The sequence below is a fragment of the Carassius carassius genome, chromosome 46 (assembly GCF_963082965.1).
Source record: "Carassius carassius chromosome 46, fCarCar2.1, whole genome shotgun sequence".
NCBI lineage: Eukaryota > Metazoa > Chordata > Actinopteri > Cypriniformes > Cyprinidae > Carassius > Carassius carassius.
The window spans coordinates 1,840,433-1,912,521 of NC_081800.1; the positions used below are offsets into that span (position 1 = coordinate 1,840,433).

General features: G+C 38.7%; 4 protein-coding genes across 4 annotated transcripts; 1 reads left to right on the forward strand and 3 right to left on the reverse strand.

Annotated features, from left to right (window-relative positions):
* Nucleotides 1–20,654: 20,654 nt before the first annotated feature.
* Nucleotides 20,655–29,393, reverse strand: LOC132129585 (protein Wnt-7a). The gene is made up of 4 exons (XM_059541219.1): nt 29,296–29,393; nt 28,609–28,835; nt 25,894–26,165; nt 20,655–21,618 (listed from the first exon to the last, which is right to left on the reverse strand). The coding sequence occupies exons 1-4, from the start codon at nt 29,364–29,366 to the stop codon at nt 21,136–21,138; spliced, it is 1,053 nt and encodes a 350-aa protein (XP_059397202.1). The 5' UTR covers nt 29,367–29,393; the 3' UTR covers nt 20,655–21,135.
* A 3,102-nt stretch (nt 29,394–32,495) lies between these two features.
* fbxw12 (F-box and WD repeat domain containing 12) lies at nt 32,496–38,548 on the forward strand. The gene is made up of 10 exons (XM_059540746.1): nt 32,496–32,662; nt 33,140–33,177; nt 33,307–33,480; nt 33,558–33,675; nt 33,820–34,026; nt 34,124–34,288; nt 37,422–37,632; nt 37,753–37,931; nt 38,010–38,140; nt 38,240–38,548. Exons 1-10 carry the CDS (start codon nt 32,567–32,569, stop codon nt 38,337–38,339), a joined length of 1,419 nt encoding a protein of 472 aa, XP_059396729.1. The 5' UTR covers nt 32,496–32,566; the 3' UTR covers nt 38,340–38,548.
* A 51-nt stretch (nt 38,549–38,599) lies between these two features.
* Nucleotides 38,600–46,050, reverse strand: ptpdc1b (protein tyrosine phosphatase domain containing 1b). The gene is given in 13 exon segments (XM_059540745.1): nt 38,600–39,109; nt 39,112–39,159; nt 39,234–39,344; nt 39,478–39,615; nt 39,617–39,661; nt 41,619–42,024; nt 42,026–42,656; nt 43,381–43,518; nt 43,706–43,824; nt 43,919–43,999; nt 44,237–44,411; nt 45,010–45,044; nt 45,742–46,050. Coding segments are annotated over 12 exon segments (1,965 nt in total). The 5' UTR covers nt 45,020–45,044; nt 45,742–46,050; the 3' UTR covers nt 38,600–39,046.
* Nucleotides 46,051–46,942: 892 nt separating this feature from the next.
* adtrp1 (androgen dependent TFPI regulating protein 1) lies at nt 46,943–52,832 on the reverse strand. Its single transcript, XM_059540947.1, has 6 exons — nt 52,618–52,832; nt 52,386–52,535; nt 49,079–49,180; nt 48,888–49,003; nt 48,651–48,811; nt 46,943–47,458 (listed from the first exon to the last, which is right to left on the reverse strand). The coding sequence occupies exons 1-6, from the start codon at nt 52,786–52,788 to the stop codon at nt 47,433–47,435; spliced, it is 726 nt and encodes a 241-aa protein (XP_059396930.1). The 5' UTR covers nt 52,789–52,832; the 3' UTR covers nt 46,943–47,432.
* Nucleotides 52,833–72,089: the final 19,257 nt, after the last annotated feature.

Consider the following 72,089-nt stretch of genomic DNA (forward strand, 5'->3'; position numbering starts at 1 on the left):
GCGGGAAGGGGAGAAACAGTGGACTAAGCCATCACTCCCAGACTCTGGCCCACTGAACGCAGCCCTGGGATTGGGAAATGCGGGTAGACCTTAACCAGAGGCTCACCTTCCCACCCGAAATTGCAGCAACCAACCTGCGCCCAGACCTTGTCCTTTGGTCCAAGTCCTGCCGGCATGTCTTCATCGTTGAAATGACTGTCCCATGGGAGGATGCCATCGACGAGGCATTCGAGCGGAAGAGGCTGCGATATGCCAACTTAGCAGCTGAAGCAGAGGGGCGGGGCTGGAATGTGAAGGTGTGGCCAGTGGAGGTGGGATGCAGAGGTTTTGTAGCCAGCTCTACCACAAGGCTCTTGAAGGAAGTAGGGATCATAGGGCAGTCCCAACGGAGGGCAATCAAAGAACTTGCCACTGCAGCGGAACGGAGCAGTCACTGGCTGTGGCTGAAACGTATGGACGCAACATGGGCTGCCAAATGATCGCATGGTGCCACCACCGTGTGACACACACCCAGGTCTGATCAACCCGTGGTGTGCCAACCCCGGCTGAGGGTGTCTTGTGATAAGTGACCGAAACACCCAATGAGGTCGGGCACACAACTGAAGATGTGTCGCACTGGTGTCACCATGAGATCTGTGCCAAAATTTACCCCAGTCCTACTAAGTATCCAGAGCCGTGTAACAAGCAGATTTATCAATAACATTAATAACTCTAGATAGTATCATAAGCACCACTACTTCAAAAAATTATACTTGAAACAAGAGCTCTGAAAAAATACTGAAAACATTACTATAAGTTGAAGCAACACCTCCCTCTTTACCTTTTGGACACGGCTCATGTTTATAACAGTAATCTTGTGGGGGGGTACACTCATTTAAAATAATGTAATCATCTGGTTTTAGCCAGGTTTCTGTCAAACAGCACATCTAAGTTATGATCTGTGATTCAATTCAATTCTATTCTATTTGTATAGTGCTTTTTACGATACAAATCATTGCAAAGCAACTTTACAGAAAATTAAGTTTGTACAATATTTAGTAGTAGCTTAAAAGTGGTGATCAGTTTATGTGCAAATGACAGGAATTTTCAGAAAAATGTATACAAGGCATAGTCAACCAGACGATGAACACTACTAACAGCAATTATAATGTGATTGCATAGTAAGTAGCAATATTTGTTAGTTCTGTACGTTGTATCAGGTTTAGCATCATCTGAGGTCCTCTGAGGGGTTGGGATCATCTCTTCTCAGGTGTTCTGGATCCAGAATGGAGGTTTTGTAAATCCTAGTTACGTGGCAAAATAGAGACATTTATAATGTAGTTGCTGTTCCAACAAAGTATAATTAATTAGTTTAACCCAAGCTATAGAATAAGAATGCGCATTTGATCAGATACAACTGCAGTCACAAATTATGAGATGCATTATTCGAATGCTTGGCGAAAGAGATGTGTTTTTAATCTAGATTTAAACAGAGAGAGTGTGTCTGAACCCCGAACATTATCAGGAAGGCTATTCCAGAGTTTGGGAGCCAAATGCAAAAAAGCTCTACCTCCTTCAGTGGACTTTGCTATCCTAGAAACTACCAAAAGTCCAGCATTTTATGACCTTAGGGAGCGTGATGGGTTGTAGCCTGGTGTAAGGCTAGTTAGGTACGCAGGGGCTAAACCAGTAAGGGCCTTACAGGTAAGTAATAATAATTTGTAACTGATACAGAACTTAATAGTTAGCCAGTGCAGAGACTGTAAAATTGGGGTATTATGATCATATTTTCTTGACCTGGTAAGGACTCTAGCAACTTCATTTTGGACTACCTGTAACTTGTTTATTGAAGATGCTGGACAACCACCAAGAAGTGCATTACAATAGTCCAGTCTAGAGGTCATAAATGCATGAACTAGCTTTTCTGCATCAGAAACAGGTAGCATATTTCGTAGCTTGGCAATGTTTTTAAGATGGAAGAATGCTGTTTTTGTAACATGGGAAATATGGTTTTCAAAAGACAAGTTGCTGTCTAATATAACACCCAGATTTTTGACTGCAACTAGATGGATGTATTGTTACTTCCTCTACAAATTGTAGTCTAATAGATTCTGTGTACTTTTTTTTTTTTTTTGGTCTGTCTCTGTCTTATCCGAATTTAATAGGAGAAAATTATTGGTCATCCAATCTTTTACATTTTTAACACACTCTGTTAGCTTAGATAATTTAGAAGTTTCATCTGGTCTCATTGATATATATATATATAGTTGAGTATCATTAGCATAACAGTGTAAACTAATCCCGTATTTTCTTATAATATTACCAAGGGGCAACATACATATTGAAAAAAGAAGAGGACGTAGGACAGATCCTTGTGGCACTCCATATTTTACTGGTGATAAATGAGATGACTTACCATTTAAATAAACAAAATGGTAGTGATTGGACAGGTAGGATCTAAACCATCTTAGAGCCTGCCCTTGAATAGCTAGATAGTTTTGTAATCGATCTATGAGTACGTCATGATCTATGGTGTTGAACGCAGCACTAAGATCAAGTAAAACTAGCAATGAGATGCAGCCTTGATCTGATGCAAGAAGCAAGTCATTTGTAATTTTAACAAATGCAGTTTCTGTGCTACAGTAGGGCCTGAAACCTGACTGAAATTCTTCATACAGATCATTTTTTTTCCAGGAAGGAGCTCAATTGAGCAGACAAAACTTCCTCAAAAAAATTTGACATAAATAGAAGATTTGAAATGGGCCTACAATTTGCCAGTACACTAGGATCTAGTTGTGGTCTCTTAATAAGAGGCTTAATAACTGCCAGCTCGAATGATTTTGGGATGTGGCCTAAAGTTAACGACGAGTTAATAATGTTGAGAAGCGGTTCTTCTGCTACAGGTAACAACTCTTTCAGTTATTAAGTAGGTACAGGATCCAATAAAAATGTTGTTGGTTTAGATACAGTGATAAGTTTATTTAGCTCTTCCTGTCCTATAGTTGTAAAGCGCTGCAGTTTATCTTTGGGTGCGATGGATGAAACTGAAGTATTAAACGCTGTAGAATCTACATTTGTTATTGATGGCATCTGGTTATGGCATCTGTGCTAAACAAAAATCTTGGATTGTTTTGGTTATTTTCCATGAGTTTGTGGATATTCTCGACCCTGGCAGTTTTTAGGGCCTGTCTAAAGCTGGACATACTGTTTTTCCACGCAATTCAAAAAAATTCCAAGTTAGTTTTTCTCCTTTTGCTCTCAAGACTACAAGTTTCTTTCTTGCTTTCTTGCTCTCTCTTACTGTTTTTCTCTAACCTTTTTCAATTTGATGGGGGCAACAGCTTCTAATGTATTACAGAAAATAGTGCCCATGTTGCCAGTCATTTCATCTAGTTCATGTGTATTTATGGGTACACATAGCAGTTGAGATAAATCAGGCAGGTTATTCTGCCCAGATGGTAACACTGAGCCATATAGTTAATATCAGTGATATGCAGCATGCACGATACAAGAAAATGATCGGTAACATCATCACTTTGAGGTACGATATCTATATCAGTAGTGTATGCTTAAAACGATGAGTGGGCCCGGAGACATTTTGCTTGGCTCCAAAGTTTATTAGGTCAGTAAACGCAAGTCCTATTGCATCATTTGTATTATCAACGTGAATGTTAAAATCTCCAACAATTAGTGCTTTGTCAATGGTAACCAATATGTCTGAGGAAATATTTTAGGAATTCTGTATACTTCCCTGGTGGTCTATTCACAGTATCCAGAGCAAGAGATACAATAGATTTATTTTGCATTTCTGACAGTGTAAAATTAAGCATAAGTATTATGAATGAGTTAAACCTGTATCCTGCTTTCTGGGTAACATTGAAAATATCACTATATATTGTTGCAACACCTCCCCCACGACCAGTCTGGTGGGGTTCATGCTTATAACAGTAGTTTGGTGGAGTAGACTCATTTAGACCAATATAATCATTTGGTTTTAGCCAGGTTTCAGTCAAGCAGAGTACATCAAAACTATTATCTGTGATCATTTCATTTACAATAACTGCTTTGGATGTGAGTGATCTAATGTTTATTAGCCCAAACTTTGTTCATTTATTTTACATTTTACTCACTATTCGGGGAACAGACACAGTCTTTATATATTGTACAGCACAAGTACATTTATCATTTAAGCGGCTAAAACATCATGATAGTTATTTGGGAATGGGCTTACTAGTCATATGGAGCGAAGTGTACTGGAGATGTTGTCAGAAAGGAGCTCCGCTCCGACTCTGCTGGGGTGCAGGCCATCAGTGCGAAAAAGCCTAGGATGCTCCCAGAAAAGATTCCAATTATTAACAAATAGCAGTTTCTTTACTCCGTGACAATAACCATTCATTTAAATCAACAAGTCTACTCAACCTTTCGTGTCCTCGTCGATACGCGGGCAGTGGTCCTGACACGATGATAGTGGCCGCGGGCGTCGTACTGCGAACCATCTCGATCAGGCTCCTAAAGTCCCTCTTCAGCGTCTCCGTCTGCCACAGCATGGTGTCGTTAACCCTGGCGTGAAGCAAGACCGCTCTGGGGCTCTCGTCTGCCTTCAGGATCCGGGGTATCTGCGCAGAAACATCGAGAACAAGAGCACCAGGGAAACAGTGAGTGTGCACTTTACCTTCGGCTAACGTAGCACGGACGTGTTGGATGATGGAGTCTCTGACGATCACAGCGTCGTGTTGCATCTTGCGGAGGAGAGCAAACCAGTTCCGGGTGGAGATCTCGAAGACCGGAGTGGGAGAAGTCGTCGCCCGGGGCCTGGCTCGCATCCTCCGCTGTAGATGCACATATATCTGGGAGGATCGCATCCTGGGTGCACCGGGCCTGTGCAGAGAAACACACGGAGTAGAAGTGGTGGGACTGTTAGCAGCGCACTGTATTCTTACCCTAGACTTGTGAGCATCACCCCGGGAGGTTTCCAGCATGGCTCTTTGCTCTCTCAGCTGGGCCTGCCTCACCTCCAGGTCACAAATCTGCTTCTCCACGGCCTCCAGCTGTTCTTACCTGCAATGTGTCAACATCAAAATAAAACTAGTGACAATGCGCTCTGATTGTTTTTGTTGTAGAATACGATAGAGGACATATTCACATGTTATAGGAACGAAAATGATGTTGTATAAAATAGATTTTTAAGATAAAAATAGTCGATAAAAAAATAACATGACGGAGCTCAAACACAATACGCACGGCAGCAACAAACAATGCTGCTGTTCAAATCATTTACAAAAAATGCTTTTGTAGAAAGGGATCTCATATTCATTAAGCCAAGCTTAATAATTTGTTTATCTGTATTATATCTGTTTTAAATTTTTTTAATGAATGAATGCATGAATAATTTTATTTAGAACATGTAGAACTTATACAGTAAACACACACACACACACACACACACATACACACATATATTAGGGCTGATAAGCGACAATTTTTTTTAATCTTATAAATTACACATGATGTGGTGATTATTTAATCTAATTAATTGCACTTCAAATTTGAAAATTACTCTAAAAAGATCATTTAAAATCATTGATGTGCAAAATATCAAACAGAGATTACAAAAAGTAGGTTCAGCAAGAAATATTTTGTTTGATAAAATTTATTACATGTAGCCTACTCTTTTGGACCATGTGAGTAAATGATGACAGAATTGTTGTCATTTTTGGTTGGGTGAACTATAACTTTAATAATTAATTTTCTTAATTTTATTATTATTATTATGAAAAAAATAAATAATAAAATTTCATGAAATTATACTCTAAATAATAGATTAAAACTGCCAGTAGGTGGTGGTAAATGTCTTAATGATTAAGTCATAGCATCATTTATTCATTCGTTTGATTCGTTCAAATGGCTGATTCATTTAGGAGTGAAGTAAAGGGTTCTTTATGAATGGTTCATTGAATCATTCGGCTTGTTTGATTTGAAGCAGCTCATCACCATTAGACCGACCGGTGTGACATCAAAGAACCGCAATAGAAAAACGAAAAACTTTTGTCACTAAACTTAATCCTTTCCACAGCTACACTCCACATATAGAAATACTAAAGCTTTTTAATGTTGTACAAACACAAGGATGTTTTAAGTTGCACTCCCACTTAAAACTGTACTTCCCTTCTCTATTACAAACAACTTTGAATGTTGCCAGGGAGTAGATTGTTCTTTGCTTTATACACAGAGGCAGCAGGTGCACCGCATTCATTCATGCTTTCACAGAGGAGCCGAGCCGGTGACCTGGCAGCTCAGCAGTGGTACTGCAACTGTGGCGACAGGATGTGGTGTCTCTGTTCCCGCCTTCAGGGAACGAGGGTTACATACATAATCGAGACGTTCTCTTTCAGTCGGTCACTCTTAACATCATATCAGTGATGACCGACGAATTGGGATCCCTACCAACACGCTACAGGTGCTGCCCCCTCCAGTGCCCTGTGTAGGCCTCTTTGCCGGTTGATATACCAGAACTTCCCTGTCCCAAAGGCATCCTCTGTGGTAGCTCAGGGCCAGGCGTACTGCTAGCAACTTGAGGAAATTGATATGCCAATGCAGCTGGGGACCCATCCAAACCCCTGACACTCTGTTCTCCTTGTATGTGGCCCCCCGAGCTGGTGGGCACCCGTGCCTGGAGAAACAAGGGATCTGACCACAGGCTGAAGATTTTGCAGCAGGCTGGTGTAATCTGAACCTGAGTACCGCGTCACCATGCCCACCTTGGGACACAGCCATGGAGCCAGTGCTGAAGTGGTCTCATATGGAGCAGACCAAGCAGAAGTACTGCCGCAGCTGCAGCCATATGCCCTAGGAGTCTCTGAAAGAATTTCAGTGAAACCTGCCTGATAAAGTCTTGAGGCAGTTCAGCACTGACTGAGCACGTTCCTGGCTGACCGAATCCAACTCCATGCTGAGAAATGAGATCCTCTGCTTTGGCACAAGTTTGCTCTTTTCCCAGTTGACCTGAAGACCCAACGGGCTGATATGTCTCAGCACCAGGTCCCTATGAGCACACAACTGATCGCAAGTCTGTGCGAGTATGAGCCAGTCGTTGAGATAGTTGAGAATGCACTCCCCTTGTTCTCTCAAAGGAACAAGGCCTGCCTCACGACTTTGGTGAAGTCATGAGGTGACAGGGACAGCCCGAAGGGTAGGACCTTGTTCTGATACAGTACAGACCAAAAGTTTGGACACACCTTCTCATTCAAAGAGTTTTCTTTATTTTCATGACTATGAAAATTGTAGATTCACCCTGAAGGCATCAAAACTATGAATTAACACATGTGGAATTATATATGGAATTATATACATAACAAAAAAGTGTGAAACAACTAAAAATATGTCATATTCTAGGTTCTTCAAAGTAGCCACATTTTGCTTTGATTACTGCTTTGCACACTCTTGGCATTCTCTTGATGAGCTTCAAGAGGTAGTCACCTGAAATGGTCTTCCAACAGTCTTGAAGGAGTTCCCCGAGAGATGCTTAGCACTTGTTGACCCTTTTGCCTTCTGTCTGCGGTCCAGCTCACCCCTAAACCATCTCGATTGGGTTCAGGTCCGGTGACTGTGGAGGCCAGGTCATCTGGCGCAGCACCCCATCACTCTCCTTCTTGGTCAAATAGTCCTTGATGCCTTCAGTGTGACTCTACAATTTTCATAGTCATGAAAATAAAGAAAACTCTTTGAATGAGAAGGTGTGTCCAAACTTTTGGTCTGTACTGTATGTCCGACCCTCAAATGAGAACCGCAGGAATGCCCTGTGCTGCGGGCGGATCGAGACATGAAAGTACACCTCCTTCAAGTCGATCAATGAAAACCAATCTTGGGGACGGAAGGACTCTAAAATGCATTTCTGCATCAATATCTTCAACAGCAGCTTGTGAAGTGCAAGGTTCAAAACTCACAGATCCTAGATCGGGCGTAACTCACCGTTTTGCTTGGGCACAATGAAGTAAGGGCTTGATTGAAGTGGGGACACTTCATCTACAGCGATATCGTTGACTTGATTGCAAATAAATGCACAGACACTATTTAACTGAACAGAGATGACATAACTGAATCCAATGATGAACTGCCTTTAACTCTCATTTTTGCATTATTGACACTGTTTTCCTAATGAATGTTGTTCAGTTGCTTTGACGCAATGTATTTTGTTTAAAGCGCTATATAAATAAAGGTGACATTGACATTGACATTGACAAGTAAACCAGATGCCCCTGAACTTGGGGTATGCTGGGCAGACTGAATCGCGTAGTCAAGTCTGATGGTCCACAGGAGCCACCGAGATAGACTGGGGAGCACTAACCAGGATCCAAGAGACTATGCTACCAACGTACCAACGATAGGGCAGCATGGTGGAACACAGGGACTCAGCTGGTCTGTGACTGCAGAGGGTGGAGTCTGGGTGTGAATGTAACACTCACCTGATTCCTCCGCGTGTGGGAGAAAACACAGGGTCCCAGCTTGAGACATGAAGTGGGGACTTGAACTACATGGTTCCCAGTAATGGGAAGGATGCGTGCTAATGGGCAACCCACTGCACCTTATCATGCTCCTTAATGTCGGCCAGACACAGCCAGAGATTACGCTTCTGGATCAATAGCATGGACATCGCACAACCTAGAGACTGTGCGGTCACCTTCATCACTAAAAGCACGAGGCCTGTTGCAGTACGCAGTTCATGCAGAACCGTCAGGTCATGGCCACCCTCGTGCAGGTCTCTCAGGTCTTTGGCGTGAAGGGCAGAAGCCCCCTCCCCACAAGCTCTGTAAGCACTGCCAGTTAGACCTGATGAAGACCTACAGGCCCGTGAGGGGAGATATGGGTCATGCCGCAAAGTGGAAGCAGCTTTTGGACACAGTTGCATTATAATTGTAGTCTGACTGGGTTAATGACCTAAATCCAAAAGCTGTCTATGTAACTCCCTGCATGCTATGCTTTTATTGTGTGCAAACTTTTCTCTTTCTCTTTCAGGATTCTGAATGATTATCACCTGCAGCAAGACTTCACCTGTTCGGTACCAACAAGAAAGTTTTACTTTACACTTTACCACAAAATATTCTCAGGCTTCTTCTTGCAAAAGATTTAGATTGTCTTGCCAATATGGACCTAGCCTTCTAAAATGATTTGTCATAACAAGTATGATTTGCATTAAAGGCGTCTATCTTGGCCAAACATATCTTTGAAAACAAAAAACGGTCTTTCAGGACAGCTAACAAGGGTCATATTTGTTAATGAGAGCTGCAGTTTTTATATTGGGAGTGATTATCTGACATGCTTCAAAGCTGCAGATGATAGAAGGGTGTAGCAACCTGTTCATTTCACTCAGATCAATCAACAAAACACATTCAGCATTTAATGACAAGCTTTTGGAAAGTATATTTAAAGGTTTGTTTTCCCAGTATCTGCTGTAAAACAGTGGAAGTGTAGACAGGAGCAAGCAAACTCACATCACATTTTTTACTCTAGAGAAGATTTCTCATTTTTATCTTACAAAGTACTATTTAATACAAGCACACACACATAACAACAATGCTGTTGGACTTTTAGTTGAACTATTACTGCCCAGGAAATATAATACCATTCACTGAAACCCTTTGACTTTTTGCAATCCCAATACATGATCCTAATAGCATGTTGTCACACTATATATGGGGTAAGCTGTCACAATGGAACCTGGCACTATACATCCCTATTTAGGGTTGGCAAGATCAAGAATTATTAAACAATTTGAAACATTACATTAAAATGTAAACAGCAACATGAAAAACATAAGAAAATGATTTTGGCCAACAAATATTATAAATAACAAACTGTATGAATTTAATTCACATAAACATAATTTACATAGGAAATTTATCACAACTTGTCCCAACCTGTCATTTATGAAACTTTATCCTTGACACGTGTGTGAGGGGGATGCTATTATGATATTGTTTTGTTTTAATTATAGTGAAACTGCCAGTTTAATTTTGATGACCGAATTCAATTTTTCAATATTAATTCACTAATTTAAGACTGAATTTGGAGTTCAGTGTTCCAGGAGTTGATTCAAAACGTTCCCATGTGACATCTAGCTCTCCCTACTTTTCCTGGCCAAGATATTAATATATTTGAACCATACAGTATTGTAAATATATGAACACAGTCTATTTCAAAATAAAAGGAGCAAATTAGGAATTTATTTAGGCAAAACTTGTGACTGAAAAGGCTCTGTCACCCTTAGTTTTCATACGGGAACGAGGGACAGATAAAAGAGCCCTGTCAGCAGATCTTAAAAGTCTGGTAGATGGCAAAGGGATGATAAGATCTTTAACATAACATGGAGCTTGATTGTTAAGAGCTTTAAAAACAAACAACAGAATCTTAAACTGAACCCTAAAATGGACTGGAAGCCAGTGAAGAGAAGCTAAAATTGGAGTGACATGGTCATATTTATTTGCCCCAGTCAGCAGCCTTGCAGCTGCATTTTGTACCAACTGGAGGCGTGAAAGCGATGACTGAGGAAGACCTGAGTACAGTGAATTACAGTAATCTAAACGAGAAGTGATAAAAGCATGAATAACCTTCTCCAAATCCTGGAAAGACAAAAACTTTTTAAGTTTGGAGATGACCCGTAATTGGTAAAAGCTGTTCCTCACGACAGAATTAATTTGTTTGGACAAACATTATTCTGAATCTATGATAACGCCCAGGTTTCTAACCTGCGAGGAAATGGAGGTGAAGTGATTGCCCAGCTCCTTAATAATATCCTTTCTTATTTTTGGGGGATCAAAAACAATCATTTCTGTTTTGTTCTCATTGAGTTGGAGAAAGTTATTTGATAACCAATTTTTTATATCAGAGACACATTCCAATAATGGTTGAATGGAAACACCAGCTTTTAGCGGGAGGTACAACTGTGTATCATCAGCGTATAAATGAAAAGAGACATTGTGCTTCCTGATAATATCCCCCAAAGGGCGCATATATAAGTTAAAAAGAAGCGGCCCCAGAATAGAGCCTTGAGGTACTCCACTAATAATTGGGGCAGATGATGAGGAAAACTTGCCTAGCTCTACAGAAAAAGACCTATCTTTGAGATATGAGCTAAACCATTGTAAGGCTGTGCCCCTGATACCAATCAGATGTTCTAAACGGCAAATAAGAACATTATGATCCACGGTATCAAAGGCAGCTGTAAGATCCAGTAGAATCAATACTGCATTTTTACCAGCATCAACTGCCACCAAAATATCATTGAACACTTTAAGCAAAGCAGACTCCGTAGCAGATAATAGTGAACCCAGATTGAAAAGGTTCTAATAAATTAGCTTTATTTAAGAATGTGATCAGTTGTAACTGCACCACCTTTTCCAAAAGCTTTGACAAAAATGAAAACTTTGAGACAGGCCGAAAATTGTTAAAGCAACTTTTATCCAAACCTTGTTTCTTAAGCAAAGGCTGAACAACCGCATGTTTAAAGCAGTTCGGAACCACACCAGTGTCCATTATTACAGGAATTAGTAGACTTCATTTTGTTAACGAGATCGGAAAGTTCTAAAGAGACATGTTGAAAATGGCAAAATAAAAATGAAATACCAGCCGGTTCAAAGACAGGTCTGAGAGCGGTGAAGTAAAAGATAAGCGAATGGCACTCACTTTGTCAACAAAAAATGCCAAAAATTTCTCACAGAGCCCTGCTGATGGCTCCCTAGAAAACTGGGATTTCGGATTAATAACTGAATTTATTGTAGAGAATAAAATCCTAGGTCTATGACAGTGTGCGGTAATCAGTCTTGAAAAATATTTTGATCTTGCTGACTTAGCAGCGCTCTGAAACTTAACCAGACAATCTTTAAAAATCTCAAGAGACAGTAAGATGATCATGCTTCCATCTCCTCTCTGCTTTACGACACGCCTGTCTAAGAGAGCGAGCGTTGTCATCCAACCAATAATAAGATTTTATCTTAGGTTGTTTAACAGGAGCAATAGAATCAGATGTTAGATATTAGAACAAACTGTGTAAAACAGAGAAATCAAAACATCAGGCCCATAGGATGCCTTTGCAGCATGTAAGATAGATTTTTCAACAGCATTAGCTAGATAGTTCTCATTAAACTGAGACACAGTCAGTGAGTTAATAAAACGAGAATAAAAACCAGCAGGCTTATTCACAGTAGCAGAGATAACAGCAGGAACCTTAAAAAGAATGGGTTTGTGATCAGAGAATGAAGCATCATTTGGACCTGGAATTGGACCTTAAAATTAAGTGGGGACTAAAAAAAGCATATTCTTTAAACCTTTAAATTATTACAACATACAGTATATCTCAAAACAGGACAATATCTATCCAACATATAAATGTGTTAAAGTGACAAAACAAGCATTTAAAAAGTATTTGAGAGGGTGTTGGAAATGGGATGTAGATACAATATGAGGTAAAAACAATATGGAGAACATACCGTTTTTAAGAAAGCAAACCACAACCATATGTAAAGACATACTTTTTTATTTTAGGTTATAAAACAGAATGTTAAAAATATGTATTAATTGATTTTTAGATTTTTGATCATATCATAAATGTTTTAAAAATACATTTGCTATATTCCACTGTGCTTTTCTGATTTATATAAAAATTTGCATTTGCATGAACATTCAAGAAAAAACAAGTGAAACAACAGCACATTAAGTGAGTCATTAAAGAGCTGTATTCTGTTGAAAGCTGAATAAGACTATAAAATCCAACCGGTTGGCCAGCCCTGCATTAGTGTCTTGTGAATCCTGAAACAAAGGCCTGAAAAAGACAATGGTCTGCTAATGTTTCAGATGGTTCCTCTATAGGAGGCACCTGTGCTTAATTAATGTCTTTATGGCACCAAACACATCTCCATTCAGATGCTGCTGGACTCCTCCCTGTCCTCACTGTAGTTCTGGATTCTTCTGTCTTCAGTGTAATATGAGATTTCAGGCTTTAGAAAGTCTCTCATTTACAAAGGCGGGTTATGACACCAGTTACAGCAAAGAAAGCCAGTGTGCTACTTTCTTTTCCCAAGATATCCTCAACAATGGAAGATAGCAGAGCCGGTGTTCATTTTCCCCTCTGAGACGCAGCCTTGAAAAGACTCCTTTGACACCATCCCACTTTCAGAGACTGGCTAAAACCACTGACAGATCCCTCAAATGGAAGAGATTGCTTCTGTAAGCCAAGAGAAACCCCAAAAGAGCACAACAATGCCCTCTCCAAGCACATTTGTCTCTGTCTGTCTCTGCCTTTGGATACTGCTCTACAGCACAACCATGTCACTAACTTGAGCATGTAGGGAGTTAGTTAGTGTGAAACGTTCTGGTTAATATTCATCAGCGCTGTATCACCAGGGTTTCGGTCTTTTTGTTGAGACACAATGGCTTTTCTCTTCCTTCCTTTATGTCTTTTGTCACATCAAATTTGACGTATTAACATTCCTATTCTTCAGTAGTGCTGCTCCAACACTGAGCATGAGCTTTGACCTTACTCTGAACTCTTGCTAATAGGTCATATATTGTCAGTGAATACAGGTTTTGGACTCTAATACCTTACATAAAACATGTTTTTCACTTTTCACACTCATTTCTTAATAAAAAGTTATCTTTGTCAGTCTGTTATTGATCATGCTTTATTAGGGTTTTTATTCTAAACTGGGTCAAAATCTTTGCTAAATTTCCACCAAACCCAGCACAGATCTTCAGCCTGATCTGACTTTAGGAAGCAATAGATTAGATTAGATTAGATTAGATTCAACTTTATTGTCACTGCACATGTAAGGTACAAGGCAACGAAATGCAGTTAGCATCTAACCAGAAGTGCAATAAGCAGTAAGTACAGAATATGTACAATAACTATACAGATAAGTATTATGGACATAATTTACAGATATATATACTATATATATACTATATAGCAAATATCAGCTGATGTGTGATTGTTTATGACATCCAAAACATAAACTGTATAGTCATGCTCCAACTTTATACAATACACTCACATAAAGCGAGATATCTAGCAAATCTCAATAGCCTGATTTTTTATTTTGTCACAAAATGAAACTATGTTATCGATCAGCTCTTTACATAAAGGTGGATATACAGTCGTGGCCAAAAGTTTTGAGAATTACATGAATATTAGTTTTCAAAAAGTTTGCTGCTAAAATGCTTTTAAATCTTTGTTTCAGTTGTTTCTGTTATGTACTGAAATATAATTACAAGCACTTCATACGTTTCAAAGGCTTTTATCGACAATTACATGTAATTTATGCAAAGAGTCAGTATTTGCAGTGTTGGCCCTTTTTTTTCAGGACCTCTGCAATTCGACTGGGCATGCTCTCAATCAACTTCTGGGCCAAATCCTGACTGATAGCAACCCATTCTTTCATAATCACTTCTTGGAGTTTGTCAGAATTAGTGGGTTTTTGTTTGTCCACCCGCCTCTTGAGGATTGACCACAAGTTCTCAATGGGATTAAGATCTGGGGAGTTTCCAGGCCATGGACCCAAAATTTCAACATTCTGGTCCCCGAGCCACTTAGTAATCACTTTTGCCTTATGGCACGGTGCTCCATCGTGCTGGAAAATGCATTGTTCTTCACCAAACTGTTGTTGGATTGTTGGAAGAAGTTGCTGTTGGAGGGTGTTTTGGTACCATTCTTTATTCATGGCTGTGTTTTTGGGCAGAATTGTGAGTGAGCCCACTCCCTTGGATGAGAAGCAACCCCACACATGAATGGTGTCAGGATGCTTTACTGTTGGCATGACACAGGACTGATGGTAGCGCTCACCTTTTCTTCTCCGGACAAGCCTTTTTCCAGATGCCCCAAACAATCGGAAAGGGGCTTCATCGGAGAATATGACTTTGCCCCAGTCCTCAGCAGTCCATTCACTATACTTTCTGCAGAAGATCAATCTGTCCCTGATGTTTTTTTTGGAGAGAAGTGGCTTCTTTGCTGCCCTTCTTGACACCAGGCCATCTTCCAGAAGTCTTGTCCTCACTGTGCGTGCAGATGCGCTCACACCTGCCTGCTGCCATTCCTGAGCAAGCTCTGCACTGGTGGCACTCCGATCCCGCAGCTGAATCCTCTTTAGGAGACCATCCTGACGCTTGCTGGACTTTCTTGGACGCCCTGAACCCTTCTTTACAAGAATTGAACCTCTTTCCTTGAAGTTCTTGATGATCCTATAAATTGTTGATTTAGGTGCAATCTTAGTAGCCACAATATCCTTGCCTGTGAAGCCATTTTTATGCAATGCAATGATGGCTGCACGCGTTTCTTTGCAGGTCACCATGGTTAACAATGGAAGAGCAATGATTTCAAGCATCACCCTCCTTTTAACATGTCAAGTCTGCCATTCTAACCCAATCAGCCTGACATAATGATCTCCAGCCTTGTGCTCGACAACATTCTCACCTGAGTTAACAAGACGATTACTGAAATGATCTCAGCAGGTCCTTTAATGACAGCAATGAAATGCAGTGGAAAGGTTTTTTTGGGATTAAGTTAATTTCCATGGCAAAGAAGGACTATGCAATTAATCTGATCACTCTTCATAACATTCTGGAGTATATGCAAATTGCTATTATAAAAACTTAAGCAGCAACTTTTCCAATTTCCAATATTTATGTAATTCTCAAAACGTTTGGCCACGACTGTATATATGTCCAACTTTATCCACATGCATAGTGTATTCACATAGGATGATATTTACTATATTCGATACAGCAAATCTCAAAACTGCTGGATTGCTTGTATTGCTGGAAAATGTAAACTACAGTAACACCCAGCTCTAATCTGCTAAATGTGACTATAAGACATGAAGATATAAAGATATTTTACACACATTATGATTTTCTGTAAAGCTGCATTGAAATAATGCATACTGTGAAAAGTGCTGCACAATTTAAACATAATTAATTATTGATTTTCCATAGCAGTGGGACAAAAATCCAATAGACATTCATTTCAGAGCTTTCAAGCTTCAAGTCACCTTTATTTGTATAGTGCTTTATACAATACTGGTTGTGTCAAAGCTGCTTTACAGTGTTAAACAGGAAAATAGATTGTCAATAATGCAAGAAGACAATAACAGAGTCATTTTTCCAGCTTAAGTCAGTTAATTGATGTCCTTATCAAGTTCAGCTCTCTTCCAATAGCTTCACCAAACTTTTATGAAATAGTTGGGGACACTTTGTGACACTTTAGTTTGCATATGGAAAAAATATGCTAGTACTTTCACTCCATCGCATCTTTAAACATTATAAAAAGGAAACTATGAGCACTTACTCTGCAAATACTCAGTCCTCACCATTCAAAATTCAATTCAATGCAGTTAAAAAAGAGTTAGAGCAGGGATCATATGCAGAAGGTATTTTTTTTTACTGTGAGCTCCTCATATCCTCCAGGCACTGTAACACAAAGCCTTCACTCCTACATCTCTGCTCCTGTCTGGACCTGCTCTGAATGTAGCATTGCAGAAAGCCATGAATAATTTGAGATGATACTGCCAGTTTAAATGACTAAAGCATGCCATCACAGTCATTATGACATCAATCTTTCCTCTAACTCAAATGTCAACCCACATGAGAGAGAGAGAGAGAGAGAGAGAGAGAGAATAACTGCATGGGGGGGGGGGGGGGGGGGGTCTGTAAACATTCAGTTTATGGTGAAAACTAACGAACACAGTTTGTCTATAAAATATGCATTTTACTTTGCTTTATGGATGACTTTCCACCTGTTCTGCTAAGTTGTCATAGCCAACTAATACTTCAAATCATCAGTGAGGATGAATCCTGTAATGCACAAATGGAATGTGCAGGATTTCTAATGGAATGTCATCATCTTAATTTGGAATCATTCCTACAGGATCTTCATGAGATTAAAAAAGAATCCTCTACAGTAAAATACTGCTGAATTAAGTTTAACTGCATTTTATTTTCAGAATTGTAGTTTCAGAGTTATATTGAAGAACAGGGAACTTCAACTTGAGTCATGCAGAGTTTTATTCCAACACAGCTTATTTTCACTTCATTTAGTTTGTTGTAAACATCGTTTAGTTTGTCACAATCATATAACATCCCCAAAATTGTCACAGAGTCACCAGCAACGGCAGCTCCTTCAGCTCCACCCACTCACAGTCACAGTATAAAGCCACCTTCCCATCAGCTCCTCAGTGTCTGGTCTTGTTGTTTACCTGGCTCTTACCATCTCTACTTACCTGTTCATCAGACCCATTCCAGCCATCAGCAATCATCTTCTGTCCTCAGCTCAGCACACCGGATCAGACACAACCTGCAAAGTGACTGTTCAGCTGTGATCATCGCTAGCTCCTCTCCTGAAACCTCTAATACAACTCTGTCAGACTGTCATTTCCATGTGTAATATCTTTGTGTTTGCTGACAAAAATTTACTACTGTCAAGTCCTATTAAGTCAGCCCATTTTTTCCTGTATATTAAAGCACTGTTGACACGGTAAACATGTCTTTAATTCAACAACTAAGACTAAGACGTGGTGCTGTTGTCACAACACTGTTGATCTGCACATGTGGTCATTAAGCCAGAGGACATGAAAGACATACAGCAGCTTCAGAGAGGAAGATTCGTCACCATTAGCTAGCACTAATACACCAGCCTGGAGACCAGCAGTCATCTGCATCATAAAGATATGGAGAACAACTTGAGTTGAGATTTATACACTGTAAAAAGTGGAGATTTGCATCTCTACTGACTCATCAGCCATTAATAAAAGACTTTTATTGGTGTAAACCTATGAAGCAGGTTCATATTAGATTATATTTTTGACTCGAATAAAACCAGTTACATTTAATTTAATTAAGGTGCTTTTACATGAAGTGCATTTTAGGTTACAAAGTATTTTTTCATAGCGTCCTCAATCAAATAAGAACAAATATGAAAACTGTGTCTGCTTTGTGCAATAAGAAGCATGGCTTCCTCAAAATTAATGTGGGGTTTGTGTCAGGAATGCACGCCCAAAGAGAAAATGGGATAATTTGAGTTTTTGGAGTTTTGCACATGGAGATACTCCAGACATATGAAGTTTGCAGTAATTGTTTCTCAGATAACATTAAAGGTGGAGGGCCGAATGAGGGACCACCATACCTCACACCCTACCACACAGCGAAAGATGAAAACTATCATATGGGACTCTACGATTATACGAATCCCAGAACAAGAATTCATGCATGATCTTCAAAGGCAGTTGTTACTTAAGTTCACTCACAAATCCATCTCCCATATCTCAAACAGTCTTGCGAAATACTAGACCTAAAGACTAAGCTTTGTTTTTTTTTTTTTTAACAATATCAGCTTTGCTTGCCTGCGAGCTGCAACTTTACAAGTCTAATCTAAGCGTCTAGTAATGTTCCCTGTGGGGTTTCTGAAGCTTTGAACCTTTTGGAAAGGTTACAATGCAAAGAGAAGCTGTCAAAAACAACATTTCATATCCCATAACAAAACGTGTTCTATAACACAGAAGACGCAGACGTGTTGCTGGAGATCAATTCTCATGACATTAGTTCCTTCGAAAGTCAAACTCACACTTATTTAACTTATTCTACAAGCACAGAAATGAAGACCAGAGAAAGACTGCCTTGTGCTTCGCAGCACTCCTCTAGGTGCATGTGCATGTCTCAACCAGATGAAAAACAAATGTATGACTGATGGAATTATGTGTTGGGTGATTTATAGACAGGCAGCGGGTGCAAAACACTCTTTTCTTCCCCCTCTTCACTACAATGCAATTACCGCTGTTATTATTATCTTTGGACTACTGATAGTTTGTGGTTTTTACCCTCAATTTGAGTGAAAAATGGTCCGATCAACATTTACTGTTCATTATATAATCAGCAAGGACTGTGTAAAGCAAGATCAAGCGCTGTGGAAAAGCATATATCTGTTTAAAGTTTAGCTCTGACTTTTGTCACTGTGTTCCAATGATCGGAGAATGTACTGAGTCAACCTCACAGAACCATCTAGAATATGTGGCAGCATATTAAAAAACTTAATCTCAACATTGTCTCAACCTGATCTGTCTCAGTGCATCCATGGAGTTTTTTATGTCAAAACATCTCATTAAATTCACCCCAAATCAAATGATGATGATGAGTTCTGAGCTATGCTATGCTATCCATATAAATTTTATATTTCTATACTCTGATTGTACTTGATATGGACAAGTGACTTCCAATAAACACAAGTGCAGATCACAAAAACAAACAGAAGCTTGAGTTTCAATGACAGGACCAGAATGAAGAAAATCTCTCCACTTCTCTGCTGACTTAATTCACTATGATCTTGATAGTAATGTCTTGTGTTAGCAGTTCTCCTTCCTGATAATATCCATGTGTGTATGTTTTTGCGAAAGCTGAATGATATCACGTGTAAGCGCTAATGGGCAAGCTGACTTAGCCTGGGTGACTGGCTAACATTTCCCAGCAGTCAATGGAGTTGTTTAGCAACTAGCAGCAAAGGTCTGAATGAAAGAAATGTCAAAGTCATCAATCACCTGACAACTCCAGCTCCGCCCACTTGAGCAAGTCGTCACAATAACACTCCCTGCGCTCATCAATTAAACGAGGAGCTGGAATTACCGTCCAAAACAAAGCATTTGTGGGAATTACTGTTGTGTAATGTTTATTCAGCCTGAATTCTTCAACAAGACAAACTGTGGCGTCATCACACATGAGGAACACTAACACTACTAACAAAACTGAGTGAGTGGTGCTGGTCTTGTCAGCTTGTGTTGTGCGATGCTAGGTTGTTTTATGTGATTTGTGCAGTGCAGATGCTGAAGTGTTGGGAAATGCTTACTGGCCAATTCTTAAGAGCCCAAACACAACACTCTGCTGTCCTGTCTGTAATGTTCTGCTCTCTAGATATGGTTCAGGTCTCATGTTTAGCCCACCATCAATTTGAACCAGCAAACCTCTGCTCATCAAGCAGCATGATTTTAAGAATCGTTCATTTCATTTGCACAAAGTTATTGGTTTGTTCAAATCACTAAATCTAAAGAAGAGCACTAGTGATAGTGTTGGTTACCACTATCAAACACTACTAACAACATAGCCATGGTTGCATGAGATCTAGGTTTGATTTTAATAATTAACATCCACATTCCAACTTTGTCACCCACAAGTTGAAATTACTGCATAATGCAAACGGAATGGTTTTCAGGAATGGCAAAGTATAAATAAAACATTCATATAAAAATATTCTTTCACAAAATATACTCAATATTTTCAGTGTAAATTCTACATCTGGATTCATCACTATACCAGTTTCAAAAAGCTTGTGGTCAGTAGTTTCTTAATAATACAGCGAATGTGATTATTCCAGACTAGCAGCATATAGGAAATTTCTCATAGAAAAAAATATTGCTTGTTGTTTTTTTAACAATGCATTATGTAAACTAATAAAGCTATACTTTCAGAAGATACAAATCTCAGTGTATTCATTAAGAGATGCAGATCCATTTCTTTCCAGAGTCTCATTAATTACAGTTAACAACATTGTTTTTAATAAATAAATAAAATCAGTTTGGAAGAATTTAACAAGAGAGCACAACAGTGATCGTTCATATTTTCAGCACTCTTGGTTCCAGGAGTAATTTCTCCATTAATTTTCTCTTTAGAAATTTTCTTAAAATATAAAATTAAAACCTCAAATTACATCTGGAACCATGCTGTTTTTCTCTATTTGTTAATATCTCTGTAAGTTTCACTTTCATGCCTGCAAGACGTCCATGATCCAGTAGCTCCATTGGTAAATTCAAGATTCAGATAGTTGTAATGGGTTTTACAGCAGGTAGAAGACAAGAGAGCCTTATTTTAATCCAAACTGCTTCCTGCAGACTGAAAAAACACTCACAGAGAAAACTCTGTGGCATCAAAAGTATAGTAATTTACACTTTTTGGTCCCATGTTCCTTCTCACGCAATTCTTTCTCCAGACAAAACTCTATGTTCTTCCTTTAAAGTGAAGGAAAGATATCTGATGTAAGGACTTGATCAAAAGAACAGAGGCCACCTGACCATCTTTTAATGTCAGGATGAAAGACCCTCTCAAAAACTAGGTCAAAAGATCCATAGGCATTGCTCATTTGCATGTGTGCACCTCTGTCCTCTCGCTGCAAGTGTTGCATTTGACGTAGCAGCACCAGAAGAACTTGCAGTTGCACTGCCAGACGCGTGAATACTGGTGTGTGTTGTATCCTCGGCCGCAGCACATCAGGTCGCAGCCGTTGGGATGGTGCACCAGCGTCTTATTGCACACCCGGCCCTGAGTGCCCACGCTGCCGGTCACAGGGTCCTCCTCGCAGTAGTTGGGCGATTTCTCGATGTACACCAGATCTGTGTCCATGGGCTTGCGGTACGAGTAGGGCTTTTTGATCTTGAGGAAAGTGGGTCGTTTGTGGCGCGTGGCCTTGACCGGCTCCACATTGACAGCATGGCTGTATTTGTCTTTCAAGATGTAGCCGAGCTCGCGAAACTTGGGGAGGGTCATCCAGCATGTTCTGGTGGTGCAGGATCCAGACACACCGTGACATTTACACTCCAGCCGCATGTTCCTCTCCAGGACCTGAGACCAGCACAGCAGCAAGAATATGAGAAATCAGTGCTTTAATTAGTCATATGAATCAAAATTGTACCTGTTTGTGAAGATAAATAATTGTGCAAGCAATGTCATTTCAGACTGAATAGGTTTGCTTTGAACTTAAGGCTGTCTTACACTCCATGACTTTGACCCTGTTTACAATCTGCTGGAGGCCAGACTGCAGATTTTGATCATCCAGAATTGACCAATTTCAAAGCAATTCACGTAGTCTATAATGGGCACAGACTGCAATTTTCAGTTTATTTTGATAGTCCAATTCAGACAGACTACTACTAACTATAAATATATCTTCGCAACTACATGTCATCTAGCAATCATTAAAGTATTAATAGACTGTCTGCTTAATTTCTGCTAACACGTTATTTTGATGATTCACAACACATTCTTCTGACTGTAAATAACTTTGCATATACATGTTAACTTAATCTACTAACTGTAACCCAACAGTCTACTAATACTGAAAGTTAATTGAGATGTAGTTGCAAAGTTACTCATAGTTAGAAGAACGTCTAAAGTGGACTATCAAAATAAAGTGTTGCCCATTTTTATACCTCGGACTTTGAATTTGTTTGGTCAGAGGATTTCAAAAATGCTTTTAGAGCTGATCTTAAAACACATGCTGTTTTCATCTACCATGCATCTTCTAGTGAAATGTCATTAGTAGTAGTGTATTCCAGCCTTTAAGCAGGTGACAAATCCACAGTAATGTGTTGGTACACCATCATTTTTGCACAAAGAACGTGGAAAAGAACAACTAGAATTGGCTATCACAGTGCTGTTGGTGGCGGCTGTCAGGGGGGTTTATTCGGGTGCAAAAATGTTTGATTATTTTTACTCCATATAGTGCGAGGAAATCTGCAGGATAAAAAAGGTTAACATTTCTTCATGCCCGCAGCTCAAATGGTGAGGGACAACATACTTCGTTTAATATTTAGGTTACTAGGTAAATCATATCCCCGTATAAGCAATAACAAACGTGTCACAGGCTGGCCCCTGAAGCATCTCCTCATTCCATGACTTCACATTCAAAAACAAATGTACAATAACTGTATTGTCATTACACAAACTGTTATTTCACCCCACAACATACCAACACCAATGACACCACTCAAAATGGCCTTACGTATCACACATCAGCTCAGCGACTAACAACAAGACCTTCTGCTATCTGTTCTTCAGAGATGGGCACCATGAGCCAACGCCATTACAATAGCTGGCATGGATTAAGAATGGGAGGGGCACAGTCAAACAGAGCACTCTTTTAGTTTGTTCAAGACAAAACCTGCAGCTAGCATGATCCTGTAAGTCAGTTCACTAAGAGGCAATTTAGCTGTTCAGATAAGATGGTATGAACAGAAAAGGCTCCTTCTGCTGGCTGTGCAATGTCAGCGTGGAGGCCGGGTGAATGAGGAGGTGTTGGTGCCACGAATCAGCGCTCTGTGACCAAATGTGGAACAAGCTAGACATTAGATGGAAGCTTCTTTAACTTTTGTAAGACTTAACTGGGAGAGTGATTATTCTGCTCTCTCTTTAGCAGATAGACCTGTTGGGGTGTTGCTTAAATGACAAAGGAAATTTATGTCTAATAGTATTCAACAGATTTGAGGTTAATGATGTTTGGTCATGAGACATGATGTTTGGCTACACTGAAGTCTGAAGTCTACACTGAAGTCTAAACTGTGCCATAAGCCTCAGAAGCCTTGAAATATAGTGCATGCTTCATAATGAGTACTTTTGGGGCAAACTATTCCTTTAATAACCCATGACAACAGATAATGCAGCTTGCTGTTTCATTTACATAAACACAAAATTGTAGAAAAAGGTGTCCTTGACATGGGATTGAGGTATCACCCCTTGTGAAAAAGAAATACACTTTAGGACTTTTATTACAGTGTGACCTATTCACACGATTATATGTAATATTTTCGGATGCTTGATTGCATGACATTTACAATTAAGTGGAAATGTAAATACACTGAACCAAATTATAAACGCAACACTTTTGCATATGCCCCCATTTGTCATGAGCTGAACTCAAAGATCTAAGACTTTTTTTATGTGCACAAAAGGCCTATTTCTCTCAAATATTGTTCAAATCTGTCTAAATCTGTGTTAGTGAGCACTTCTCCTTTGCTGAGATAATCCATCCACCTAACACAGGTGTGGCATATCAAGATGCTGATTAGACAGCATGATTATTGCACAGGTGTGCCTTAGACTGGCCACAATAAAAGGCCACTCTAAAATGTGCAGTTTTATCACACAGCACAGTTTTGAGGGAGCGTGTTATTGGTATGCTGACTGCAGGAATGTCCACCAGAGCTGTTGCCCATGAATTGAATGTTAATTTCTCCACCATAAAAGTTGTTTCAGAGAATTTGGCAGTACATCCAACTGCAGACCACATGTAACCACACCAGCCCAAGACCTCCACATCCAGCATCTTCACCTCCACGATCGTCTGAGACCAGCCATCCAGACAGATGCTGCAACAATCGGGTTGCATAATCAAAGAAGTTCTGCACAAACTGTCAGAAACTGTCTCAGGGAAGCTCATCTGCTGCTCATAGTCCTCATCGGGTCTCAACATGACTGCAGTTCGTCATCGTAACCGACTTGAGTGGACGAATGCTCACATTGGATGGCGTCTGGCACTTTGGAGAGGTGATCTCTTCACGGATGAATCCCAGTTTTCACTGAACAGGGCAGATGGCAGACAGCGTGTATGGCGTCGTGATAATCCATCCACCAGCACATTCACACACTGAGCATGTTTGGGCTGCTCTGGATCAGAGTATACGACAGCGTGTTCCAGTTCCTGATAATATCCAGCAACTTCACACAGCCATTGAAGAGGAGTGGACCAACATCCACAGGCCACAATCAACAACCTGATCAACTCTATGCGATGGAGATGTACTGTACACTGTCTCTGTTCAAATCTAGATTAAAGACGCATCTGTTTGGCCAACATTCAAATAATGCATCTTATAATTTTTGACTGCAGTTATATCTGATCAAATGTGCATTATTATTCTTAAACTTGGGTTAAACTAATTCATTTTACATGGTTGGAACAGCAATTACTCTAATTATGTCGCTATTTGTTTCTATGTTTTGCCACGGGATTGACATCCTGTGGTAACTAGGATTTACACAAGCTCCAGGCTGGATCCAGAACACCTGAGAAGAGATGATGCTGACCCTCAGAGGACCTACAGAACTACCAAATTTTGCTACAAGTGTGATTGCATCATATAATAATTGCTATTTATTTAGTAAATATTTTATTAGCTATATATACTACAAGTGCACATTCAATACATGTAAGCACATCTCTTTTTTCTAAGGGACTGTATCACTTATTCCACATCAAAGACAACATAAAAATGTATATGCAGGAAAAAAGCATGGCCTCTAAATGCAGGTGAAAGTGAAAAAGCCTTTTAGGATCTTTGGCGGTTTGAGCATTGAAAGTTGAGACATAAACACAACATCAAAGATGAAATGTTTCCATCAAAGCTAGCGATAGGGGATACTGGTGTAATCCAATGTCTATTAAACTGAGCAGAAAATGGGAGTGGATTTGCACAGAGCTCGGTGTGTTGGAGCTGATCTGATTTGTAATCAAACTCTAGCACTTATTCTGCTCTTACCTCTAAAAGCTTCCTATTATTGCTGTGCCAGTCGAGTCTTGGCTTCGGTGCCGGATTGTTGACGGCTGCAAACCGCAGTGCCATAGTTACTGAATCCTTCGCTGTACTTGACTTTCACTTGATCCGTTCAGTGTAACCAAAACATCACTTCACTGATAGATAATACCTCTTAAAGGAATACTTCACCCAAAAATGAAAATTTGGTCATTTGCTCACCCACATGCTCATTTTCAGACTTGACAAGACCAGGCATGGCCAGGTGTCACGTGTCTCATAGCTCAACATGACCCACCAAGCTTTAATATGCATAAACAACGAATGCATACGTAATAAGGTCAGCCATAAAAAATAACTGTCCCTGCGTCCCAATATGCATGTTATCCATCATAAATAGTATGTGAGATTGGAATAAATGTGTCCCAAAAAAAAGACAAAGGATCCACCTGTTCAAACAGTTCTCCATGAGACTGGGTTGGGCCAACTGTTCCTTTAAAGGAAACTCTCGAAAATGGAAGATGTTTGACATTTTTATTTACAGGAAACATACAAAGCCAAGCCTTTGCTTGTATGACTGAACACATACCTTTCGCCCTACTTGGTTGTTATGCAGATTCATAAGTGTCCTGGCGCTGTGTTTGACCTCTCTAGCATCCATAAAGACTTTGGAGAAGCCCAGGCCGTAGTGGATGTCTGCCGAGCAGCCGCCCCATTTCCATCCGTCGGCGTGCCCGTGGAAGCCCTGCTTTTCTTTGTCACAGCTGCAGTCGCTGAGGTTTCCCTGCATGCAGGCGGCTGTGATGGCATGAGCCACTCCTGCTGCCATGATGGCATACGTGAACGCTGCCTCTTTACTGCCTGTCAACACAGAGAGAGAACATATTACTGTATATTACAACAATCACCGTTCTTCAGAGATAATGGATGCAAATCAAGCACTTCAAATAAAGCATCAAATATCTGCATTAGTCAATAATTGAATGTGGTTAGAAATTTAAAATGACATTTCTAACATGCATCACCTTAGGATGTTGTCCAAATCTCTTTGACCACTAGTGCATATGTGTGTACAAAATAGATATGTGCAGACAATTTTGCAATCAGTATAATAAGTGTGTACTTCTTGTTTTAAAAAAAAGAAAGAAAGAAAGAAAATCATAGGTAGGTAGTATTTTGAATGTGTTACATTAGGACCATTTGTGCAATTTTATTAGGAAAATAGCTCTGGGGGAACGAGTGATGCTCTATGAATGATTTATTGCCAGGTATGTTTACACATACGAAGAATTTGTTTTGGTGGCTTTCAAACTGAATGAAAGTGACAAGACAGGAAACTGATATTAAAAAGAATAAAAATAGGATAATAAAAACAAAAAAACACAATATACAAAGTAGACAACAGATGGTATTTGTGTGTACAGGTTATGTACAAATGCAAGGAAATGTAGAAAGAGGTGTTAAATACATCAAATGAATAAATAGTTATTGCCAGGTCAGATGTTCATGAGATGATCTACTTCTTGTGTGAAGAAACCAATGGACATCTACTTCCTGAGGTTATCACTCATAGCTTCTCCATAAATCACTGACAGACACCACTGTATTTTCATAATCGGCAGATGGATAACAATGAACTCAATGAGCTGTCATCCATGATAGCACTATATAGATAAATAAACAATGTGATTTCTCTCATGTGGTGTTGAGACTCTCTGTTCTGTCTCATAATGTATATTATTGTGTAACTTTAACCGTTAACATTTTCCAATAAGACTCCATTTAACATTTTAACTACATCTGCTAACATGAACTATGAAAAGTACTCCCAAAGCATTTATTAATCTGAGTTCATGTTAATTTCAAAATGTATTACTGAATTATTAAAATTAACAATGCTAGTGTTAATTATATTTAATATGCCTGTGCGAACATGAACTAACAATGAACAGCTGTATTGTTATTAACATGAAGAAAAATGACTAAATATGGTAACAAATTATCGCTCATTACTAGTTAACTAAAGTTAATTAATGGGATTTTGTTGTAAAGTTACGATTTAACCCACTCTCGTATCACTGCAGTGTTCAGAAATGAGGCTGTAATTCAATAAAATAACACTGCTTTATTTAAGGTTAAACATACAACGTACATCCAAATTGCAAGTGCACATCAGATTATACACCAATCAGAAAAATGTGTGACAATTCATTGTTTTTATGTTTAGGTTTTATGTTATATATTTTATATCTGAGCTTTCACAGAACCCATAGAAAACTAATGAAACATTTTCATCCTGGACTTTCGAAGCTAGTTGTTTTTCAAACAGATTTAGTAAGTTCACATGAGATTTTGAAATGTAAAGATGTATGAGTCTAAGGGTGCTACAAGAATCGTCTGCTAATTGTGCTTTTGAGTCATTTGAAGTGTCTCTAAGGCACTAAACACAATATTAGGGGCATACGAATATTCACCAGTAGACTTGTGTCTCTTTACCCAGATTTACTCAGACTGAGCTTAGACCTCATGAACTTTTCTGATACAGCAGCTGTGAAAGTAAAAGTTCATTTGTCTCAGGTAGCATCTTATCATGCTCTGCACACCTGTGGAAAAACTCTTCAGGCTGCAAATACCAGCCCAAACACTGATGCATGCATAAAAAATGTGAATACCAAACTCTGAGATGGCTTTCAGTCAGAAGAAGGGGCCATACTCTTAAACATAAAGGTTCAACAAGAACCGAAAAGGGTTAATATACCTTATATAAGAGAAGAGCCACAGTCCCACACAGAACTTTATATTATTTAGTTCTTTATAAAAACAAACCATCTGCTGGTGCTTTAAGGAACTAAGAAACCTAAACACATAATAAACACATAATAAAACCGCAAGAGCTTTTGATCTGCAAAGAACTGTACAGCAATTAAACATGGTTCTCCAAAGTAGATTTATATTAGAAGTTTGTTTGCTGAACCTAAGAACACCGAAGAGCTTTATTTAAGGTTATTTAAGTTGTTGTTCATATTGCCGTCTGGTTTCGGAGATGTTTTGGAGCGCATGCATGACCGCAGGTTAGAAACATGCTCATGTAGCTCATCTGCCAGACATTTCAGGCATGTGCCACGGAAATCTTGAAAACTTGGACCGGTCGATCTTAATAACTGGGACTAGTAAAGGAGGTAACTGTTTTACCCCAAATTAAACAAAATGTATAATCCGTGACCAAATTAGGAAACACTTCCCTCTTTCCAGGTTCACCCAAATGCTGTTTTAGACATCATACGAGAGGAGATTTCCAACATACCCACTTTCAGCTCTTTTCCGAAGACGGTCCTCTCTCCGAGCGCGGAGCAGTTCCAGCGTCCGTGTCTGAACTGGAACTGGCACTCGCTGAGGCCCATCTGTGCGCCCTGTCCGATCACGATGAGCGCGTCCGGCCGGCTCTGACAGATGATGCGCTGCCTGGGCGCCAGACCCGGGATCCGGTTACATATGATGCTCGCTCCCAGCGCCAGCACGGTGGAGAACCGCCTACGATTGATCAAAGAGGAATATCTTAATATTTAACATTTGGTTGCTATTCAAACAAATATTGGATAGGCTATCAAAAAGATAAAGAGCTAATATTGTACAACAGCCTCCGTCGCAGTCATGACAAGCTGCTCGGGCACCTGGACGACCACCGGACACACCGCGCGCGCGCCCCGAGGGCGTCCGGTGCTTGTCCAAAGACCCCTGCGAAGTGCGCAGCAGATCACTAAATGCCTTTGGAAAGCACCATTATTTAAAAGGCCTTTACTCTAAAAAAGTGCCTTTCCCACTGAATCAAAACTGTTTATTTTACGTCGTCGCACTATAGATGCTGTAGGACAAAAAAAAAAATATATATATATATATAGGCCTATATATTCTAATGCAGATTAGACACCAGACTGCGTTAATTATTCCAACAACATTAATAGTGTATTTGTGTGTTTTTCCCACAGCTCACCCCATTTTCAAGTAGATTATTCCGATACAAAGGAAAATGTGAAATATCCAACGTCGTGTTCTTCTGCTCATGATGGTCCTGTCTCGTTTCGCGCAAAAGTAAGGAGAAACGGAGCTTTCAGGTTGAACAGTGAGTCTATCAGTAAATAAAGTCCGTCTGAAGTAGTCTGGATGTCCAGCAAGCACTCTTCTGGCGGCTCATGTAGCTCAGTCAAGGTGTCTGCAGCTCGCGCACAGCGGCACAGGTGGAGCACATCTGAGCCCTCATCCTCCACATCTACTTCATATATCTGGGCGTGTTTCTGGGGGCCCTGAGCCCACCCATACAATCTCATTTACATCACAGAAGTCGTGTGTCTGCTTTTATTCAGATCCATAAATACCACTATTAATAGAAACAAACACAGCCCGTCATGCAGTTAGTTTAATAATCAGTTAATGCACTCCTTAACATGTCTCAACATAACAGTTGATTTCCACATTTGTATCAGTGAATTAATGTGAATTGTCAAGTTGAGTTTACAAGTGACACTTCCTTTCAAAGTGTACATAAAATGTTTTTTGTTTTTTTAGTTAAATCTGTGTTAGTTTTTTTTTTTTTGTAAAGTACAGAAATACTACTGTAAACTACTGTTAAGTGTCCAGGTGGCGTTCTTGATGATAAACTAGGAATAAACAGGCAGCTGTCAGGCATATTTTGATGTGGTTTAGGAGTGCTATAGAAGTCTGGAAGGTAAACTCAACTTGTCTGTGTGCTTTAAAAAGGTTTATTGTCTTAGTTATGGTCAATTCTCTCACATTTTCGCCCAGAGAGCCATTGGTGACACTAACTACAGTAGCTTTCAAGGAATGACTAAATGTCAGATCACAGAGTTCTACAAACCTTTGTAGAGAAATAGTAAAAAATAGCTGTACCCTATTATGTAACGTCATTATGATCAAATATGGTATAACTGCTTATAGCTGGAGTAAAAAAAAGAAAGAAAAAAAAACCCTTTTCTAGTTTTGCAAAAAGACAGCTAAAAAATATATAAATGTTTGTCAGATGAAATCGGAAGTTTATATTGTTCCTTCCTACATATAATTTCACAATAACAGAGCACATATTGTCACATCATGTAATTGTAGTTTTCCTCAGCTCAGCTTCAGTTGAGTGTCTTTCCTGTTGGGCACTATTCAAGACAAGATGCCTTCTCATTACTGTACTCTGTACTCAGCCGCAGCGCTAGCGTGAAGGTCACTGCAGTGTGTGGAGATCTCTCTGATACTGACACTCTTCTGTTAAATTGTTATATTAAGTTATCATTGCCAAAATAAGGAGATGTAGTACTGTGCATTCAGAAAGTACTAAGACTGCTTTATTCAGGTATTCTTTAAATAAATGAGCTAAGTGTCAAATCTGTTTTTGCTGTGGAATGTGGACAGATGTGAAAAAATTATGGTGTGAATGAGGGTTTTGTTCATTAAAAATAAAACCATAAAAACATTACTTGTAAAATAAACATTAACTGAAATAAAATATTTAAAAGCTTAAACTTATTTTATTTCAGCTAGTTGCCACGGCAACATTTTTGTTCACTTCATACTGAAGAAGGCTAAAATAACAAAAAATAAATAAACCAAATCTAAAACTTAAAGCGTCAGTTCACCCAAAAATGAAAATTATGTCATTAATAACTCACCGTCATGTCGTTCCAAACCAGTGAGACCTCCATTTATCTTCTAAACCAACCCTTTAAGCTTTATAAAAACGTCATAGGCTTATACATACTTAAAATAAAATAATAAATGAAAAAAAACACAACAAAGTACTAAAATTTTAACTAAGATCCAAACAACCAAAAATATAAATGTAAAATCTAATTAAAAGTATTAACAAAAACTATAATATATCAACGATACTAAAATAACACTGAAGGCCCTGCATTCACAAACAAATAGCTATCGGCCTCATGCACCAACTTATACATGTTTAGTTATCTGTTATGTTGTTATACCATCTGATAAAAGATTAGTGGCGTTTCTCATCAACTGAAACAGGCTTCATCTGGTCTATTCAGGGCAATAACTGATTATGTTTAGTTCTACAGTTCACAATCACATGGCTTTGTGATTTTATGGTTTCAGGGAAAAAATAAAATGGAATTAAATTCAGAATATTGCAGTATATGCTATCATTTTACTTATTTGTTACTTAATTGCGGGGGCAATGGACTTGTACGTCTCTGGGTTATGCAAACTATTCGGGTGTGTACTGTACAGAATTTTGTATGCTTTAATTTACAGAGTTATGTTTCTATCAACTTGTTAAAAATTACACCTTCACTTGAAACCTGCATGCAAAGAGTAAATGTATTAACTGTCACTCATTCATCACGATCTCACAAAGTAAAAAAAAGCACCATGAAGGTGACTGACTACACGATGAAACTTTTTTCAATTCATTTGTTTATAAAGGTGAGTGCGTGAATTCCAACCTTTACTCCTCTGATTGGCCATTGCGTTTTAGAAAACAACAAACATTTTTGTGAATGGCTGCATTGCTCACCTCTGCAAAATCATTTGACGCTTTCCAAAGCAGAAGGGCAGACACACTGTACTGTTTGCCAAATCTATTTCGTTACGCTATTGTCACGAAGAAATAGATCCTAGACCAGGAGTTCCTGAATATAAATAACATTTGCTGTTTGAGAGACTTGATCTCGATATTCCGAGACGTACAAAGTCGTTCAGTAAACACAAGTCTAAGAGGATAAAAACACATCTTAGCAGAGGATGGTTTCGATCCATCGACCTCTGGGTTATGGGCCCAGCACGCTTCCGCTGCGCCACTCTGCTGATGACGATCATATCACTGGGAACTCGACCTCTTACATATATCGCATCGTTCATTTTCTTTTATCGCGGTACTCCACACCGTGTTTTAATTTAAGACACCGTTTGATTATTTTAAAGTTGATGAAATAATGACAATAACAATGTTCAACGTCGAATACGGTTAACATGTACAATAGACTGTGTACTGTAGACTTTAGTAATCTTTTGTTCTTGATTAATTTTAGAGACTTTAATGACAACATTTCAGTAGGTTTTCAGTAGGACTTTACAAAATGATTAAATGATTGCGTGATCAGTATTTTATGTTATACATGCTGTCAGTCATAGATATGTGAGCTCTGTGTCACTGACGTTGTTCCGTAGAATGCGTCATCACGCACGAAACTGAAAGTACCGGGTGGCAGTGCAGTGGCAGGACTGCGAGAACTGTAGAAATGGAGATCTGCCAAAGTTTCCCTCTGGACTGTCTGATTAGTATTTTCTCACTTCTTCATGATGAAGATTTAATCAGAGCATCCACAGTTTGTAAGGTAAGCGACCCTGAATGAGGATTCATGTATATACATTTAAAAAATAGGCGTCGGCCTCAATTCTGAACCAGCCGCTTCTAGAACAGTGCAGACCTCCCGATACAGACGAAGCACGAGAGGTTTATTACAATAGCGCAGTCATTCTGGACACATTGATGCGACGGTTATCTTGTTTTATATATATTCTGCATAAACAAAAATGATGCCGCAACATTGACACTGATAAACTGACTAGACACTAAATTGAAAACACACAATTGAATTTTAAAATATCAGAATTAATTTGAAGTAATAAAAAAGACAGGCCATAGAGTTAAGATTAAATAATGTATTTATAAAGTGTATATATATATATGCATGTATTTATGTATATGTATGTATTAATTTATTTATTTTATTTAAAATAGAAGCATTTTCACTAGTGGTCAGACTTTTGGATCCCACTACAAAAGACATGAAAATACTCTCTTTGTTTAGGAATGGTATCATGCTGCAGAGACGCCATGGCTGTGGAGGTAAGTCACTAAAGATAATTATCTGTATAGGCAAAATGCATTCATCTTGTGATGTTGAAAAGCTGATATCGATTTATACCTTGTGCTTTACATTGTTTTTGAGACTCTTAAGAGCATATCCTTGTGTAGGAGAATGTGTCTGCAGAGATGGAGTTTCTGCAATGTTTCTCAGCTGCTCTCGGACGCGGGAACACACTCGTGGAAGGCTTATTACCTGCGCCGCTCTCACCTGGAGATGAAGATGAAAACAGGCAGGTCCTGTGCAGACTACACATGCAAAAGCCTGCGAGGCCATAAAGGCAAGTGATCTCATCCCAGCTATTTGAAATGCTGCTCAGTTAATGTAGTCTTCATAAGTCTTTCTCTGATTGCACAGGCAGGATTGTTGGTTTTGCATACCTGGTTGGAAACGACGGCTGCTCAGACGTGTGGAAGCAGACACCAGTGGTGTGCAGTGCATCCACAGACGGCACAGTCAAAGCATGGGACATTCACAAGGTATCACAGGCGTTCTCCTTCATGTGGTAGAGACCTCATAAAAGTGTGCAGGAATGAATCTGGATCTCAAGAAATGCCTGGGACATATTTCACCCCAAAATCAAAATGGTATTCATCTAAGACTTAATTTGATATTCCATGCAGGGTGTTAATTTATGGTCAAGCCCTGCTCAGAGCCCCATGCAGGACATCACAGTTGATCCGGTGCAGGCCGTTGTTATCACTTCTGATAACACAGGGACCATCAAAACCTGGCAGGGTGCAACTGGAGAGGAGGTGGGCTGCTTCCAGTCAGGATACTCGAAGACCACGCTGCTGTCATTCAACAACAGAGACAGCTCTTTCCTCATGGTGGGCTATCATGCATAATCAGACCTCTTTGGTAAATGTGTAGTTATTGCACAGTGAATCAGTAGTATATGGTGGAGGCCTAATCTTGTGTTTTTAGGTGGGAAGTGTTCTAGGGTCTCTGGTGGTCTTGACTTGCCCTGTGCTGTCTGAAGTCTCCAGGCACGTGGTGTGCGACTCCTTCAGTTTAAACCTCCTCCGCTCATCACCAAATCAAAAATGGATATTCACTGCCTCCAAAGAAAATGTTGACTTGAGCCCGAAGGTAAGGCAAATGCTCTCAAAGCTGATTTCAGTTGATTTCATTGTTAAAATAGATGTGAAACAGAGCACAGTAATATGGTTCCAGAAATAAAACCATACAAAGCTTTCAAACAGAGCTGCCATGTGATGTATGAAACTACAATTGTTTGAGAGACAAATTCTTAGTGAAAATATACACTATTGTATATTGACTGTGACTGAGATACTTAGGATATGAATATGTGTGTGTAGAATATTTTGTGATAATCTGTGATAAAAAGATTATATTTAATTACTAATAGTCATTAGTTTGTAAATTGTCATTTGCAGTGCTTCGAAGAATAAACTCTTCATAGCCATTTAAAAAGTGTAACATATATATTACGTGTACCTTTGTCCTTTTTCCAATTAAAAAAAATAGTGTTTTGCTTCAAATCTAACGTTTTACTGCAGTGTATCATGTCAGAGCTCAGTGGTTTGGTTCAAGGGTTAAAACTGTGTTTCTGTGGAGGAAACAAATGGTAAAAGTACAATGCTGGAATATTATGAACAGTTTATCAGCAGTTGTTACTGTTGTTTTGTGTTGAACAGTGGTTATATAGTTCTGCCGTGATGATGTGATTTCTGTAGGCCAACCCAGAAGTTTGATTCTTTGACAAAAACACAATAGGATTTTACCATTGGCTTCTGGATTTTTGCAGAAAATAAACTGTGGCCAGCAAACATTTATTATTCTTAAGCGTTTCACAACTTTTATGAATTCTGAAGCCTAAATAAAATTGCCATAATTAAAGAGATATAAACAAATAGAATATAAACTCTATAAGAACAAATATAGACAAGTTTTTGAGTTTGAATGGTTTGTAGGAGAATGATTTTAAACACAGTGAGGATGTGAATGTGTTCGCAGATGTGTAATGAGGTATAATATCTGATAAACCCCTGTAGTTCTGTTTAGACACTTGTTAGCAACCGCATTCAAGTAATAGCTTTGAAAAAAAGAGTGCGCTTTATTGCCAAATATGTTTGCTCATACAAGGAACAGTCGGGGAGAACATTTAATGGTTCTTGAGGTAGATTGCCTGGGGGTAGAAACTGCTCTTGCGCCTGGCCTGTCCTGGTATTTGGTGCTCTGTAACGCCGGTCAGATGGCAAGAGTTGAAAAAGGAGATGGATGTGAGGGATCCAGAGTGATTTTCTGAGCCCTTTTCCTCACTCTGGATGTATACAGATCTTGAAGGGTGGGCAGGGGAGCACCAATAATCCTTTCAGCAGTCCGAACAGTTCTCTGTAGTCTTCTGATGTCTGATTTTGTAGCTGAACCAAACCAGACAGTTATTGAAGTGCACAGGACAGACTCAGTGACGGCTGAGAAGAACTGTGTGAGCAGATCCTGTGGCAGGTTAAACTTCCTCAGCTGGCGAACCTGAATGACTCCACCTCTGTCACAGTGCTGTTCATGATGGTGAGTGGGGGGAGATCAGGGGGGTTTCTCCTGAAGTACACGATCATCTCCACTGTTTTGAGCGTGTTCGGCTCCAGGTTGTTAAGACTGCACCAGACAGCCAGCTTCTCAACCTCCTGTCTGTAAGCAGACTCATCACCGTCCTGGATGAGGCCGATGACTGTAGTGTCGTCTGCAAACTTCAGGAGCTTGACAGAGGGGTCTTTAGACGTGCAGTTGTTGGTGTACAGGGAGAAGAGCAGAGGTGAGAGAACACATCCCTGAGGGGCACCAGTGTTGGTGGAGCAGCTGTTTGACATGAATCCCCTGTCTCCCTAGCTGTTGCCTGTCTGTCAGAAAGCTGATGATCCATTGGCGGTAGGGATATAACGATTAAGTCAAGTCAAGTCACCTTTATTTATATAGCGCTTTAAACAAAATACATTGCGTCAAAGCAACTGAACAACATTCATTAGGAAAACAGTGTGTCAATAATGCAAAAATGATAGTTAAAGGCAGTTCATCATTGGATTCAGTTATGTCATCTCTGTTCAGTTAAATAGTGTCTGTGCATTTATTTGCAATCAAGTCAACGATATCGCTGTAGATGAAGTGACCCCAACTTAGCAAGCCAGAGATTAACTGCGAGCCGTTTGAAAATCAGTTCAAATATGTGATGATTCAAACCGGTTGAGATGCCAAACAAAGCGCAATACAATTAGGGGTAGGAGTTTATATGAATGTATCTCTGAGGGGAATTGACTATGTTTAGAAAAGATTATATTTTCTTTTCACAGTTCTGCTTTGTTTACAGCTTTAACCCAGGAAACACTATATCATTGCTGTTCATGAGCACCACCTGCTGTCAGAGAGTGAATCTGCTCTCTTTCAGCTAATCTGCTGTTTCCTTCTGATGTTTTATGTAGCATAGTTTCATAAAACTAAAGTCAGAACATATGTTTTTAGTTCAGATTTTGAAATTATACAGCTTAATTTAAGATAAAAACTACTTCTGCTGCATGTATGCTGCATCTTTGTTTGGATCATGATTAAAATCCAGTTGTTGCCTCTAATTTTAAATGGAAAGAGCACAGACAAAGCCTTAGTTTGTTCATATTAAGAGATTTATTTTTGTAACTTGTTTGATTTTGGGGTTTGTGTTAAGATTTAAATTTAGTTTTGTTATATTTCAGTTTCACAAAGAAACGTGCATCAATGGCCTAATAAAACAACAGCTTTTCATTTACTGTATAATGTCTTCAATCTGAGAAAATCGAATTGTGAGTTGAGTAAATCATTACATCCCTAATCGGCGGATGGAGCTAGGAATAGAGAGCTGGTTTAGTTTAGTCTGGAGGATTGTTGGGATGATTGTACTGAAAGCCGAACTGAAGTCCACAAACAGGATCCTCACACAAGTCCCTGGTTGGTCTAGATGTTGTAGTGCAATCACATGTTGACTGCATCATCTACAGATCTGTTTGCTCAGTAAGCAAACTCCATGACCAATGATGTTATTTCAGGCAATGAAAAAAAAATTCCCATTGAGTTCAGGACGAAGTGCTAAAATGCTAACTCATCTCTGGGCCTACAATAATTTGTCATCCCTGCATCACATTTTTTTATAACTATAATAGCATTATAGTCATCTCGTTTGAAAGTTTGGCATTTTATTTTTAAAATGAATGTCATCTGGTGTGTTTTTGGGGAGGTTTTCTACAGTGACAGTGTGTGTTTCCCTGCTGAAAATGAGGACAGTCTGTGTCATAGTCTGCCAGTCACTGGCTGTTGTGCTGCTTTGTTTCTGCCATCTCAACCCGCACGGCTCGCAGTCATCCATTCTGATGGCCGCTTCAACAACAACACACTCTCAGTCTTTGACCTGACCATGAAGGAGTCCAAATACAAAAAGGAGACACAAGGTTCGCCTTAAAAAAAAACATGTTGCTTTCATATTTTTGAACACACCTACACATTACAAATAAAAGTATTATAATGCAATAATCTTTACTGATACAATATGTCATGCCTTCCCATTTTAGCTCAGCAAGTCGCCTCTTTTCAGGTGGCACTAAGCCATCGTTCGGACGTCATTCTGGAGGCGAGAGGAAGCAGCACTCTTCTAGTTACAGACGGTAACCATCTGAAGGTCTACACATTTAAAGGAGAAATTGTTGCTAGTTTTGAAGACCATTTACAGCCAATCACTGCTCTTTGTGTGGTAAGCTGTTTGACCTATCAATATAAAAACTCTCCCTGTGGACAGTTTGACATAAAAATGAATTGTGCTATCTTGCAGGACAGTTTTAGGGTGGTGACAGCATCTCGTGACCTGTCCCTCAGAATATTGACCTGGAGAAACGATCCAGAACATGGACTTACTCTTGAAAGCCAATATCATTTGCTCGGAGGCTCCTTCACAAGATCCAGGTACAGCACTGTCTCCCATAGTGTCAGGTGATTTTTTTTTACATGCACCATGTTTTGACAGGTAAATTGATTTTTTTTAATATATATATGTATTTCCAGAGGATTCACCAACGTTGCCTGTGATTATTCGACTATTGTGGGCTCTGTGGAGTCTGTGGATGGGAACGATGTTCTGAAGGCTTACACCTTTGATTTCTGACCTCAAAACCACCAGACGTATTGAGATCTTTTGTACTTACTGACTAGGGCTGCTTTTCCCAAAAACATCGTAAGCCCCTGAGTAGATCTTAGATCCATTGCCACCAATGGTCTCTACAATCAGCTTAGCTTACGATGCTTTTGAGAAACACAGCCGAGATCCATGTATAGCATGAGATGCTCTTAGAATAATGAGACAATTAAAATGGTTAGAAATAATCTTTTTACATAGATATCAAAAAGGTTACAGGGAATTGTGGGATTGTTTGCATAAAATATATAACTATAATATGACTATAACTTTTCCTCTTTGCAATAAAGCTAATCTCAAAAGATTACATTTATTTTAGTTGTCTGCAATCTAATTATTTTATTACAAATAACTGTACAGACATGGTACAAAAATTAGAGGTTTCAGTTGCAATGCTTTTCAAGTATTAGCACTATGGCACATAATATACAGTGCATGGTATTTCTTTTACATCAAATAATTTACCATGCAAAATGCATTTCTGATTTCTACAAATATAATCAGTTTATCTGTGGGCTAAATTACATGTTGGATTCCTCATCAGAACCAAGACCTGAGAAACAACCAAAGAAACTGCCGCAACAGATGTGTAGAGCTTGTCTTTGATGTTGGACAAAGATGCAAATAAACAAATTCTCTTTGTAATTAAGATGTTCATCTAGTTAATGTCACATGTGTTAGACCTCAAACTCGTTCATGGCTGCCAACCTCAAATCATACAGGACAATCTTCAAGATCCCATCCCGTTCATGATTTTGTGGACACTCTTCCCACCATCTGTGTTTTTCATCTAAAGAGAGCACCAAAGTAAATTAGAGTATGCATGTGACCTATTTTAGAAGATCTCAGAGTTACAAACAGTACCTTTGTGAAGGCTTTGGTGGCTCGCTCCAGGAAAGTGCTCTCGACTTCCTCGGGTATTGTTAATACATGAGCAAAGCAGTCCAGAATACACATCACTGTTTCTTTTGCAGCCTGAAGATGTTAATAAGAATGGATTCACATCATACAAAATTAAAATGCATAAAATGTCTCTTGATAGTCATACTGAACCATAAATCTAAATTGAATAAAGTTTAAAAGAACAGATCTGATATTTAAATCGTACCCTATCTAGGCAATTGAGCACAGTTCGGGGGTCCTGGCAGGTCCCTGTTAGTGTGTGAACATCATGAGCTGAGATGATTGGCTGTTTGAGCTGCTCCAGCCAGGACCACATGATTCCAGACAAAATAAAAGGGTCTTTTTTCCAAACACAGTCTCTCCCATGCACCTTGACGATTAAGATCGGTCTGCAGAGAAGAATTAACACATTTACAAATGTTACATTCAGAAAGTTTAGGCCATATTATCTATATGATGTGACCAGATTGCTAGCCAGATAAGACAATAATTGACCTATCGGTAAGCCCCTTTCATCGAACACAGATGAGCTAATGGCAGTCGAATATCAGTTGCATGGGGAATGGAGCTCGGACATCTTTAGGTTTCAGCACCACAGAGAAACATGGGAAGATCGGAAGCTCACATCGGTTTGATGGTGTTTATGCTACAGAAATGACAAAATGGTGTGCCTGATTGTAACCGTGATTCCAGGTATCCTAAGAGGATGGGCAATGGAATTTATTTTATTACATTTCCTAAATCCAAACAAAACTGAGGTAAATGTCCCTAAGCATTCAACCCTAATCCCAGTGAAGACGAAAATGTACATTTTCTGGTTGTCATACTCTGATTAATTTAATATTTCATCTGCTCAAGTAGAACATTAATGTCATCTTGTGCTCAATGTCATCAATGTATCTCCAACTAAAACTAGCTAACATTGAAGTCTTTGAGTCCATATAATGTACAAAGCTAAATACTTCTTATGTCATTCACAGGGTAGGTCAAAAACAAATAAATGAAGATCTACATTTCAGTGCCTTTCCATGTTCCAACTGTTTAAATGTAAATTAATGTAATCCTACCCTGCGGTACATGAATCCTGGATTTTGTCATTTACAATCGTGAACATAACATGAGGCTTCTCCTGCTTGCACTGTGATCCGTAAACCCTCACTTCCAAGTTAATCTTGTTACCCACCATATTTATTTTAAAATCTGTTATATATCCCCTCCATGTCATATTTAAGTCCCACATAAATGGTGGTCCTTCTGTGTCCAAAATTTATCAAAAACATATTGGGACAAGGTTTTCACACTGAGAGCTATCATTGCAGACAGTGAGCAGCTCTATTAGACTGAGCAACAGTAACTAAGGGGAGCAGGGATTACCGATAGGTCAATTAGGTGCATCATGCAGAGCTGCATGTCTTCAGTAAGACTATGAGGATGAATTAGGAGAAGGCAGAATAAAACTCTACATGCTAAAACTCAATGTAAGCACTTGGATGCAGAGTTGTCAACAGAACCACCAGAAGTGGTTCAACAACCAGGCCAGGAATTTTAATGAATATGAATATGCTGATTTAGTGGCATTTCACAAGATCCCAGGTTTATGTAATCTTTAATGAAGAGGTTTGGCCTGCTGTTGAACTCGACCCGAGCCTGAAGTACCCCTTAGGACTGACTAGATTTAGTAGTGACCAGAGGAGGATGACATAGCATAGGGATACCAGTAGAACAGAAGAACTATAAGTCATATAGGACAGACATAAGCAGCAGCTTACATACACCTCTTCAGGTGCTGATTGGTCAGATTAAATAAACATGTTCCTCCCAACTTCTCTTTGAAACTCATTTAAACAATGAACTAAGAACAAATAAAAAGTCTTTCAGCCATGCAACCTCTCTAAAACAGTGAAGATACAGGGGCAACTTGTAATCGTCTCCTGAAGTACAATGGAAAAGACTGTTGTCTTCTCTGAGACCATACACCAAAACATTGATTCAGGTCAAGAAGACCACAAGATCAACTCTCCAAATCTGATGGTATATAAAGTAAATGGAGCAGATATTCTAAAAACTGTTTGGTTGGATTTCTTCAGGTCTGTTTGATTAGGGATTGAAGTAAACCTTGCAGGACTGTGGCCCTCCAGGACGGGAGTTGCCAATCCCTGCCCTTAACTTCAATACCTCTTCTTAGTACAGGGGTGCAGAACTCAGTTCCTGGAGGGCCAAAGCCCTGCAGAGTGTGGCTTCAACCCTAACTGAACACACCTGATCCAGCTAATCAAGTCCTTCAGACTTATTGAAAACCATGGTAGTTCTGCACACTTGTCTTAGTAAATCAGTACATGCATCTACCTGCCAAGTAGACACCTTCTGAATTTGCTCCTTCTCTCCATCCTTCTCGAGGTCTACTGCAAGGGACTGAGCCACCAGGAGGCGACGTGACTCCAGAGACAGCTCGGACTGGACAGTGATGAAGGGCACCTCCGAATGCTCTTTTTCAATGTGTTGAGCCTCGTCAGGGTCAGTGCTTTGCTTGCAGTCTTTCCTCCAGTAGGACAGTATTCGGGCAATGCTTGTGGTGCTTTTCTCATCCGAAATGCCTAGAGATTGACTTCGCTGCAGGACAGACTGCCTCCTGGTTTTGAGGAGTGGAGATCCTTCTGTCTGGTCCATAAGAGTTTTCAGCTCCCATATATTGCTGGTTGAGCTGTAGATGTAATTGTCCTTACAAGCCCCCAGAGAAGGAGCAACGTAGTTGAAAAGCTCCCAGCTGATCGTTGATGGTAGTTGAGTGGATGCTGGCTAAAACCCAGAGAGGGTTATCCGAGAGGTTTAAAGACGTTGCTAACCTCTGGAGGTCAGACTCGCTGTAGCTGAGGCTCTTACGGACATAGTAAAGAGGTTGTGTGTTGCATCTGTTGGCTCTGGGTAGACCTGGAAGACGGGGACTGTTCAGAGTCATCCCATTTCCCAATATCTCTCTGTTTAACTGATATATTGAATTTTCATTAAACTTTTTCTCTACCACGGGTGTTACATCAGGAACCTCGACAATGTCCTCCTCGATAACCTGACGATTATCTGCAATGTCCAGCAGGAGTCTGCAAATAACGGGGACAAGCTTTGGCATGTATCTCAACTTCCGAGCCTCATATCCATGCAGTATATGTTTCTGGCGGATCAAGTATTGTGAAAGAGTAACAGGTGGTGCTCTAAGCTCAGCGTTAGCAAACACATTCCTTAGCGGAACCAGGAACTGAGAAAACCGCCTGACACACTGGAGCTGTCCTCTAGTCTGGATAGAGTTAGGTCGTTTGCTTCGAACTAACACAATGGCTTGGTCTGCTGTCATCTGTGTGGTGAACAACAAGAAACAGGCCAGCAACACACCTATAACAACAAAATGTTAAAAGAATTAGTATCCAAAAAGCGTACATCTTGTGATGTTGCAGTTCGGTTGCAAACATTTTACTACAGGTTTATTTATTAGGGCTTTTTTGTCTTTATTTAAGAGGACAGTCAGGGAGAGACAGGGATCAGAAAAGCCGTCCTGAAGCTGTAGAGTATGGCATTAGCAGAGCAGGATTATGATGCGGCGGTGCCCTAGGCACGGACTGATTTAAAGGCCCCCTCTGTTGAAATCACTTTCCGGGGGCAGCGGTAATTCGGTTCGGCCCCTCTCTGGTCTAGTGCCCTGGGCACTCACATGCCATATTTATGGGTCTGATTCCTAAAGAATGCTTGAATTAAAAATATATATATAATGCTTTAATGTAAAAGCTAAGGCTAAATGAGTGTGTGTATAAATGTAAATATACTTGAGTCACCTGGAGTGCTGTCCCTAAGGCTATAGCTATCTTTAAAATAACACATTTTTAGGAGCTTGTACTCACTGCATGAGTAGCGTTTATACAGATGCTTTTCACTAAAGCGACTTATGGCAGCATTATTACTGACACAATCCCTCTGGAGTAACCTGGGGTTTATTGTGCTGCTCGAGGACACAATAATAATAGCTTATGGCTGCTTGTGGGGATCATCCCAGCAACTTATAAGCCACATCACCCCAAAACATAAATATACTGTATTTTAAACCTACAAAACAGAACTGTACCTGTTCTGCCAAGCCCTGCGTGACAGTGAACAGCCATTTTGCCTTCTTGGATGGCAAAACACATGACTTTCACCATATCCAAGATGGATGTGAGAGACGCCACACCACAGTCATTCCATCTAAAGTTGAAGAAATATACTAAAATAAAGTTACAAGAGTACCTTTACAACCTGAAAATATAAGAACAACCACAGCTGTGTTTTTACTTAATGTGTCAAGAAGATTCTTTATCTCTTAAACTTCTTATTGCCACATTACACAGAAAACGCATTGAAATTTAAAAGTTTGTCAGAATCAGACAATGTACAAAAAGCAAGTCACTCACTGCCAGCCTCCGTGAATGTTTCCGGTCGGTAAGTGAAGCCACTCTGGGGATCCAGTGGGTTTCCACAGCTGGCATGTTCACCAGGGCACTGGAGGTTAATAACGGTTCTCAAACCACATCTTAACACGATGAAACAGCAAATCATAAGAGTTTACCAAACACATACCCCAGAACAGTTTTCTAAAGCACAATCTGCACAATCATCAGTTTTACCTCAAAAACTGGTCTATTACATCAAAATGTTCAATGATTTTGGTAGAAGGGCGGGCCATGGCCAGCAGATTGTCAGTGATCCTAAAAAAACAAACAGAGGAACCATGAGTTGGGATAATCACTTTCTATAGAGGAAACATTTTAGGGAAAGGACTCGTTATTTTTGTAACTGTTTGATAAGAGAACAGTGAACATGATATGTTGATGTGCTGGGAGAACAACATACAGAGAAGCTTCGATTCATAAGACTGCCAAAGGCTTAACCTCATTTGGAAAAGGCCATGTTTAAGTAAACAGGTGTAAGTGCAGGCAGTGTACCAAGACGAGTAGATTCCTCTGATGGCCTGGTCGTCTTCACTCCAGTATGAAGGATCCTCATACTTGCAGTTCTGCCCACCACATCCCATGGAGCACTGCAAACGGTAGGGGACCACATAACATAGCACCTCTTGAACTATTGTGCATTTCGCTCTGGGAACCCTGGAACCCGTCACTTTAAAAAACAAACAGACATCATCTATTTAGAAAATCAGCAGAGTGATCACTTGAAATGAATTCCTTTACGAATCTGCTCAGGTGAGCAAAACCTCTCTCCAGTGGAGGCTCAGTTCTGCAATATATATCTCCAGTAGACATGGAAATCCTTGTTGCTTTACTAAGTAAATTTAATTTAAGGAACTCAAAATGTCTTTAAAAATGACAAATTGATAAAACATAGTTCAGATAGTTATTATTTGACTATTACATCAAATAATAACTATTTGAACTGGGAAAGGGGGCTTTTATATACGCAGCTCCATTTGAATGGAATTTACTCCAGTCGAAATTACAAACTCTGTTGCCTATGGAACATTTTAAATCTATTATTCAGTCACTCGAAGACGACTCATTGATTTGTAATTGTTTTTAAGTGTTTTAAATTGTACATTTGTTGTTTCAATTTGTAAGTTGTGACTGTAACTGCTGTCCTTTCTTGGCCAGGACTCTCCTGTGAAAGAGATTTTAATCTCAGAGAGATTTTCCTGGTTAAATAAAGGTCAAATAAAAATAAATAAACAACAATTTATTGTTTAGTTTTTGCCATTCCTTACCAAAGTCCATGATACTCCTTCCTCCATGGCAATATCTGTTTGGGCACATGATAAATGAATTAGCACTATAGATGTCAAAGCATAGTTTTAAGTAAGATTATTATTATTTTAAAGATGTCCCTAATGATCAATGACATGCACTTATTTGATCACATACAGTAAAACAAAAATAAAAAATAAGCTGAATTTTCTGCATCATTACTCAAGACTTCAGTGATGCTTAAGAAACATTTCTTATTATAATCAATGTTGAAAACAGTTGATGAATGCATGTACCATTGTACAAGTACGATTTCTCCCGTTCTTATTACTCCAAAAACAATATATAAACTGTTCATTAATATTACCTTTAATTTGTCTATTTAAATAATATATAATGTTTGCTATTAAAAATAACTTCTCAGAAGTTAAACATCCAGATGCATTACAGTAACTACAATATGGGATGGTAGTGTGGTTAATCGTCACAATGTCAAAGTGCAAAAAAGTCAGGTTACATTCTTTATTCAAAATAGAGTTTGGTTTTGTTCTTGAGTGAAATATGTAGTGATATATAACTTGTCTTCATACAAAAGATATTTGCATTTTTCATTAATTCACCATTATTTTACTTGTACATATTGAATTTACTCTTCAATGACATTGTCTCAGACATCCATTAAGAAGTGTTTTGCGGCCGTCATGTTAATTTCTTTACTCATCACTGATTCTCAAGAATGAGTTATTACTCACCCAAACACAGCTAGAGAAAATCAACTGTACTTTCCCTTCGATCCACTGAATCCACAGCTGATTTGATAACTTGTGTCAATATATCATTTATTTTGTCTTCCTTTAAGATCCACAATCTTCTCCCCTGTGCAAAGCTCATGGATCCATCCAGATCGGCTGTACATCCTGGTCATTTTCAAACGGCAAGTGTCTGACTGAGGGTAGAGTTAATACTGCTGTTCTGTGCTCACATCAAGCCAAAGAGTGACTATAAAGCAGCTATTTCAGACTCCCTCCCATCTAATCCACTTACTCCTGAAATAGCCCATTGACCTCTGACCTCAGAGACGGACAGCATCCTCAGCCACCAAAGCTCTGGCTGCATTCTAGTCCTTTCAGCTCCAGTTCATTGCTTCAATCCATACATTAATGGCTGTTAATTCAACCTGTCAGAAAGGCCAGTGTAGCTTCTACTGAAGCCAGTAGCTGAAAATGACAGTGAGGTGAGGCTCTCAAAGCTTTGCAAACTGATGGACTTGCAGCCAATCTGATTAAAGGAGAGTCTCCTAAGTAGGAAGTTAACAAACAGTTGACACACTGCTCCTCCATTACTCCATCAGCGTCAAACTCATTTAGATTACAATACATATCTAATGACAAAAGACAGTAAGCCACCTTAAATTACTTAAAGAGCAGTTCAGAGATTTTATTGTTTATGAATAAAGTACACAGATGACATTAGAAATCATTATATAACAGTAATAACAGATAAACTGATTGGCCCTCTTAAGTGTCACTGATGACATTTTAAATGTCAGCCCATCACATATCTTCCACAAGTGCTATAATCTTTCATATGAATCATCTTCAGTCACCCTGTAAACACCAGCGAACCCATTCGTCCACTGTTTCTACATGTTTTACACACATTCAAATTAAGAGGAAACACACCATAATGACAATAAAGCACTATATTCTGCTTAATATTGTTGATAATATAATTAATAAACATTTCAAGCTTTCATGAAATAGTCTTATTTGATGAAATCTGCCACTGAAAGGGTTAGTGAAAGAATGCATGCAGAGTGAATTAAACGTGTGTTACAGCAAGGTCACCGATTACTTGGGTTTACTTGTTTCCAATAAAGTCCATCATCAAACTCTCAGCAAAGACGGAAAATCACATTAAGGGCTTCACTGGTGAGATTAGCAGAGTTCACACAGGTTGAAGTGTGTCATTCAGAAAGCCCTGACACATCTTGTGACACATTTACACAGCATCACACTGGAAACCACTCAGCAGCTCAGACTTGTTTTAAAATAACGATTATGAATCTGAGAAGGGGAAAGTGCTCAGTACTAATGGTCCCTTAATTAATGAACAACAGCATTCTGGAAAATTTGTCTGGAATTTCACAATTCTAAAATAATGAAAATTATTTTAAAAATACAGCATTTTTTACTTTGTAGGTGCAACTGATTTTCATTAGAATCACAAAAATAGGTCAAAAGAGAAAAGAAAACCGAACAGAATAATATCAGTATGATTAGCGTAAACACATTTCATGTGTACTGTATTTAGGCTGGGGCCAATCAAGCCCCTCTTGTATAAAATACAAGTAATGCTACTGAAGCTGTTGCTCCGTGCCCTGTAAAGTGTGTTGTTTGGCTGGTTTGAGCTCCACACGGTTAATGTGGATTCCAGTAGACATCTACTTCTTTTTCCTCTTCTGATTCCCTTATAGACAAAAATCACAGTCAGTCCAGATCATCATCATAAGAAACAATCTCACACACTCTGACATCGAACTTTGTGATTTGAAATGGACAGGAAATTAAAATCATTTAGTCAAGAAAAGAAAGTTTGCATGTGTGTTTTTTGTTGAGTATCATATTTGCTACTTTTAAAGCTATATAGTATGATACAGGGAATATGGAGCTCATACTCAAGGATGAAAGACAAACACCTCATTTTATTCAGAGGCCCAAACGGAGTAAGAAGATGCTTCAGTTCATTATGTGTTCATCTTTAAATATTACTAACAATCTAAGTTATACTTCGGTTTACTTATAAAAATCAGTAAATAGTTCACAGTAAATAGACACATGAAGCACGAGCTGAAGCTGGACTTTTGTACAATTACACTAAAAGAGCATTTAGTTGCTACAAAGTTAAATGACCAATCAGATGACAGAAGGCAGGTAGACGATTGTGTTTTGATCATTTTGATAATTTAGAGGCCTTCGAAATTTGCGTACATTTTTGTTCAAAATGTAGTTTTTTTGTTAATGAACAAGTGGTTTTGGTCTATATAGCTAATTTTACACTTCATGACAACTGTTGGGGGTGAATGTTTTAATAACTCATCCATTTAATTTATAATAAGCCTTGAAGTTCTGCATAATTAAGGGCGTGGTCACTTGAGTGACAGGTGGATTTCCTCTGCTGTCACCACCATCGAGCTAGGATTCAGCAGCAAGCTCCTCCCACACTCCGCCTCTCTGCCCATTTTCGATCATTTAGGAGTGATGTGCTGCCAAAATGACAGCAGCCAGCTCCGCCCACTTTGGGCTTCAAAAATGCTCTTCAGAGACCTACAGGTGACGTCATAGACGCAACGTCCTTGTTTTTGTACGGTCTATGTGTCTTCCTAATGATTCTCAGGTATCCTACAATGTGCATTATTTACATCAAGGGTCAAATCAAATATAAATAGCAAATTAAAGTTAAAAGGTTACACACTTTGTGTGAGTGTGTGCTGTACACCTCTGGTATAAAGAATGGCCACCCATTAGAGAAAAGTTTTGCTCAGCAAGAAAAACTAATTAGAGGGAACATTGCTGGCAATTTATTTATTTTTAAAATGCTGGCAGGGGAAGAGTTAAAAAAAGAGTTGAATCTACTGCCCATTTGGTCAGGTTTCCCTCACCTGTGTTGCTCCACATCATGAGGCTGAGCTTCTCTCCTAACAGGTAAAGAGGAGCCATGCTGAGCGACGCAACTCCGAGGAAAACACACAATCCCACGGGACTCAAGTGAGCCATGATGGGATACACCCAGATCCCTGACGCATGGTGCACCCACAACACCCTAATGAGAGACAGACGCATGAAACAACGAAACTTTGCTTAGATCTGTGTGATCGATGCAAGCAGAACAAGATTACCATGAGAGATACAGGGCAGCAAATAAAGCCAGACTGAAGATCCCTTTTGTGCGACTGGGATATCTGTGATTCTGAAGGAACATCTGCAGCAGCAGCAGCGGCATGATCACTGTGTGCTGGGAAAAACACAAAATCTGGGTCACAAAGCTCAGCCAATACTGCAGTACATCACCCTAAAATAATACACTCACCATTGCATGATTCATCCAGATGGGAATGATCTCGTCTAACATTTTTGGATACACCAGCTCTCTGTCGTAAGTGTAGAGAGTCCAGAAAGAAACGAACACAAACTGCAGGCAAGGAGATCAGGATCGAAAACATCAACAAATTCTGAGTTCACATTAGTAGTCGACCAATAAAAGTTTTTAAAAACCATTGATGATACCAGTATCAAGAGAGCAGGATGTCCATCGTCTGATATAAATAATACACAAAATTATTGAAAATGACACTTATTTTACACACACACACACACACACACACACACATACAGTACTGGGCAACGATAAAAAATTTTTATCATGATCAGTCGCATTATTATCTGCGATTAATCGCGATTAATCACCTTGTTGTGCACAAAACTAATAATTATGGTTGGGCGAGTTAATGAGCTATTATCGGTTTATTATTATGAAAGTCCGTTGCTCACTGGCTCTAAATACACAAACAGACAAATCATGGGTCACAGGAGGGGCTGCACCCGATCAAATTATTTAGGCTAAGCATCAGCATTCAGAAACCACGGTCCACTTATTATTAACAGAAAAGAATGCAACGAGCTCGTAATCATGACTTTATAAGTTAGAAATAGGAAGTTTCCAGTAGCACGTGAAGACATCGGAGAAGCACTTGCTCAGCACACTGGAGTGAACCGTTTAGTTAACTTTGTGGTTTATTATTTTGAGTCGTATGGGACACGGTAACACACGGCCCTCTCACAATATATTGCTTTACAGATCTATCGCTTTTGCCGCTCAGAAATATTGATCATGCAGCAGGTATCAGAAGATCTGATCTGTGCTCAGGTGCAGTTAGAGCTCACACGCTCTGATATATAACTGAACCTCCGCTTCACGTCACCGCCTCGCTGGGCATTATTTTCTATAATTCAACGGCCTGTTGTCAATTATTCCTTACGTATTTAATACAGCATTTGGTGTATGCCATGCCTCTTCTTATCCGTTTTTGTTAATAAACGTTTTGTAAGTTTGTCATTGTATCTTACTGTTTTATTATTGTAATGCTTTTACATTAAGAATGAGGATGAATCCATCTTTTGTTTTTAGTCTATAAAAGTGACAGGTGTGTAGATGGAAGCAAGTAATCTTTTCTTGTAAAACGTGACAATATCGTGAATTCAACAGTGAAAGCATCCGAAGTCTGCGGCTTGTAACATAAAATCAAATCACAAAATAATACTACTGATGAAAAAGAACAGGTTGAAGGTTAATCACTTTCGTTTCCATATAACTCAGGGCTCCAAACTGCGACTAAAATGGTCGCATTTGCGACCATAAATATTCAAATGCGACTGAAGTTTTCACTGAGGTCGCCACTGGCGACTAGGCCTATGTATTTACATGTTATCTCTTAAAAAATTGCACGTAATGCCTTTTTTCCTGATTGTTTTGCATTCACATCTTCTGTTATGTTCGTGCATTGAGAGAATGCGCATCAAAGTTTTAGTGGGAAAAATAGTTTTAAACAGTCCTCATCTGCCGCGCAGCAGCGCTGACACACACCTGATAAACGCGCGCGAGTGAGAGATGATGGAGACTTGAAGAGAAAGTGCAGAAAAACAGCCTCTATTTCGTTCATAACTTGAACAAACTACAACAGGTAAAGCTGTCATCTGTGTGGATATTGGCAATATCGTAAACAGTTCTCGTTTATAATAAGGCTTCTTCTTAACAAGATCTCAGTCCATGCTGTGTTCTGTTAATGCATGAACTTCATTATTTGAAGTGCACTTGCCGGCGTCCAGTAATCACAAAAAGCTTTGTGCTTTGTTACTTTTTAATTTACAAAGTATCAGCTTTAAAATTATTCCAAATTCATAACAAAATTCAAACAATAAATACAGTTTTGGTACTCTTTAAGGGGCCGTTGACATATCGCGCCTAAAAACGCGTGGAAAACGCTAGGCGCGCCGCTTTCATTATGAGCACGCACGCATACCACGCGCCTACATTTGAAATAACGAACTTGAGCGCGCAAAAGACGGGACACGTGACGGCCCCTAATGCGGCAGGCGTGATCGCGAGAAGTGCCTCAGTTCAAGCAGCACGTGAACCTATCATACCTTGCTCTTTACTACTAGAGTACATAATGAACATGAATTAACATCAAACGGTAGGCTATTTTATAAGAGATTCTACAGTACAACACTTTCAAACTGCGGGAAACGTGTAAAGCTTGTAAACATTGCAACGTAATATTAACCTCAGTAACCTTTCGGTGTCCACAAGCTCATCAGTCAGCTAGAAAAATAACTATAAAGAGGAGCATTTTGCTATATTTATGAGCTATTGAATTTTTATATTTTTACTTAACCTGTTGTCTACATGATTCAACTCCTCCTATAAAACTTAATTTTACTAATTAAGAAAAACAGACTGAAAGTGTGAAAGACATGCACTCTTAAAAATAAAGGAGCTTAAAAGGTTCTTCACAAAACAATTTTGGTTCCACAAAGAACCATTCAGTCAAAGGCTCTTTGAAGAACAATCTCTTTCTAACCCTTTTCATAATCTGTTATTGTCTTCAAATGTTAAAGGTTCTTTATGAAACCATTTAGACAGGAAAAAAGGTTCTTCTATGGTATCATGAAGCACCTTTATTTTTAAGAGAGTATGACAACATTTACAGGATGCATTGAGGAGGACCCCAAACTATACTCAGGGGCCAAGTGATGCTTATAGTCCATGATATTGGTACAGATTTTGTGTAATAAACAACGCATGACTGTATGTTTCAAGTTGGAAAAGACATTTAGCTCCCACTTTAAGTGAACCTTCATTCCCAGGTCATCTACAAGATGGATTAAAATGCTGATAAAGTCAAGAAAAGATGAGACAAACACTTCAGTATGATTAAAAAGTTAAAATGTAAAATAAATAATTTAAATAAAACGCATAAAACATTTTTATTCTTTGGCACCTAAAAAAATCATTTGGCACCTTAGTTTTTTTTCTTATAGGAGCCAATGGCTCCTTACTCGGTTTTTTTGTTTGGAGCCCTGTAACTATAAACTATGATAAAAGTGCATCAGCAAGCATTGATTAATGCCATTTTGTAGCGCAAAAATAATAATAAAATGCGACCAAATCATGTGCAGATGCGACCAACAGAGAAAGTACAGCGAGACGTGGTGTATATTAATCGAAGTAAAGATTTTAGGGGTTATTGGTTCTGAAATCGTCTGCGCTCCTACTATAAAACCACAGCTGTCCTCGCAAACAGTCCCTCAGTGTGTCTGTCGTTAGTGTTACTCACAGTGCCGACGGGAAACGCCAGAGCAGAGAAGAAGAAGTCTCTGAGTCTGGTGAGGAGCAGAGGAGTCCCGCTTCGGCTCTGTCTGACAGTCACAGAGCTCTGCACCGCGTCCGACAACACACACAGGCCAAAAAACAGCGCCTGCGACACCTGCAACCAAAACAGCAGCAGCAGCATATGACACGCGTTATCCGCGCTGACAGCGGTGACATTGCGCGAGAACAGCTCCTACCAGATTAATAAACGTCAGGTATTTCCAGCGTCCTCCGTATGATCGCACACCTGGGTGTCTGTCTGAGGTTTGCAGAGTACAGTTACTCCAGATAGTAAAAACATACCAGCTTAAAATAAGCAGATGAACCAGCAGGCTCAACTGTGGTCCGAGTTTCGTGGCGGCAGCCATGCTTTACCGGCTCTGACGTCACCGGAAAGGATATTTTCCAGTAAGAGTTCGGCTCCGTCCGAAATCGCATTATAGTGATGGGAAGTTCGGATCATTTACCACCTCGGACTCGTTCAGCAAAATGAACGAATCATTTTTCGAGTTATTTCGTTCATTTGATCAAATATAATTAAAATGTTAAGTGTTACTTCCCTAACGTCTACTAACGTTAGTACTTACGCAAATGATGATCACACTACAAACAATACACAACTATAATGCTATAATAAACAGAAAAGATTAATTCATTGTTTACCTGGGTCTTCAGTCTATGGTTTCCTCACCTCACCTCTTATCTAAGTCTTCAGGTTTGAAGACTTATGTAGTCTGAGCCGGAAAGAGAATTGATTAGTTTATCTCATGAGTGTTATTATTATTATTTTGTTTTATTTATTATTATTATTATTTGTCTTTATGATTTTAAGTGTACTGCTTTAATGTTTGTATTGTTTACTAATAATAATAATAATAATAATAAAAAGACTGTATATAGGCTTTAACCTATCGTGGGTACCAAGATGGCGGCGGAGTAAGCAGTCGCTTTTTTTGAGAGCTCTCTTTAAGACCGCGGATTTTCATGATTTAAACTAATTTACTCCACCCAAAATGAAACGATGAATATTCAACAGATACTTAAACCAGCAATACTGCAGCCACCGACCTCTTCAAATCCAGAAAAGTCAACGGATGGTGAGCATAATTACTGTGCAATGGATGTAACAATGCAATCAAAGAGGGAACGAGGACCAGACTCGACGCCGCCAACTCCAAGTAAGACTTTAAAAGAAAAAAAGACTAAGCCAAACATTGAGAGTGATCATCCCCAAGCTTCAAATAACGATATTTTGGAAGCAATATTGGAGTTGGGGAAACGTGTTACTGGAATTGAGTCGCAGTTAGGAGACATTAAAGAGCAAAACCGCCACAACACCGCCATGATTGCTAGTTTAACCAAAACTGTGCAGTTCAACTCGGAAGAGTTAAATGAGACTAAAAAGAAAGTGTTGGAATTGGAGAGGGCTAATGGCCATTTACTGGAGGAAAACAAAGAATTGAAGAAGAAAGTTATGGAACAGAAACGATATAGCATGAGGCCGTGTCTCCGTGTGAGGGGTCTAAAGGAGAAGAAAGATGAAAACCTCAGAGCGACCATTATCCCCATACTGAAGAAAATTGCCCCAGAATATGCGGGAGACATGGAGCGTGCGGTGGATGTTGTTCATAGGCTTGGCAAAAGAGAGGATAACCGCACCAGGCAAGTTATTATCCTGTTTGCATTGAGACATGTGAAGGATGAAGTATGGCTGAAAACCAAAGACTCGCCAATATGCAGCATGGAAGGTATTAGCTTTGCGGAGATGTTATCCAAAGAGGATTTGGAGGCATGAGAGCGTTTGTGGCCGTTGGTTGATCAAGCAAGAAAGGTGGGGAAACAAGCTTTTTCCGGGGCCCTACGCATACATTGATGGACGTCGTGTTGAGGACAACTGACTGTCTTCTTTAGGATAAGACTTTAAAGGTGGAAATTTCATGAGCGGTTTGAGAGCTCTAAAATGTGGCATTTTCTTATTTTAGCAGCACGGTTAAAAGTATCTTAAAAAAAAAAGTTTTATTTATTTATTTATTTTTATTTTTTTTGTTAGTTCATGATAAATGTTACATGTTCTTTTGGTTCTTTAAACGTTAGGGGCTTGAAAGAACTTGTTAAACGAAAGGCATTATTTTTATTTTGTAAAGGGCAAAACTCTCACTGTTTTTTTTACAAGAAACTCATTCCTCAGAAGCTGATGCATCGTTCTGGTTGAATCAATGGGGCGGAAAAATCCTCTTCAGTCATGGCTCTTCAAGATCCGGTGGAGTAGCAATTTGCTTCAATAACTTTCCTGGAGAAGTTATCACACATCGGACTGATACAGAAGGACACTGGTTGACAGCTGTGGTGAAAATTGAAGGTTCTTTCAAAATATTGTTTAACGTATATGGGTATAATAATGATAACCAAAATAAGTAAATGCTAGATGATATAACAAAGGTGATTTCTGATCTTAAAGGTCGATATCCTAAAGATTATATTTTATGTGGAGGGGATTGGAACATGACTCCAAATGAGTGGCTTGATAGGTGGCCAGCTAGAGTTGGTAAACCTCAATTTAATATTCTAATTAATTACTTTTTGGCTGATAATAATAATGACATTTGGAGAAAAATATACCCAGGAATAACAGGTTTTCATGGTTTAGACCAAATGGATCCTGTAAATCTAGGATTGATTATTGGTTGGGCACTGACAATATAGTGAGTCATGCTACAAAGACAACTATGTCAAATGCACCTTTATCAGATCACTGTTATATAGAACTAGTCTTAGAACCTACAGATAAATCAACATATAGGAAAGGCTTTTGGAAATTTAATGGTAAATTATTACAAAATGAAGAATATTGCAGTAAAATCCGAGGAATAATTAATGAAATCCAAAATGATAACGCAATTATTGGTTATAGTAACAAATGGGAATTCATCAAATTCAGAATCAGAGAAATCAATATTCAGTTTTGTAAAGTACTAGCCAAAAAAAATAAAAGAGTTAGAAAGCAAATTATTAAAAGAAATACATATATTCTGTAGCAACACCAATTTAACCTCTGAAGAAAAAAGCAGACTAGTTGAATTACAGAACAAGTTAGACCAACATTATCTTGACAAAGCACAGGGAGCTTTCGTGAGATCGCGAGCGAGATGGATTGAATCAGGTGAAAAGAATTCCTCTTATTTTTTCAATCTAGAAAAAGGCCGACAACAAAAAAACTGCATCTCTACTCTTTTAGTAAATGGTGAGGTACGGAAAGACTCAAAAATCATAGAAAATGAAGTCTACATGTTTTATTCTAAATTATATTCTTCTCAGTTCTCGAAAGTAGACTGTAATAACCTCTTTCAAAATCTTTCTCCATTAATTCCCCAGATTGATTTATCTTTTAAAAATATTTGTGATTCCGAACTTAGAATAAAGGAACTGGACACAGTTCTTAAGAAAATGGCTTCAAATAAATCCCCGGGATCAGATGGCCTCACAGTTAATTTTTATAAATATTTTTGGAAAGATTTGAGAATCATATTATTTGAAGCACTAAAAGAATGTATAGTTAGGAAAGAATTGATGACTAGTATGAAACAGGGCGTAATTACTCTGATCCCAAAGCCGGGGAAAGACAAGCGGCAACTAGACAATTTAAGACCGATTACTCTACTAAACACAGATTATAAAATATTTTCAGGATCCATTGCCTCTAGACTTAAAAAAGGGATAGCAGACATAATAAGTGAGACACAGTCGGGCTTTATAAAAGGAAGAGTCATTCATAATAACATTAGACTTATGGATTTATTAGACTATAGTGATTTAATTGATGATGATGGTTTTATACTCTTCCTTGATTTTTATAAGGCCTTTGACTCTGTGGAGCATGAATTTATTTTAAAAACACTTCATTATTTTGGTTTTGGTGAAAAAATGTAAAGATATTATACATATGCTGTATTCTGATATAAATAGTTGTGTGTCTTTGGGACACGGGTCCTGTAAAAGATTTAATATTGAAAGAGGAATAAGGCAAGGAGGTGGAAGCTCTCCCTTGTTGTTTATAATGGTCCATCTTAATTAAAAACAGCGTGATAGAAGGTCTGAATTTAATGGGCAAACAAATAATTATAAGTCAGTTGGCTGACGACACAACATTGTTTCTTAAAAACAAATTCCAAATTCCCATAGCATTACAAGCTATCAATATTTTCTCAAAAGCCTCCGGACTTCAGTTAAACTTAAATAAATGTGAATTATTGCCATTAAAAGACCAATCCATACAATCATTGTATAACATAAAGGTAAAAAAAGAAGTCAAATACTTGGGTATTGTAGTGACTAAAGACAAAACGATCTCTGAAAAACTAAACGTAGTAGACAGTGTGGACAACTGCAAATCATTTCTAAATAGATGGTTACGAAGAGATCTTTCCATTTTTGGCAGAATATTGTTAACTAAAATGGACAGTTTATCTAGATTAATGTACCCAGCTTACTCTCTTCCAATAGCACCCCATATAGTTAAAACTATCAACAAACTAAATTTTGATTTCATATGGCGGAATAAATGTCATTATATAGCCAAGCAGGATTTAATTCGAACTTATGAGGATGGTGGTGGTAATGCAATGGATTTTGATTGTATGAATGGCATGTTAAAAATTTGATGGTTAAAAAACTATATTCAAAATAAAAATTCATTGTGGTATTATATTCCCAATCAGATTTTTGAAAAGGTAGGCGGCATTAGTTTTCTTCTCCAATGTGATTTTGATTTTAAGAAACTTCCTATGAAACTTTCAGATTTTCATCAACCGGTCCTTCTGTATTGGAAACTAATATTCAAGCATAATTTCACACCACACAATACACCAATTTGGAATAATAGGTATATTTTGGTAAATAGAAAATCTCTTTTTATTTCTGAATGGTTCTCTAAAGGTGTCTGGGCTATTGCCCACTTCATAGATATGGAAGGAAATGTTTTACAACATGTTGAATTCTGTGACAAATTTCAAATTAGTTGTACCCAAAAGAAGTTTAAACAGATTGTGAAAGCTCTCCCAATTTCACTTGTAGCTATAATTAAGCAGGATATTCAAAAATCACGCCTTCCTTAAGACAACTTTGCATTAATGGTATTGATCTGCAAAATTACAAATGTAACAACTGTTTACTTAACTGCCAAACAAGCTCTCTCAAAAGAGATTATATTCTCAAAGACTTTAGTAAGGAGATAATAAAAAAGATTAGAGGTGATTACTTAAAATTCCCAGTCCCGCCAAAAACAAAAGAAATGCAGTTTAAAACTATAAATAGGATTTATCCAACTAATGATTTCTTAGAACGGAGATTTAAAATAGATGTAGGAAACTGTAACTTCTGTGAAAATGAGCCTGAAGATTTGGATCATCTTTTCTGGTTGTGTGAAGTTGTACAAAGGTTTTGGCTGGACCTTCAACAATTGTTCGTCTCTAAAGGAATTCAAATGATGAATCTAACAATTAATGATATAAAATTTGGTGTTTTTCGAAATGATCACAATGATTTTGGCATTAACAATGTAATTTCGTTAAGTAAACATTTCATACAGAAATGTCATTTCTTCAAGGCAATTCCTAACATTACTCATTGGAGGAATGAATTGAATTTTTTTTATAACTCTTTATTAAGGATTAATAACAAGAATGCAGTGAAACTAGCTTCTTTTATAAACAAACGTATTGAATAATTGCCCTTTTGAATCATTTTCTTTTGATTACATGAATGCCATCTTTATCATATGGTCCATGCCCCATGTTCTTCTGTTCTTTTATGTATTTATTTTCTAAGATGTGCACTGTAGAATAAAAAAAAAAAAACAACAACTATCGTTCGTTCTTTTGTCACGTGACGTGCAGCATTGGATAAAGAAATTAATTTACAAACTTCCTTACAAACGGGTGCATATAGTCATTATTATTATCATCATCATTATCATCATTATTATAATTATTATTTACTGTTACAGTTATTGCATTTCTGGTCTCAAATTGTAGCTTTTTCTTCTTACAGTTAATAACTGTATGAATTTCTGTCATGATGGTTATATTCTATACACTGAATGTTGTAACAAAGGTAATAAAGAGTTGGTTATTATTACTATTATTAGTAGTATTAATAAGTCTCTTTCCAGCTGGTCTGTCACGTGATTAAAGAACGACTCAAACCCGAAAGACTCATGAGATGAATTAATCAATTCTCTTTCTGGCTCAGACTGCATTGACTGAAACAGGTGAACTAGACTAATTCCTGAAAAGAACCTATTGAATATTGCGCATGCGCAACTGAACGAATCACTCCCCGAGACGACTCGTTCTTCCCGAGTCACATTAAAGATTCGTTCAAAATGAACGAATCGTTCAAGAACGACACATCACTTATACTCAAGCTTTCGATGTTGCTGCGTGTTCAGCTCCTCCATCTACAGCCGAAGTCCCTCTCGGCCCAGAGAGTATTAATAATACTAATAATCAGACATGGGGACTTGTGACTTGGTGACTTGGACTCGAGTCGCTATTTTTATGACTTGTGACTTGACTTGACAAAAAATAAAATACTTGAGACTTGACTCGGACTTGGAAGTTAAAGACTCGGGACTTGACTTGACTTGAGACAGGATGACTTGAATGACTTGAGTGTTAATCACATTATGTTTTCAGTTTGAATATAAAATATATAAATTCTTTTTAAAAAATAAAATTGATTACTCAGCTGGAGCGCAGGCTGAGAATCGCGTTGTCATGTCATGACATCATCAGTCATGCCCTCTCTACCTTACGCAGACCACGCCCACTTAGATCAGATATCACATCACATCAACATCTCAGCTTGAGGGGTACTGAGGGTCATCGCTTTTGTCGTCAATAATTCGCGCCTAAAAACGCGTGGAAATCGCTAGTCGTGCCGCTTTCTCATTGTTTCCAAAGCGCTCGGGCAGTTGCGCCCCTGAGGCGTCGAGCGCGTCGCGACCGCGTTGCTTCCATTATGAGCGCGCATACCGGTGGCGCATACATGGTGGGATAGGCCACATCGTGCTCGGCTTGCAGACAAGACTCTCGAATCTTATATTTTGCAAGTGCAATACTTTGTAATAGAGGTAATGACTTTAATGACTCTGAGAGAGAGAGATTGTGTGTGTGTGTGTGTGTGTGTGTGTGTGAGAGAGAGAGAGTGAGAGAGAGTGAGTGAGTGAGAGAGAAACACACTCGTGCTTCACCTGATGAAGGAAACCCAAACTGAGTCTGACTCCAATCACAACCCCAACATTCAGAAACTAATTGACAAAAATCTGAAGTATAATTATGATGAAAATTTTAAAAAATGAATTTGAGCTCCAAACCAAACTCCAGTGTTATTCGGCCCTAAACAGAACCACAAAACTGGCAAATTACTTATCACTCAAGCAATTAAAAGAAAGACAAATCCTTTCAAAATATCGACTCAGTGATCATGATTTGGAAATAGAGATTGGTAGACATAAAAGATCCTGGCTACCGAGAGAAGAGAGGCAAACACTGTGAGCTGAATCAAACAGAGGATGAGAAACACTTCCCAAATACAGCACTACAAGAGAAACATTCTTCCCACAGTTTGAAGCTTTGAATCCTTCATTCTTGTCTCTAAATGACTCAGAGAAACTACTCTATATACTTGGAGAGAATGAGACGGCAGTCACAATAGCTGCTAAATATTTATACACCATACGAAAGGGATAATTTATTGTATTCAACTGTTTTATTTTATATTCTTAATTCTATATAATTACTATTATTAATATTAGAAATATTATCTGCTGCTGCTATTTTTATTGTATTTTATTGTAATCATATTTTATTCTGTATCTAAATGCTAAATTTGGCAATACTGTAACTCAAATGTCATGCCAATAAAGCAACTTGAACTTGAACTTGAGAGAGAGAGAGAGAGAGAGAGGAGAAATGTAAGAAAGTTTAATGTTGTATGTAAACTGTGTTTGAGGGGAAGTTGTGGCCTAATGGTTAGAGAGTCGGACTCCCAATCGAAGGGTTGTGAGTTCGAGTCCCGGGCCGGCAGGAATTGTGGGTGGGGGGAGTGCATGTACAGTTCTCTCTCCACCTTCAATACCACGACTCAGGTGCCCTTGAGCAAGGCATCGAACCCCCAACTGCTCCGCGGGCGCCGCAGCATAAATGGCTGCCCACTGCTCCGGGTGTGTGTTCACAGTGTGTGTGTGTGTTCACTGCTCTGTGTGTGTTCACTGCTCTGTGTGTGTGCATTTCGGATGGGTTAAATGCAGAGCACGAATTCTGAGTATGGGTCACCATACTTGGCTGAATGTCATGTCATGTCACGTCACGTCCTTTGTGTGAGAGAGAGAGAGAGAGAGAGAGAGAGGAGGGGGGGGGGTGTTCAGAGAGGAGTCTGTTGGATGTTTAGCTGTTATTTGTTTTATGGACTCAATGTTGAAAATGTAAAACATTTCTGTTGGCAGAAGTGAAAAATAAATAATTTTATGAAGTTACAATTTTGTTTGATTCCATGATGTATTTTACTGAACATGAGTATTTACAATGCAAATCCAAATTATTTTAATTTACTGTTACTTATATCTTGTCTTTTAACTTTATTAAGATCAGATTCTGCAGGGAAAAAAAATAATAAGGTGACTTGACTTGGACTTGACTTGACTTACTACAAGACTTGACTTGACTTGACTTGACATAACTTGTGACTTGACTTGACTTGACATAACTTGTGACTTGACTTGACTTGACTTGCCCAAGAAAAAAATACTTGGGACTTACTTGAGACTTGAAGGTTAAGACTTGAGACTTACTTGAGACTTGCACATGTGTGACTTGGTCCCATCTCTGCTAATAATCTATATTATATGAATGAACGGAGTTCTTTTTAAAAATTTTATTAACAGACTATCACCTCTTACTGGATTCCAAATCTCTTTTAACGTTACTTGCTGCTCACACCTTTTTTGAAGTTCATTTATTAACTTACTTCACTCCTCCGTATGTCCATTATACTGAACAAGTATGTCCTACAGTTTCTCTAACTCCACAACAATCACCTGGATGTGTCCTTATTATGTGCACTATTGAATTCCCAACATTAGACTTGAAAGAACAATCTTCCTTTCTTCTCCCTCTTGAATTCCTTTCCTCTACCTACCATTGGTTGTACTGAATGTAGATGTCTGCCGTTTAACTCTTTATCCCAAAACAATTGCCAATTTGAATTCATCCCCTTTTTAATTATTGACTTAAATTCAGCCTTTATATGCAGAATTTGCTTATCTATATTTTTCTTTGTCATTACTGGTTTAGCTAATTGGTCTGTTCCTCATTCCCTGCGACTCCTGTATGTGCCGAACCCCACAAGAACTGAACCATCCTATTTATCTACTGCAACATATAATAACTGAAGGATCTCCAAAACAATATCTTGTCTAGTTTCTGTAGAGCTTCCAGGCATAATAAAGCTGAACCTGAACCTGAGCAAACTAATGTTTTATCTGTGCCCATTTCATATATTTTATTCATTGCTATCAAAATTGCTAGCGACTCTCCTGTAAATACTGAGACCTCTTTATCACCTCTATCACCTCTTTATTCTTATATTCTTTTCCCTCCTGACACTTTCAGTCTTGGAATAACATGCGCTGCTCCCACCTGACCATTCTGTGGATTCTTAGATGCATCTGTAAAAACTTGACCATACTGTGCGAACTCTCAAAGCTTGGAATCGTATTCTTTCTCATTTTTCTTACCTTAACTGCTGAGCCATATTAAGACATCCATATTCTAATATTGCTCTAATCATTGTTGAATAAATGGTTTTTAATGTTAATCTGTCAGCTCCCCACTCACGTCCAGAAATACACCTCATTACATTCAACATCTTTTTGCATTTTCCCTCCATCTTACTTATGTGATTATTCCATGTAACCTTTGCATCAAACCACATACCTAAAGATCTTATCACTTTAACTTGTTATAACTCTTTATTATATAATTTCAACTTTAAATATTTTATTTGTAAAGAAAATATATTTAGTTTTATCTGCAGAAAATTTTAAACCCCATTTATAAGAATTTTCAACATTTATAAAAAATTTATTAACAATATACTCAATATTCCTACGTCTAAGCCACAAAGCTCCATCATCTGCAAACAAAGATTCATTTATATTTTCCCCTATCTTTGCAAAAACATCATTAATTTTAATTATAAATAACAAAAGACTTATGACACTTCCTTGTGCAGTGACATTCTCAATATGAAGTATACTCTCCAACCTTTACTCTAAATATTTCTTTCAATTAAAAACTCTTTAATCCAATTATATATTCTTCCACCTATTCCTATTCGATCTAATTTAATTAGCAAACTCTCTTTCCATAACATATCATAAGCTTTCTCAACATCAAAAAAAACTGCTATTACCATTTCGTCCCCTTGGAATTATAAGGTTCTGTCTGCATTCCGAGTAGTTTTGAGATATTGGGCTTCAATTTTTTTGTGTTCCATTCGACTGTGTAGATAGAACCTTATTGTTTTTTAAATAAAAAGTCCCATACTGTACACAACAAGTTTTAAGTTATCTTCCTGATGTAACCAAATTCCTTAGCATATCCAAAACCTCAGAACAACTTGATGATGTAACAGTAACTATGGACTCTCTCTTTTCTAGCACTTTAAATAAAGTTGCTCCTTTACGCTTAAGGAAGGTTAAGGAAAACAGTTTGACACCATGGTATAATGAGCATACTCGCACCCTAAAGAGAGCAGCCCGAAAAATGGAGCGCAGCTGGAGGAAAACAAAACTAGAGGTATTTCGTATTGCTTGGCGGGAAAGTAACATATCCTACAGAAAAGCATTAAAAACTGCTAGATCCGATTACTTTTCTTCTCTTTTAGAAGAAAACAAACATAACCCCAGGTATTTATTCAATACAGTGGCTAAATTAACGAAAAATAAAGCCTCAACAAGTGTTACTATTATTACGATACTATTAGAGATAAAATTGCAACCATTCAGCCGTCAGCTACAGTATCACATCAGACAGTGCACTATAGACCCCCTGAGGAACAGTTCCACTCATTCTCTACCATAGGAGAGGAAGAATTGTATAAACTTGTTAAATCATCTAAACCAACAACATGTATGTTAGACCCTATACCATCTAAGCTCCTGAAAGAGGTGCTTCCAGAAGTCATAGATCCTCTTCTGACTATTATTAATTCCTCATTGTCATTAGGACATGTCCCCAAAACCTTCAAACTGGCTGTTATTAAGCCTCTCATCAAAAAACCACAACTTGACCCCAAAGAACTAGTTAATTATAGACCAATCTCGAATCTCCCTTTTCTGTCCAAGATACTAGAAAAGGTGGTATCCACACAATTATATTCCTTCTTAGAGAAAAATGGTATATGTGAGGATTTCCAGTCAGGATTTAGACCGTATCATAGTACTGAGAATGCTCTTCTTAGAGTTACAAATGATCTGCTCTTATCATCTGATCGTGGGTGTATCTCTCTATTAGTTTTATTGGATCTTAGTGCTGCGTTTGACACAATTGACCACAACATTCTTTTGCATAGACTTAAACACTTTGTTGGCATCAGTGGAAGTGCATTAGCATGGTTTAAATTGTACTTATATGACCGCCATCAGTTCGTAGCAGTGAATGAAGATGTATCCTATCGATCACAAGTGCAGTATGGAGTACCTCAAGGCTCAGTACTAGGGTCACTACTCTTCACGCTTTATATGTTACCCTTGGGAGATATCATCAGGAAACATGGTGTTAGCTTTCACTGTTATGCTGATGATACTCAGCTCTATATTTCTTCACAGCCCGGTGAAACACACCAATTTGAAAAACTAATGGATTGCATAGTCGATATAAAAAACTGGATGACGAGTAATTTCTTACTGCTAAATTCTGAAAAAACAGAGGTGTTAATTATAGGACCTAAAAACTCTGCTTGTAATAACCTAGAACACTGTCTAAGACTTGATGGTTGCTCTGTCAATTCTTCGTCATCAGTTAGGAACCTAGGTGTGCTACTTGATCGCAATCTTTCCTTAGAAAGCCACATTTCTAGCATTTGTAAAACTGCATTTTTCCATCTCAAAAATATATCTAAATTACGGCCTATGCTCTCAATGTCAAATGCAGAAATGTTAATCCATGCATTTATGACATCAAGGTAAGATTATTGTAATGCTTTATTGGGTGGTTGTTCTGCACGCTTGGTAAACAAACTACAGCTAGTCCAAAATGCAGCAGCAAGAGTTCTTACTAGAACCAGGAAGTATGACCATATTAGCCAGGTCCTGTCAACACTGCACTGGCTCCCTATCAAGCATCGCATAGATTTTAAAATATTGCTTATTACTTATAAAGCCCTGAATGGTTTAGCACCTCAGTATTTGAATGAGCTCCTTTTACATTATAATCCTCTACGTCCGCTACGTTCTCAAAACTCAGGCAATTTGATAATACCTAGAATATCAAAATCAACTGCAGGCGGCAGATCCTTTTCCTATTTGGCGCCCAAACTCTGGAATAACCTACCTAACATTATAAACACCCATCTCTTTAACTTGGCATACACATAACATACTAATATGCTTTTATTATCAAAATCCGTTAAAGGATTTTTAGGCTGCATTAATTAGGTAAACCGGAACCGGAAACACTTCCCATAACAACCTATGTACTTGCTACATCATTAGAAGAATGGCATCTACGCTAATATTTGTCTGTTTCTCTCTTATTCCGAGGTCACCGTAGCCACCAGATCCAGTCTGTGTCCAGATCAGAGGGTCACTGCAGTCACCCGGATCCAGTACGTATCCAGACCAGATGGTGGATCAGCACCTAGAAAGGACCTCTACTGCCCTGAAAGACAGCGGAGACCAGGACAACTAGAGCCCCAGATACAGATCCCCTGTAAAGACCTTGTCTCAGAGGAGCACCAGGACAAGACCACAGGAAACAGATGATTCTTCTGCACAATCTGACTTTGCTGCAGCCTGGAATTGAACTACTGGTTTCGTCTGGTCAGAGGAGAACTGGCCCCCCAACTGAGCCTGGTTTCTCCCAAGGTTTTTTTCTCCATTCTGTCACCGATGGAGTTTCGGTTCCTTGCCGCTGTCGCCTCTGGCTTGCTTAGTTGGGGACACTTCATCTACAGCGATATCGTTGACTTGATTACAAATAAATGCACAGACACTATTTAACTGAACAGAGATGACATAACTGAATCCAATGATGAACTGCCTTTAACTATCATTTTTGCATTATTGACACTGTTTTCCTAATGAATGTTGTTCAGTTGCTTTGACGCAATGTATTTTGTTTAAAGCGCTATATATATAAAGGTGACATTGACATTGACATTGACAACATTAAAAAATCTGTCACATAATGTAAATACGTTGACACAGAATAAGAATATATGAATAACTAAATTTTGACAAAAATGTCAGATAGAACCTTATAATTCCAAGAGGACGATTTCTTTATTGATCAAAGTTTTCCTAATATCTGATTCTAATTTTATAATCGAATCCATTGTTCCTCTTCCACGTCTAAAACCACTTTGATACATCAACCGGTCAATAATAATTTTTCTATTAATTTACATAAATGTGAAGTTAATGCTACTGGTCTATAGTTTAGAGTTTACCCAGTTTCTTAATAGGGATAATTAATGTTTCTTTCCAACCTAAACCCTGTTATACAATTCCAGAATTATACTCAACGATTCATCACTTAAATTTTTTAAGCTTATTTCGCCTTGTCCTGGAGTTGAAGCCTTAGTGTTTTTCAATGCTTGCTTTAGCTCCGGAAATGAAAACGGAGCATCTAATGGGCTATTTGTAGCTCTCTTTATTTCCCTTATGTATGGATGCTCGATTAACAGCTTCTCTCTAATATCCTTGCTTTCCTTCGTCAGGTTATCTGAGCTATTAACTCAGAATATTCTTTCCTGAACATTTCTCCTTTGTCTTTATCACATACTGGGATTTCTTCCTCCATATAATAAACACTGGATAATCATATTCTCTCCTACTTCCACTCATCTTTTTAATCATACTCCACAGTTCCTCAACTGGAGTATTTTTCCCAATTTCATCACAAAACCTTCTCCAACACTCTTTCTACACTTCCCTTATTATTTTCCTAGTTTCTGGTTGAGTTTTCTTATATATGATCATATTTTGCCAGTTGTGAGTCCTCTTCAGTTTTTCTAACTGTTATTGAACATTTCTCATCCCACCATGGAATCATTTTTCCCACTCTCTTTCCTGTCCTTTTGGAATGCATTTCCTTGCACCATTGTGAATTGCTGACACTACCTCTGTATATATCTTCTCAATTCCTATTTCTTCATTCACCTTTATCAATTTCAACTGAGTTTTATAAAATAAAACTCAGCTCTCCAACCAGCTCTCTCATTCTTTTACTTTCCTGTATTTCCTTGATTAACATTTCTTACCTCATTATTTACACACATACAGTATAAATTTGGGCCTTTCCTTCCTTCGAACAATATATCCTTTAAACTCTTGACCATTTGCACAAAGGTTTCTAGTATTCCATTGTAACACAATTAAGAAACTTTTTATCCAGCCCATAACTCCTGGCTTGACTGAGACTCTGTATTGAGACTCTTCCTAATGTTTTCACACTTTAAACACTTTATCTCTAGAAATCTTTCTGCTGCCTTGAGGATTATTTGTATCCTTTCTCTTCTGTTTTGGGCAGTACAGTTAATTACCTCTACCATAAAGAGCACAAATTGTGTTTTTTTAATTTACTAACATTATATCTTCTGTTCCCTTTATCTTCACTTCTCTTTTCATGCACCATTCATTCTGTCCCACTTGGCTTATTCCTTACCCTTACTACCTTTACAGCCTCAGCATAAATTAGATTATTTTTGACTTTTTCCTGTTGTACTTCTACTGCCCTTATTCTTACCTCACACCCTCCATATGCCACATTATTCCTTCCTCCACAATTGCAACATTTCAAACCAACTCCTTCATCACACTTCCCAAATTCATGCTCCCTCCACAACACGCACATCTTAGTTTAGCTTTACATACTGATGCAGTATGCCCATTCCTCTGGCAATTATAGCACCTCATCGGTGGGGCTATGTATTCCCTAATCGGGTAGCTGATAAAAACCATCTTAATCCAATCTGGCAATTCTTTCCCTTAGACCTTTAGACGCACTGACAAACTTTTATTTTCATTTTTGAATTGATTTATTTAAAATTGGCGGAAAAAACCTTCCATAGGGTTTATGATAAACTGCAGCCAGGCGCCAGATGTCGATCAAAAAGTTTTGGCCTCACTTTTCCAGGGGTGTGATTCTTCCGGAAAAATCCGGAAATCCGGCTTTTCCGACCTGGAAATGATGCTCTCGTAAATCATGAGAAAAAAAACAGCTCACTGCTGTCAACGTTTTTTGTGCCTCTGATTCATGTCAAGACATTTTTTTGTTAAGACAAACTTTAGGTTGGCTTGAGAAAGCCTAGCCTGAAAGTTTTTAGCAGTTGTTGCCTGACTAGAGAGTTTGAAAAAGTTTGAAATGTTTAAAAAGTTTTAAGTTTGATGGCAAGTTACAAGTTCATGTCGTCGTGTCACTCTGCAAGTAGTCCAATAATTTGTCACGATTGAAGTTCAAAGTGTACGCGCACCGTTCTGAATGCGAACACACCCAACCATCTACACGTGAACAGCTTCAGTTGACTGACGAAGACCGTGAACACGGATGATTCATGTAAGCATATCCAATATATTGTCTTTCATTTTTATATGCAGGTCTAGTAAAATTTAACCAATCTATTGATCACTTTTGTCATGCTTCCATAACATTAATGTTAAACGATTCTGGGCTAATTTAGCAAAGTAACGCCATGTTGGTTATTGCTTACTTCTAGCTTGAAAGTTTAGCAGCTTCTACAAGGCTCGAAATTGCCAACATTTTTGTCGCATATGCTCCTGAAATTTAATCTGTGCGACCTAAAAATATATTTGGGAATAACGTTATATGTGCGGAGCATATGAGCATATCTGTCCACTAACGACACGTGCGATTTGCGCACTAATGACTCATTTGAACCGATTCACTTTAATGAATGCTTAAATCTGATCTGGGTCGAGTTTCCCGATAACGATGTATCTTAGCTCTGAAGAGCGCTCTCTACGCACAAGGTTACAAACGCTCGCCGCAATTCCACGCGTTTTTCCCAAAAACTTTACTCGACATGAACGCGTTCTACGTGCTACTAAAGAGTCGCTGTTCATTCGCGAAATTCGTGCTGAAATATAACCTATGGAATCGTATTCTGAACGTTCAACCTAATAATCTTCATCTGTTGTGGATTAGCAATCATAGAAGTCTATAATAAAGCACTGACAAAATGGCTGAACAAAAACACAAGAAAAGAAAACCTTTCAAAAATATAGAGGGAAATAAAGATTTTATTTTTAATAGATGTAAAGGACACCATAGAAATGAGGACAAGAAATGCCCAATAAATGGCTAGTTTTCGTGCACGTCAGCAGCAAATCATTGACAGATTTTTTGGAATTCATCCCTATTTTTGCCCAGTCTTTGAAGCATATGTACCACATTACTCCATTTATGATTTGTTTTTTGTTCAATCTTTTAATTTAGATGTGTATTTAATTTTTTCTTCCCTTTTTAATTAATTAATTTATAAATTCATTTAAACAAAAAACAAGTACAATATTTTTAATTTATTATTATACTATATAAATTATGTGACTGTAGGTGTGTGTGGTTGGGGGGGGGGGTGGTAGGTTGGGGCTGTCGCTGCGTCATGGTAAGTGCACCGTAAAGTTTCCTGCTTTTTTGTCCTTTGCCAATCACACCTATGCTTTTCAGGTCACGTGCGGCACACTTTGTGTTGATCCTCTCAATTCAACATTAGTATTGCAGGTTTTCACATTTATTTCTGCACTTACACCTGAGTGTCTTAGTCACTCTATTGCAGCCAGAAGAAGCTTGCAATGTGCAATATATGATACAGGTTGCTATAGGAAACAGTCTTTTAAATCCCCCTGAAGGTGCTGGGACAACCAATAATTTGCAGCAAATGCTTTGTAGGTGAGGAAAGCGAGTAGCTTCTTTTCAGAAGATCTGGACAGAAACCTCTTCCTCAGACAAGAGCTCTGATAAATACTGATGCAGCTAGTATGAAATCTCTTTGCAAAATAAGTTGGAAGTATGAGCGGAGACCAGAGCGGAGGACTGAGCAGAAAAGGCTGAAGCTCGTGGCCTTGGCCTTGGCCTCAAGTGTTTTATCGAGTTCAATGATAGACAGAATGATGAGGGACAAGGTGAAAGCATCTTCCTGAAGCACCTGGTCTACTTTTTCAGAAGGCTTCACCAAGCCCACAAAGTCCACTACCTGCTCATGCACAACATGAACCACCTGTGGACAAACATGTCAGCTGTGAATCGGCATCGACACAACAGAACGGACAGCTGTGCACCCTGTCCACGTGCAGGCAATTTTTTGAGACCGCGTGGACAGTGTGAATGTTGAGACAGAGTAGCAGAGAACCTCCTTTCCTCAGCCAGAACACTGAAAATGGGTCATGGAAGGGTCTTTCAACATAACAATGACCCGAAACATACCACCACGGCAACAAAGGAGAAGCAGCATATTAAAGGGTTAGTTCACCCAAAAATGAAAATTAGTCCATGAATTACTCACCCTCAAGTCATCCCTGGTGTATATGACTTTCATCTTTTAGACAAATCTAGTCAGAGTTATATTAAAAATTGTCTTTGAACTTTCAAGCTGTTTAATTCCACTCAGTGGGTGTTGTACAGCATCAGTCCAAAAGAAGTTAAATAAAAAGAGCCCATCCTTAATAAAAAGTGTCTCACACAGCTCTGGGGGATGAAAAAAGGCATCATGTAGTTAATCAATGTATTTTTGTAAGAAAAATATCCATGGGTAACGTATGAGGTCATCTTGTGCACCAAGCCAATTATCAATCATTTGCTGATAGATGAACTTTAGCTTCTTTGAGAGTTAGTTTGTTGATGTTTCTGAACTGTTGTTTTTTTTCTTACCCACAAACTTTCCCAGACATATCCTCGCTGTCCTGCAGAGGTTTCTGAAATGCCAATGATAATTCAAGAAGCATGTGTTTGTAGTGAGAGTTATGTGTTATTGCTGTGGATACTCATCTGCTAACGCTCTGCACATTGTTTCGTTTGCCTCCTGCGCACCCAACTGCTGCTAATACTCAACAACTGCTCTTAAATGGATCATTGACACTCTATTTACAATCTCAATCAGGAGTGTCAATGATCCATTTGAGAGATGTCAGTAATGCACTTATTAGTCTGCAATCCCCCATAAAGCAAGAAGAAGAAGCCTCCTCATGCACCTGCTGCGGAGAACACATGTTTCATGCACAGACCGATTGTGTTGTGTCTTTACACATCAATGTTTCATCACGGGCCACAGGGTTTAATTTGGTTTTGTTTGTGTATGTTTTTTTTTTAGTTTCATTGTATGTTTTCAACAGCTAGTGAGACTGGGGAAATTCATGTCAAACAGCTGCTCCACCAACACTGGTGCCCCTCAGGGATGTGTTCTCTCACCTCTGCTCTTCTCCCTGTACACCAACAACTGCACGTCTAAAAACCCCTCTGTCAAGCTCCTGAAGTTTGCAGACGACACTACAGTCATCGGCCTCATTCAGGACGGTGATGAGTCTGCTTACAGACAAGAGGTTGAGAAGCTGGCTGTCTGGTGCAGTCTTAACAACCTGGAGCTGAACACGCTCAAAACAGTGGAGATGATCGTGGACTTCAGGAGAAACCCCCCTGCTCTCCCCCCACTCACCATCATGAACAGCACTGTGACAGAGGTGGAGTCATTCAGGTTCCTGGGCACCATCATCTCTCAGGACCTGAAGTGGGACAATCACATTGACTCCATTGTGAAAAAGGCCCAACAGAGGTTGTACTTCCTTCGCCAGCTGAGGGAGTTTAACCTGCCACAGGAGCTGCTCACACAGTTCTTCTCAGCCGTCATTGAGTCAGTCCTGTGCACTTCAATAACTGTCTGGTTTGGTTCAGCTACAAAATCTGACATCAGAAGACTACAGAGAACTGTTCGGACTGCTGAAAGGATTATTGGTGCTCCCCTGCCCACCCTTCAAGATCTGTATACATCCAGAGTGAGGAAAAGGACTCTGAAAATCACTCTGGATCCATCCAAGTTACCCCAACTTTTGCCATATGGCCTACGCTACAGAGCCGCAAATACCAGGACAATCAGGCATAAGAACAGTTTCTTCGCACAGTCAATCTAACTCATGAATAGTTAAATGTTCCCCACTTACGCAATAAAAATGTGTGATATCCTTAGATTTATTTGTTTCCCCTCCATCCTAGTACATCCCTACGTCTTACTCAATTCTATTCCATTATCATCTATAGCACAACTGTTTATACAATTTATTTGCAATTTTATTTATAATTTTTTTTGTTTGTGTGTGTTTATTTTTGTCTGTGTGTTGTTGTCTCTGTGTACTGGAAGCCTATGTCACTAAAACAAATTC

Excerpts from the sequence above, each read along its gene's own strand:
- LOC132129585 (XM_059541219.1), bottom strand. The coding sequence starts at position 29,366 with ATGAGCAGAAGAACACGACGTTGGATATTTCACATTTTCCTTTGTATC. Across the intron at positions 28,836-29,295 it reads ATAATCTACTTGAAAATGGG|GCGGTTCTCCACCGTGCTGG; the intron begins GTGAGCTGTGGG and ends GATCAATCGTAG. Across the intron at positions 21,619-25,893 it reads ACAACCAAGTAGGGCGAAAG|GTCCTGGAGAGGAACATGCG; the intron begins GTATGTGTTCAG and ends TGCTGGTCTCAG.
- fbxw12 (XM_059540746.1), top strand. The coding sequence starts at position 32,567 with ATGGAGATCTGCCAAAGTTTCCCTCTGGACTGTCTGATTAGTATTTTC. Across the intron at positions 32,663-33,139 it reads GAGCATCCACAGTTTGTAAG|GAATGGTATCATGCTGCAGA; the intron begins GTAAGCGACCCT and ends CTCTTTGTTTAG. Across the intron at positions 33,676-33,819 it reads AAGCATGGGACATTCACAAG|GGTGTTAATTTATGGTCAAG; the intron begins GTATCACAGGCG and ends TATTCCATGCAG.
- adtrp1 (XM_059540947.1), bottom strand. The coding sequence starts at position 52,788 with ATGGCTGCCGCCACGAAACTCGGACCACAGTTGAGCCTGCTGGTTCAT. Across the intron at positions 49,004-49,078 it reads TCTGGATGAATCATGCAATG|CACACAGTGATCATGCCGCT; the intron begins GTGAGTGTATTA and ends TGTTTTTCCCAG. Across the intron at positions 47,459-48,650 it reads CATGATGTGGAGCAACACAG|GGAATCAGAAGAGGAAAAAG; the intron begins GTGAGGGAAACC and ends TTTGTCTATAAG.